The sequence below is a fragment of the Haliotis asinina genome, chromosome 1 (genome assembly GCF_037392515.1).
Source record: "Haliotis asinina isolate JCU_RB_2024 chromosome 1, JCU_Hal_asi_v2, whole genome shotgun sequence".
NCBI lineage: Eukaryota > Metazoa > Mollusca > Gastropoda > Lepetellida > Haliotidae > Haliotis > Haliotis asinina.
Window position 1 is genome coordinate 66305607 of NC_090280.1, and position 72089 is coordinate 66377695.

The 72089-nt window shown below is 41.1% G+C and overlaps 1 protein-coding gene across 1 annotated transcript; it reads right to left on the reverse strand.

Annotated features, from left to right (window-relative positions):
• Positions 1–5972: 5972 nt before the first annotated feature.
• LOC137296138 (probable ATP-dependent RNA helicase DHX37) lies at positions 5973–46024 on the reverse strand. The gene is made up of 29 exons (XM_067827843.1): positions 45831–46024; positions 44053–44244; positions 43570–43670; positions 41414–41804; positions 35645–35793; positions 35288–35380; positions 33991–34087; positions 33642–33755; positions 31441–31542; positions 30681–30764; positions 28332–28452; positions 27906–28005; positions 27405–27501; positions 27134–27214; positions 26724–26831; positions 26205–26329; positions 25914–26010; positions 22773–22838; positions 21902–21980; positions 19988–20175; positions 19556–19618; positions 13422–13578; positions 13054–13174; positions 12496–12559; positions 9844–9958; positions 9334–9471; positions 8603–8771; positions 7195–7292; positions 5973–6137 (listed from the first exon to the last, which is right to left on the reverse strand). Exons 1-29 carry the CDS (start codon positions 45909–45911, stop codon positions 6055–6057), a joined length of 3474 nt encoding a protein of 1157 aa, XP_067683944.1. The 5' UTR covers positions 45912–46024; the 3' UTR covers positions 5973–6054.
• Positions 46025–72089: the final 26065 nt, after the last annotated feature.

The following is a 72089-nucleotide window of genomic DNA, read 5'->3' on the forward strand; positions in this document are numbered from 1 at the left end:
CATTTCCTCACTTGGTTGTGCTCTCAGATTTCCTACCCCATGTTTAATAATTACTCACATGAAATATGTTTTATTCAACATTTTAAGCGCAACTCATGGTATTCAGATCGTTCTCCGCCTCCATTACCCCTGTCAGCTTCAGGTTGAACGGAGTGACGGAACAAGATTAAGCAGAAATTAAAAAGAAATACAATATTGCCTAATAGTTTTCATGAACCTGTTGGGGTTTATTTGTCTTTTCTGTTGTCGTTATTGTTAGAACTGTCGTAACATTTATTCTACGTAAAAACACTTCTGGCGTAATGGGCGAATGAAGCAGGGGAGGTAACTAAGTATTCCATATGTATTCCATTCCATACCATCCTGTTCCTTCGCTCCGTTGAACCGGAAGCTGGAAGGGGGAATGGAGGCGAAGAACGGTCTGATCTTCCACGAGTAGTGCTTAAAACGTTTAATAACAAAATTTCACGTGAGTAATTGTTCAGAGTGGGAGCACAACCCAGTGAAGAAATAGGTGTATACTTTTGATGGTGGCAATATTTTATTTTGACATGACAAATATTTTTCGAACTGAAGCGAGGAAAGTACGTTGCCAACCTTTGCTCGCTTCGCGCGCATGTAAGAAGGCTGGTCATTTTCTCTATGCTGCGCAACCCCATTTGCGCTACAGTTTGCCTGTGAGCTGAGCTCATATAGCAGACTGGCCACAGTGCTACACGGAGAGATTATCTTGTTTTGTTTATCACAATGTCGCAGTCTCAGTATATTTGGAATTATGACCTTTTTACACTACATCTGCGGCCTAAAACACATTTGAGAATTCAAGGGTTCTGCACTACGACGGAAGAAGTTGACTAATATGTATTGGGTTTTATTCTGCGCCATTTATACCGGATTGCCCCTTTAAGAATACGTTACACAGTAAAACATAATTTAACACTCCCCACAACAAGGTACTTACGTAATATAATACTGCACAAGCCCCAAATATCAGTTTAGCTGCTACGGTTTAGATTGTACAAGATCGTTGTACCGTGTGGCGATGGGGTAGCCTAATGGTTAAAGCGTCCGCTCTTCACGTTGGATATCCGGGTTCAATTCCCCGCATGGGTACAACGTGTGAGGCCCATTTCTGGCGTCCCCAGCAGGAATATTGCTAAAAGTGACGTAAAAACATACTAACTCACTCTTTATCGAACTTCGTCATTTAAGAAACGTACTATAACCGTGACCAAATCTAAAGTAAATACCATCTTTGAAGAACCCATGAAGGTTCCAGGGTAGAATAGGCCTTCAGCAACCTATGCTTGCCATAAAAGGCGACTGTTCTTGTCGAAAGAGGCGACTAACGGGATCGGGTGGTCAGGCTCGTTGACTTGGTTGACACATGTCATCGGTTCCCAATTGCGCAGATCGATGCTCATTTTGTTGATCACTGGATTATCTGGTTCAGACTTGATTATTTACAGACCGTCACCATATAGCTGGAATATTGCTGAGTGCGGCGTAAAACTAAACTCACTCACTCACTTTCTTTAAAGTCTATTTCAACTGATGACGCCTGACAATTGTTTGCAGGGGCAGTAAACTATCGTCTGCAGTATGCGAAACAGTGAACAGGATCGTTCCCATGATGTTGAACACGTTCAAGGTTATTTGTACTCTACGCCTTAAACAATGTGATGAAAGATCGGTTGTTTCATTGGTCTAGCAGATTTGTTGATACAAACATACAGACAAAGTGACAAATGTTGGTAATGCCGTGTTGACATTGCTAGCAGAACGGTTCTGTGTACTGGTTCACAACTCAAACTGGAGCTGCAATGTTTTCTTCGTACTTTTGAAAGAAATAATGTACATGCACATTTTTATAATTGGTTGAGACGCACCTGTAGCCAGCTTATGTAGGGACATGATCATGACATCAACATGACAAGAGAAGTAAGGCTGACTTAAAATACATGTACATAGGTTACAGAAGCTCACCTGCAGAGGAAAACAACGCGCTGGTCGGCTGATCCTGTGCCTATCAACCGTAATATTTAGAAGATTTCTTTAAAATGACAAAAACCATGCACTCATCATTTGAACATTTTGTTGCTAATAAGTCATTGATCTTCAAATATCTTGCATAACTGACATTCAGTGTTACTTTTCACATTTGTTTAAATCTATAAATCAAAACGTGACGCTGATAATATTGTTTCGACAATTCTATGAGAAGTTCATTGAGATAATAACTAATCTTGATTGGAGACATATAGTTGTGGTTATACAAAGTTTAATTATCAGTTAAACATTTAATACATTTAAGCTAATCAATAAATGTGTATCAAAGCCTAATAACATAGAAACAAAGTAATCGAAAGGTATACTTCCCTTCTGTTGTTTTGTTTTGGTTTGGTTTGGGCTTTTTTTTGTCGGTAGGACGTTATGTCTGAACAACGTATTGCTATCATCAGTTTCACACAAACATATTCCACATGAGCTTAAATAATTAAGATTTTCAATAAAAACATCTTCGAATATCACATTTTGTGGCGTACAGTGTCTTTTTGCATCAGCAATCTGAAACGTATTTAAGCTGCTCAAAATTAACATTTTCTGGGACACACGATTTTCCCGACAGCTTTGATTCTATTCAAAAGAATTCAGATATATAATTTCCATACACACAACAATAAATTAGACTGTGTATTCTTGAATCTATGTGAACATCTTTAAGAAACAGTCGGTCTTTGTGTCAAGATCGGTATGGTCTTGTGCTGCGTTTCTAGCTCTCTAGAGTGTTGGCATAGTGCTTAAATTGTTCCATCGTCTCGCCCAAAATCGGGATTTGACTCCCAATAAACGTATGATCGGCTAAAGTCCTTTCATCTACCTTGCAGGGCTAAGGGATAAAAATCACAAGTGTCTCCAAATTATGGCCGTCAAATTTTCATCCAGGTTATTATTTGCTTAGGCGTGTCTCACATACCTACGAAACATCTACCCGCAAAAGGTCTATTTGAGCTGACTTACTTCACAAGTAACGTAACAAGATACATATATAATGCATTACACGTTCATGAACTGTGAGTTCAGTGTTAGCCACTTTTACCAATATTCCAGCAATATCACCAGAAATGGACTTCACACATTGTACCATGTGGGGTATCGAACCAGGTGCGTGACGAGGCTTTAACCACTAGGTTACGACACCACCCTGAACAGTTACATGAACGCGTTTCAAAGGACAGATCTGTTATATATAACATGAAAACATCTGATCACCATTGAGGAAATATCCACAGTTGCCTTACCAACAGCAAGGAAAGTGTGACTGTTTGGTGAAGGACTTCAACCTGTCGTTAGACTCTGTAGGACATGCATGATCACTTGGAATCTAAAGACAAAATTGTTCTGGTCTATTCTAGACACGTCAATAATCAATAAAGAAAATAAGTGCATTGCCCCATGATTGGGGATGTGAAACCTGGTATCAAAATAGTTCCTTATCATCTTTGTTTTCTTAAAGTTTGTTTTTGTCATGATGTTGTCTGTCATGTAGCAGCATGATGGACAACTTCCAACAATTCCTAGTAATCAAACAATTGTTGTCATTGTTAATTTTGCCTGATTAGGTTGTTGACATAAAACATGTAATATGGCTGACAGACATACAGTTTTATTACAATATAAGGCCTCAGGCCCAAAATACAGTATTGCAATCGATTCATAGTGTACACTGCATGCATTAAATTTAGTTTTTAAGTTCACACGGTTACACGATGTGCGTTGAACACTTTGTACAGGAACATAGCTGCAACTTGGATTGTTTTTACATCACTGGACTGCATGGGCTGAAAGAATCTGTGCAAAGTTTTCAAAGAAATATTGGTTGATACATGTATATGTTTTCCAAAGATGGTGATACGTGGTGCAACACAGGAGAATATGGTATTATTGGTTGTGAACATTTCACATAAGCTTTGAACTGCGAGTATATTTTTATGACGATGAGATGCTATTAATAGGCTGAAGTTGTTGCAATGCAATTTAGCTATATGCTTGATAACATAAGGCTGAACGTCACTAGTAAGGTTCTTTTCAACCTCAAGGAGAGATTTAAGTAACTAGTAGTTGCAATATTTTGAGTGTTCTTGTAGGAATGAATGCCAACCCTGAATTAGATTATATTTAAGTCGTTTCATAAATTCCAGTAAGAACAGATCAATGTTTCCCATATCGTGTTTTGACCATTCTAATCTCAGAAGCCCAATTATAACGACCTGTATCAGAGATGCAGGCTTGGTAGGATAGTCTCGAAGGGTTCAGATAGATAAGTTTGCACCAGAATTTAATTGCTTTTGTCATATGAGTTAGCTGTAAGTAGGTTTTGCCATATTCTCCAAGAGAGATATTGCTCGGCATAGCTTTGCTGAGTCCTAGAAATCTTTTTCCGGAATTGAATGTGAACACTTTTGAAAAATTTCCGATGTGATGACCCCCATATTACAGCTCCATGGCGTAGTATATGAACTACTATGCTTTCATACAACTTAAAAAGTTGAATTTACCAAAATTACACTGGTATCGGTAAATACTGATGATTGATTTCTTCTTTCTTGAGATGCAGAACAATTTAGTGATTTAGTCCATGAAGGTTTAGGTGTGATTACAATTCCAAGATATCTGTAATGGTTTACAAGTTTTATTTCTTTCCCTTTAAAATGCCACTTTTAATAGTTTCTTTGTTTTATCTAGGTTAATTTTCATCTCAGTTATATCAGAAAATTCTTCAAGGACATCCATTTTCTTTTGCCATTGTAGAGTAGCATCCGCTATCACTGACACATCGTCGGCGAATAGTAGTGCATATACCTTCGGAATTTCAGTTAATATGAAAGTACCATGGCCACCACTGAAAATGAATCAGAAACTATATTAAATCGGAATCATCCCACAAGTACATTTTACGGACTCATCAAGCAGTGGCTGCTCTGTGGGGGGAGTGTACATGGGGATGTGGACCGACCATGTATATGGCTGTTATCACATTCATAAACATATTCCAAATTTCAACAGTCAACTATCAATAATCAAATGTGTGTGTAATAACATCTTTTTTTCCCTCCGCGCCAGGCATGTTTCCAGGTAATTGGAAAAGCATTTTAGTGCCACTCTACAGCTTGCTTTTGTATTCTCAGCGAGTTGAGAGTAGTATGTGGAAAGAATGCAAACCCTCCAAGATAAGTTATCAAAGAAAAAAATAAAGATTTGAAGAGAGGGTCTGTTGATAAATCTAGATTTTACCTGATTTATGCAGGATATATGGAGTTATGGCACTGAGTGAGTGAGTTCAGTTTTACTATTTGAGTCTGGACCAGACAATACAGTGATCAACTGAATGAGCATCGATCTGTGCAACTGGGAACCGATGACATGTGTCAACCAAGTCAGCAAGCCTGACCACTGATACCGTTAGTCACCTCGTAGGACAAGCATAGTCACCTTTTATGGCAAGAATGGGTTGTGAATGTTTCTTCAAGCCCGGACCTTCACATGTCAAGTTGACTGTAAATGCCCCTATTGCACTGTTGTGTTAACCCTAGTACAGCATGGTAACATAGCAGCTTGATCATTACTACATTAACCACTATACTCCAGTAGAAAAACATTCATGATGGTAAGATGTGACCGCAGCCTCAAAAAGGGAGGCATTAATTAACACAAAACAAATGATAACGTTTTATCTTTGTTGGAGTGTTTTGTGGGGGTAGCTGGTAGTCGGGTAGTGGCCTTTCTTTGCACTGCGGCAGGCCAAGTCTTAATTCCCTTCATGGATGCACAATGTGAACTGATTTCTGGGGCACCTGCCATGATATTGCTGACCTCCTGGTGCAAGTTTCCTGTTTCACACACAAGTGTTTGGCAAGCTTGGCTCAGATTATTTTTTATTACAAGGTTACAAACAGTACAGAAAACACAAATCATCTTGTCATGATTTATTTACAAAGTTCAATTTAAATGACACATTATATTTACAAGTGGAGTATTCTGTCTTCTCTCTCCTCATGACTGCAGTGGTGGCCATTTTAACTTGACTTTTGCATGTAGTGCCTCAGGTAGCCACTCAAGGTAAGCCTCCAACAGATCTGAAACATTCCACAGGAATATATCCATTCAAGAGCACACTGGTACAGCACCAACAGTCATGTACTGTTGATCATAGGTATAGACACTGGGTCCAAAAGCTGTCATCAACTTGGTATAGTGTCATTATTACCTCACGGTAACATCGGAACTGCCAGACAAACAAAGCAGGAAACCTGGCAGGTAAACAAGCATTGTCACTCAGGTCACATAATCCCCTGCTGTAAATTAACAAATCAAACTTGAAAAGTAATGAAAGTGAAGGTCGTAGCTTAAGATGAAGTTAAATGTCAACAAAACATGACTAGTCAACCTCTCTTGATATCTTGCTGTATAGTGGTTCAAACACACATATTTTCATGGCTCACTTGGACCTGGACATGAATGTCATGGTGCATGAAATATGCAAAAAAAGTAATAAAGAAACTGTTTTTATTGAAAAACATGCAAGGGAATTCTTGAAAGTCTATGCAGAAAATCCAGTGAACTGTTCTTGAGAGAAATCTTGCTGACAAACTTAACATGCAGTTTATCATGCTGAAATCTTCAAAGTGTCGCCATGATATTGGAAATTAAGTAAAGGTGACTAAAATCAACGAGGCTCTGCGCCTACCTAGATAAATTTTGATGTTGAATATGAAGAAAATCCAGTGAATGGTTCTTGAGATATGTCCCTGACATGGGTAAAACTGTAAAGTCACTGAAATGAAGGTCAACACCACCAAACCTGACTGGACCTTTCTTATACTGTGATAAGCCTAGTTACCAAATACGAAAAGACTCTAGTCGATGGTTCTTAAGTTATTCCAATTTGGACAGACTGATGGAGCCCAATTCTATATCTCCTGCTTTGTGCTAACTACACAGCAGGACATAACAAGTATCATTACAAGTACAATTGTCTGTGCATGGTCTTGTCACACTGCTGTGCCAGCCATCCATATAGGAAACACAGATACTTACAGCATGACCTGTATGAAACAAAACTTAGGCAAAACAAAATGATGAGCAAATTTTTATCTTGTGTCACAACGAAGACAAAGCCCATGAAAGACTTACAGTTGGGTTTGCTTCTCCACATATTGGTGAGAGCAGACACGCAATCCACATCCTCCTCCACAAGAGCAGACAGCAGTGTCTCCGTCCGCGGCTGCAGTCTACATGCAACACACAGTCACAACTTCATCATGTTTATGCAATAGGTTAGGGTTTTTTTTATACAATTTTGTTGAATAGAGCATATCAAAGTGTACTTAAGTGTTGGAGCACATTCTCCTAACCTGCAGATATGATCCCTGAGATACGAGCCTTGGGGAAGGCTTACTTTACAATTATGTAAGACATTTGTTGCAGAAGTGGGGAGGTCTTTATAAACATTTAAAAGTTGTCAGTCAAGAATTCATGTTTCACACACAAACTGCAGATTTGAAAATTGTTATATTTACAAGACAATGGGGAAGTAAATGGAAGTTCTGGTGGGTTAGTGGATGGTCTGAGTCAGGGTCAGCTAGTGGGTTAGTGGATGGTCTGAGTCAGGGTCAGCTAGTAGGCTAGTGGATGGTCTGAGTCAGGGTCAGCTAGTGGGTTAGTGGACGGTCTGAGTCAGGGTCAGCTAGTGGGTTAGTGGATGGTCTAAGTCAGGGTCGGCTAGTGGGTTAGTGGATGGTCTGAGTCAGGGTAAGCTAGTGGGTTAGTGGATGGTCTGAGTCAGGGCCGGCTAATGGGTTAGTGGATGGTCCGAGTCAGGGTCAACTAGTGGGTTAGCGGATGGTCCGAGTCAGGTCCGTCTAGTGGGTTAGTGGATGGTCTGAGTCAGGGTAGGCTAGCAGGTGTCAAGGTGGGCTAGTGGATTGTCTGAGTCATGTCCGGCTAGCGGGTGTTAAGGTGGGTTAGTATGAGTTAAAGTGGGTATGAAGGTGAGCTAGTGGCTGCTAGGGAGAGTGAGTGAGTGTTCAGGTTAGTTAGTGGGTGTTAAGGTGTGTTAGTGGATTGAAGAGTGGGTTAAAGTGGGTGTAAAGGTGAGTTAGTGGCTGTTAGGGAGGGTGAGTGAGTGTTCAGGTTAGTTAGTGGGTGTTAAGGTGTGTTAGTGGATTGAAGAGTAGGTTAAAGTGGGTGTAAAGGTGAGTTAGTGGCTGTTAGGGAGGGTGAGTGAGTGTTTAGGTTAGTTAGTGGGTGTTAAGGAGTGTTAGTGGATAGAAGAGTAGGTTAAAGTGGGTGTGGAGGTGAGCTTGTTGATGGAAGAATGATTCAATGGCACCAGACTGGTGGTGTGTTGTAGAGGGCAGGATTAGCAAATACATTGAGAGGTGGGTTCGTGAGTGGTAGAATGTGTTAGTGAGTGGTAGAGTGTGTTAGTGAGTGGTAGAGTGCATTGGTGGCTGGTAGAGTCAGCTAGAGGAATCCCTACAAGGACAGTGTTTTCATGACATTTGCTGTAATTCCACCGTGGAATTCACTGTATCCTCACCTGGCCCAGGACTTCACCATAGTTGACGGAGTGGACAGCAGTGTGGGCACAAACTGCTTCATCACTGGCACCACCTGACCCTCCAGCAGGAAGCGGGCGAACCACTTGTATCGGTCAAGGCCGGCAGGGTAAAGCAATGGTACTGCTGGCACAGGCCAGTTGACCCGACCTGTTGACCAAAACACACACAGTTGAGTTAGGGCTTTAATCATATCTATAATTTTTAAACCAATAGAAAAAGGCAATTTAGTCTTAAGGGAAGATAAGATTGTCTGTCAGCCAATTTGGATTTCAAGCACAATCTCACAGGTGAAAAGCACTGTCCGAAGCAGTGCAGACCTAAGTGTCCTGTACATTGACTGGTGCCAAGATACTATTGTGGCAGTGCATGTGAGTCTGTTGTGACTGTAATCTTGTTAAAACTAATGGATCATTCTTCAAGCTAATACTTCAAAAAGTAAGTAGTATTTGGAAATTACCTACCATATATTACTAGTAATGGTATACCAAGTTTTCTTTGGTTTACATGCACAAGAGCCCCACCACTTGACAAAGTCAAGGTATCTGTACATAAATGCCTGCCAAAAATCTATATCACAAATATTATCAAATACTTGGTGATACATATCCTTATTATGGATTCTATTGTTCATCATCCAAGTATACAATAACGCACACATACACTTGTACAAACAGATTATTTACCTGCAATTTCACATTCATCAACTTACCATAGCTGCTGGTCATATGACAGAACACCTCACCAGTCTGGGCATTGTAGTGGGGTGGAGGGTCATCTTGGGGCTTGGAAAACACACAGTAGGAGGGGGCAAAGACAGGCAGCCACTCACACTCGACAGCCACAATACCTGTGCAGGTACACAGTCAATGTTTAACTACAGTCAAGTTACACTGAACTTGAAACAGTTGAAAAGTATTGAGGAAGGTTGGACACCACTGATACAAATGTTTTAGGTGCTATTAAGACCTATATGAAATAACCATCAATTTTCCATGTGGGATCTCAACTACTGACCAACAAACATGACATAGTATGCAAGATGTGGTGAAATACCAAGTGACTGAGTGAGTTTTACACAGTTTTCAGCAATATTCCAGCAATATCATGCCAAGGGACACCTGAATTGGACTGCATGCATTGTACCAATGTTAGTAATCCAACTCGGTCCTCTGTGTAAATATATTTAACATCGTTTTATGAGTATTTCAGGCATAGCTACCCTTCATGTACATTCTGGAGGTTTCATGGATGTGCTGGTAGATGATGAACTCAGGGCGCTGCTTGAAGAGGACGGATGTGGGATGGATATAGACTGGTTCTTCCAGCTCCATGCACTGAAACATACAAACAGTTCTCTTGGATGCCATTCAGTGTCCTGGATTCCAGGTCCCTGACAACACTGTGGGAAGTATGCAATCTGTGTCAGAAAAACCTGTGATAGACAGTATGTATAAGCCAGGCCCAGTGCCATAATAACCACTCACCACCTGCAGCCTCACAACACAAACAAAATGTTGTCTCTCAGGACATGAGATATATACATATGGAAATTAATTAAGCAACACCAAATTCAAAGACACATAAAAACTTAACAAAGTTTAACGAAGTAATTTTGATGATTGATTATTCAATTTTGATGTATTGACATACAGCATGAGCTTTTCATGGGTTGATATGACGCGCGTGAAGCTTGCACAGCGCACGTGCATTGCTTTAACCTCAACTTTCGAAAAATGCACTTTTTCCCTGGGGTGTTTACAAGCGCAGGTTGTCGATTGCATTCGGTTTTTCATTCATTTCAATGTCATGGCACGTAGGAAATTATCAGAGGCCACTCGTTGGCAAATAATCGGCATGAGGAATGCTGGTATGTCTCTAAGACAAATCGGGACTCAAATCGGACGACATCATTCCATAATTTCAAAACTTTTGAAAAAATACCGGGCCACTAATGAAGTTAAAGACCTGCCTAGACCAGGAAGACCCAGGAAGACCACAGTCCGGGAGGACAGAGCTTTACTGAGACTTGTACGGCGCAGGTCCTTCGACTCGAGCTCTCGGTTGAGACAGGAGTGGCTTCCAGGGAGACCCATCTCGAACAGGACTGTTCGGAATCGTCTGAAAGCTGCAGGATACCGGGCAAGGAGGCCAATCAAGCGACCCAGACTGTCTCCAGCCCATAAGGCAGCCCGACTGGCCTGGTGTAATGACCGTTTGCACTGGAACATTGCCTCTTGGAGGAAGGTCCATTTCTCAGATGAGAGCCGGTTCTTGCTGCACATGGTGGACGGTCGTACTCGGGTCTGGAGGCAGAGGAACACAGCAATGGCTCCACGGAACATCCAGGAGACTGTGGCCTTTGGGGGAGGTTCCGTTATGGTATGGGGGTGCATTTCCATGAACTGCAAGTTGGATATCATTACCATCCGTGGCAACCTTAACGGTGTTCGTTACCAACAGGAGGTTCTTGACAGGGCTGTGGTACCTCATTTTGAGAACCATCCTCTGGCAACGAGACCCATATTTATGGACGACAATGCTAGACCTCACAGGGCGCATGCTGTAAATGATTTTTTGCGGCAAAATGCAATTGACAGAATTCCATGGCCTGCCATGAGCCCTGACCTCAACCCCATTGAACATTTGTGGGACTTTATTGGCCGTCGTGTGAGGCAGAGAGACCCACCAGTCCATAATCTCAACGAATTGACGGCTGCCCTGCATGAGGAGTGGAACAGGATCCCCCAGAATCAGATCCGGAGACTCATCCAAGGAATGAGGAGGCGTCTGGAATCGGTGGTGCGTGCGCAGGGAGGACACACTAGATATTGATGAAAGTCGGTGTGCAGACTCTCAGATGACTGTTCTTTCTTTCCATGTGACATTTGTGTTAATACACCTGACAACAACGTCTGTGGATGAATAGTAAATTGTGTCCATTTTTTCATGAATTTAAGACAGTTTTAAGAATTTGGATTTCGTTGCAATAAAGCAAAGTCTTGATACTTTTTCCCTTTAAGTTGTTTGTCAGAGATCGTCTGTTGAATAAAAAAGTGTCAAACTATATCAACCCGGCATATTTTGATTGTCAGAACACTTCAAAGTTGCTCCAATAGAAAAAATTGGGGTGTTGCTTGATTAATTTCCAGGTGTATATATATACCGTTCAGTAAGACCTTACATGCATGAACACAATAATTTGCACTACAACAAATCTTTTTGCACATGACTTCTGCAATATTTAATTATTTTTCAGAATTTGCAGTTGTTTGTCAGACATCATTATCTTGAAGCAACATTCAAACTAATTTAGACATGAATGGATTTTTTGTATTATATTCAAGCTCCTAACAAGATTGAAATATGCATTGTTTCATATGAAGATGCCCAGTTAGCAACCAATGATGATATATTGATGGTATTAAGTCAAATATTAAATATGTTCAAACATTGTCATCATCAATATTGTGTCTGGTATCCAACTCAGAACCATTCACTGGCACATCACAAATTCTAGGCATGATTATTACACCAGATAACCCAAGTTGCCTGTGGGGTTAATAGTCACACGACCGGGTACCCATTTTCTGCTGAATAAACACAGGCAATTTTGAACATACATGTATGTATCATGTGCTTCATTGCGGTGCAGGACTAAAGTTCTAGAAACTGTCAGACATCAACCATCCATGGACCCCCTGCACCCAACATAGGTTAACTTCAACTGATATGTGAGCTCTATGCACAGGACCACACATCACTATACAACCAAAACTGCATGTGACATCACATTTCCCTGTGACTGCAATCATTGCAAGTGACTCCAGTGATCTGCTATCCTGGCTATAGCGTCTGCCATGTCCTCACTCACATAGTATGCATGCTTCAGCTTCTTCTCATCCTCTGTGGCACCTGGGGGTGGGGCAGGTGCTCTTCTGAAACATCAAACATGGAATGATTCCATGACTTCAGACAAAAGATGAACCATGGACCTTGCATGTAATTTCAAATCATTTTATTGTAGGTATGAGTTCTCAATAAAGTAAGCAATATCACTGGTATTTTTCAGTGAAATGACAGGACAGTGACCTGAAGCTTGGACTGACAAACAAGTAGTGATATTAGGGAAGTCATCATTAGTCACAGCTTAAAGACATGTGCATAAAGGCTCTGACATCCTGGCCTATATGGGTTGTAATCCCAGCTCATATAGCAAGTGACATACTAGGGTATATAGGAACTATACCCAGCTTGCATAAAGCCTCTGACATCCTCAGGTTTGTTGTACTTCAGCTCCACATGTAAGAAGTCTCTAGCATCTCTACAAGCATGTCATGTGGGGACAATAATCAACTGTGCCTTTAACAAATACAAGAGCATCCGATCACAAATATTGGCGATCATTCTGAACTGCCATGGCATGTACTACCTGGCCACGTGATCAGCAAGTCCGGATAATACAATCTGACGAAGAAGTTTTGCCTGAAGGTCATTTGGAGGGGTCAGCTTCGGGTCAACACACAGGTCAGCCTCCGGGATGACTCCATTGACTGAAAAATGTAGTTTGATTTCTGTAAAATACAAAAACATTACAGCAAAACCTAGGTTCCAGGTTGGTATGAACAATCACATTAAACCACTAGCATCCCTCCAGTACCTGAGTGTACAATCTGAAGTTAATGACCGGCAGATCCAGGCACTGCAAAGGGCCACGACTCACTGGTCCAATAGTTTTCACAATGTCCTGTAATTGACTGTTTAAATGTTCACAATAACCTAGAGTCTGAAAGCACACACCTGTATTTGTGAGTTGTGCTCGTAGTTTTCTGATTTCTTTCATGGCCTTGAAGCGGATCCTAAACTTGTGACAGAAGTCTTGGGAGAAGCCCTCATATTCACATGACCCAACAGCCTTCAAGAGGATCATCAGGTCGCCAAGCAACATTGAGTTACCCTGGTAAGAGTCAACAAAAGTCAAAAATAACATATGTCATACTGGGGATTACGCTTTCTTTGTAAAGTACACATTCTAATACTTTTGTGGTTGAGTAACATCTGGGCTTCAAACCCGCACCCTCAGTCAGGCACATAATTGCCAGGACATAAAGTGTGGATGGGACTTAACCAAAAAAGTACTAAAATGTGTACTTTACAAAGAAAGTGTAATCCCAAATCTGACCACTTTCTAAATGGCATTGTGTAATCAAAAGTCAAAAGGCATACATCTTAACATCCTCTTACAACATCACACAGATCTGGGGCTCCTTCACAAAGCAGCCTTTACCAAGGTTAACCATAACTCCCATTCCTTAACACTGCACTATGGTTACCTTAGACTTACGGTAACCTTAGTGCAGTGTTAAAGAATGGGAGTTATGGATAACCTTAGTTAAGGTTACCTTGTGAAAGGAGCCACTGGATAGCAATGGTCATAAGCAATGTGCCACTTTAGACATCTTTTCAGCTTACAGAAACTACAAGAATAATGTGCACAAACTAATATTAAACTTTTAACTGACAAGAGGCTAAATATCCTTACCCTTTCTTCTTTTTTCTTAAACTTGTTAAAATCTAAATGTTTTAGATATTTAAATACTTACCTTACCATAGGTCTAGAGCATATTACCTCACGCTTCCCTTAGTAGGACATCTGACGGAGTTGAATTGCTATTCAATCTTGAATAGCTACCTCGCAATCGACATCTGTCATGATACGAAGTATCTGGATCTCCCCACTGCGCATGCGTGCAGACTCCACAGAAACTTCACTTTTACTACTCGTTGAAAGAGTCCGTAGTAGGAAGGAGCATCCAGCGTTGGGAGGGATTGACCGCCCCTAAGGTAAGGTAAGTATTTAAATATCTAAAATATTTAGATTTTAACAAATTTTTTACTTACCTTACCATAGGTCTATAGCATATGGATGCAACAGGCAGGACGGTGGTGTAGGACACCAGAGGACCGTCAGCATCTTAACATCCCACATATGCCTTGGGGCAGCTGGACCACTACTGATTCACTGTACGCCGGTCTGCCGCAACAATCTCTCGAGATGTTCAACTGGAACCAGAATCAGAGTAGCAGGTCACATACTAACCATTGGAGGGGTACGGTACATTATCTCATGTAAGTACAAGACCCCCATTGAACCGAGTTAACAAATATGGTAGCTTATAGGGCGGCCGGACACATGACTTGCTGTGCAACCACCAATGGTCCGAAAGACTGCAGCCCCCCCAAGTCCCGCAAATAATGGCTAGCTGTAGAGGACCGCCAGAAGCATCCAGCCATAATGTCAGGAACTGTACAGTTCCTGTGCAGGGCCATAGTCGAGGCTAATGCTCGAACCTCGTGCAGGTTGTTAGATGACAGGTGTGCATTCTGTGCATCGTAAGCTGCCAGGATGGTCTGCCTCAACCATAAGGCTACTGTGTTCCTGGTGACTTCCCCTCTTGTAGTCGTGGAAAAAGGCAGGAACAATCTCTTCCTAGTTCCCCGACGAGGAGAGGACTTCTTGATATATAATCTGAGGGCCTGAACCAGACAAAGTAACTGCTCTTTCTGATCCTCTGGTACGACGATGGCCGTAAGAGGGGGGAAGGTGAATAACCTGCTTGACCCCGTATGGTCTGGTTGACCCCGTCTGGAAGTTCGCTAACTCTCGTCGCTGTAGCTAGCGCTAGCAGAAACACCGCCTTCCTTGTTCAGTTGTTTAGCAGCTTGTAGGGGCGACCTCTCAAGTGCTGTAGCACAACGTTCAGGTCGGCCGGAACTTAACCAACGCTGTCGGCCGGAACTTAACCTTTCGGTCCTCCAACTTGAACGCTTCAACATAGCAACTAGTTCAGGGATCTTTGAGACCTTCCTATCTCCTCTGACAGATAAACACTGAATTTAGTGCTGACAGGTAAGTCCCAATAGTACTGCCCCTGAGCTACCTCGAGCATCGCAAATAATGTAAAAACTCCACCAGAAACTGGGGTGACGCTAACAGCGGGTCCTGCGACTTTTGGGCACAGAACTTCTCAAATGTAGCCCACTTGCCATCATAGTGTGATCGGATGGAAACTCTGTGCACCCGGGCAATGATCTTCGCCGCTTGAGATAAATACCCCTTGGCCCTCAAACTCCTTTGCAGATGGTCCGGGCGCGGGTGCAGTGTCCGACTGTGGGGATGGCGTCACTGATCCCACTCTGGAAGCCGGAACAGATCTTTTTCTGCAAGACGGCACAATTCTGGAAACCACGTCCTCACTGGCCACCAGTGCACGACCAAAAGCAGACAGATCCTCACCGTGAGCTTGAGTTTCGCCACTACCGCTGGTACTAGTACTGGCGGCGGGAAGGCGTACGCATCCAGTCCTTCCCAAGACATCAACAGAGTGCCAACCGCCCAAACTGCAGGGTCTGGTATCAGAGACACGTCCACTGGAAGCTTAGCGTTGAACTTCGTGGCAAATAGGTCTATCAGCGGGCACCCGTGATCGTGACATATGAGCCGAAATATCGCCGGGTGAAGCATCAACTCAGTCAGGGACAGCTTCCCTGGAGAGCGCTTCGGCTAGGACGTTTCTGCAACCTGGAATATGACAAGCTCTAGCCTGTCCTTTCGCTACAAACTGGGAAATCTTCTCCCATCGGTTGAGAGGGATTTGAACAGGCCCCCGATAAACACCAATTCATGCGTGGGATGCAACTGCGACTTCTCCAAGTTGATTATCCACGCTAACTGCTCCAGGAGACAAATAGCTAAGTCTAGCTGTCTGTGTAGCAACTGAGGGGTTCAAACTGGCTGAGCAGGCAATCGTCTATGTATGGGTCGAACTCTATCTGCCTGAGATGAAGAAACTGACTCAAGGGGCCAACTTGAGGTGCAGCTGTTCCAGAGATACCATCTTGAAGTGAGGAGGCTCCATCAAGTAACGACTGTTGTGGATCATGCGTAGCTTGTCGGAGTTCTTCTTGGGAATGAGGAAGACCAGAGAGTAGAAACCTGGTGAGAGGCATGGGTCCAACACTTCCTTGATGCTGTCTGCCAACAACTGACACTGCGACTCTGGATACATCCTCACCGACGGCAGAGATGTCAACGGTGGAGGCTACATGACCGGTAGTTTGTAGCCCTTCTTTAGGATTTTGGTAACATAAGGATCTTCGAAGATGGACCAGTTCTTCCAAAAGATGCCCAGTCTCCCGTCTACTGGTGTAGGAAACAGTGGCACAGCTGGGGGCGGGAGGTCCCAGTCGTGACATGTGACACTCTCAATGTCTTGAATAGGGGCGGTTCCCCTTCCCTCTGAAGGGGGTGGCGTCCCTGGTTGTATCTGACGGCTTGCGGCAATCGTCTGTCACGTTGCCCGGGTTGCGACCTCTGGCAAAGGCGGATCTAACAGATTCAATCATTGGAATGCAGCGCTTCTTTCCCCTGCCACATGTTCCCGCTCTGTCACGAAAGGCAGATGATAGGGCCTGAAACACTGATAATGACACCTCAGTGTTGGTTAACTCCGCATGTTCCTTGTACACTTCCGGAATAGCATTACTGAAGAGGGCCTCTGAGGAAAATGGAGTTCTTATAAGCCAGCGCTTGGATTCTTCCTGCCATGAACAAGCATCTAAGAATACTATCCTGCGCACCACCGTTGTCATCGCCAAAGCTGTACATACGTGCCAGCAAGTCATCAAGCACCAAGCCCTGCCACAGGAACAATGATGACAAATGCTCTAATCGGGACTCGTTATTCTCCGTTAAATCCACAGCCACCGCTGATGTAGCTGATGCTAGTGCTGAGACTGGCTTCAGGAACTACTAGACCTTGATCTCCTGACACCCGGTCACCCTGCTCTCACTCTACCGCTGGTGATAGAACTGGCGTCCCATACGCCAGTGCGTCGAACCCTGGCACCGAACTCTCCAAGTCCGGCGTATCTGTAGTTTGAGATGCACCGGCGCCGGTAACCAAATGCACTCCTCTCTCGGCATCGCTTCTGTAAAGTCCTGGACTAACGGAGGAGCTCTAGTTGGGGTCGCCGTCCAATGCTGAGATATGCCTGACATCATCGAAGGGGCCGGTGCCAGACAAATCCATCCAATCTCCCGTCTGGGTGGTAGGCGCCGACGTCGGTATCGGCATTGGTAGCGTCGTCAGCGTCTGTCTCAGCGTCGGGTCCGCGCTCGCAGAAGCATCAGACGCCACCCCCGTCACCTCCAACACTGTCTGCAAATCCGTCGTACAGGGTTCGGATAATCTGGATCCAGAAGAGGATGCAGAGAAACGTGACATCTTCCTTAGCTTCTGAGTCTTCCTCTTCCTGTCCACCACCAAAAACACCTTAAAGTCAGCATTTGGTAACCCCAAACAAGCTGCATAGCGTTGCTGAAGAGTGCACGTAACCTTAGCACAGTCCGGACAAAAAGGGTGGGTGCACAAAGCTTTAATATCGCGGAAACTATACACAGAAAACAACCAGCTGATAAATGAAACCAATCCATTAAAATTTACGGAGGCAATATCGAAAAGAGGAAACACACTACCGTGTCTCATCCGAGGTAGCCGACAAGTGTACAATAACAAAATCATACCTTATAATCGACACAAAGATTGAAAAATCTTACATACCACAACACCAAGAACCTGTAAAGGAATCAGTGCAAAGCGTATCGAGTCAAAACAAAAGTTAGCAACCCAACACGTCTACACAAGATGGCGCTTGAAGTAAAACGTGAAGTTCTCGTGGAGTCGTGGATCCAGATACTTCTGTATCATGACAGTCGATTGCTAGGTAGCCATTCAAGATTGAATAGCAATTCAACTCCGTCAGATCTCCTACTAAGCGAAGCTTGAGGTAATATCCTGTAGACCTACAGTAAGGTAAGTAAAAAATGTTATATACTTCAAAACTAACAATTATTATTAATAACAACCAACTCCTCCTCAACATCCCTACCATCATTATCATCTCCACATTCATTATTTTTTCCACCCTCATTGCCTCTTCCTCCAGTGGCTCAAACCTCACTGCTTCCCCCTCCCAATCCCCTCCACCCCACCCCCAACCAATTCGTTATCCCATAATCCAATCCACCTTCACTATCTTGTCAGCCCTCGGTAACTCCTCAGTAACAATCCCTCACTCCTTTCAGTAGTTCCTTTTTATCTCCACAACCTTCATCTCCCAGACCTTAATTATCTCTAAAACCTCCATTATTTTCACCACCTACATTACCTTCAAGACCTTCATCATCTTCTCCATCATCATTATCTCCCAGACCTTCACTATCTCCCTCACCTTCATTATCCTCTCAATCTTCATTACCTCCACCAGCTTCATTATCTCCACTACCTTCATTATCTCCTAGACCTTCATTGTCACCACTACCTTCATTATCTACCTTCATTACCTCCACCACCCTCACTATCTCCTAGATCTCACATTATCTTCCAGACTTTCACTATCTTCTACTCCATCACTATCTCCACTACCTCCATTATAATATCCATGACCTTCATTATCTCCTCCACTTTCATTACTTCCCCAAATTTCATTATCTCTTTCTGCTCCACTATTTCCTACACCTTCATTACCTCCACCACCTTCATGATCTCCTAGACCTTTTATGTGTCCCAGACCTTCACCATCTCCTCCATCTTCAATATCTCCACCACCTGCATTATGTCCAAGACCTTAATTATCTCCTAGACCTTCACTATCGCCTCCACCTTCATTATCTCCCTGACCTTTATTATCTCCAAAAAATTCATTACCTCCACCACCTGCCTTATCTCCAAGGCCTTCACATCTCCTCCACCTTCATCTCTGCCACCTTCATCACCTCTCGCACCTTCATTATCTCCTCCACCTTCACTGCCTCTAGACCATCACTATCTCTTCCACACAATAATTATATTCAAACCCACCCTTCCACTCACCTGCCCTGTCCACATCTTCTTGACCTGCATCGTCCGTGACATCCTCTGCTTCATGTCCTCCTTCTGTGGAAATCAAGTCATTCATACCATATCAGTTCTCATAATGTTGAGGCTCTGTCCAGTTAGAGTGAAGGACTGAGTTGAGGTTTCAACAGCATTACAGAATAGACATTACATAAAAGTCATAAACCTTCCAAAGCCTTCCACTTTGATCCAAGTGATCACATGTATTGTGCTGACTGGGAAATAGTCTGAGTGCTGATTCCTTCACACAGTTAGCAGAGCCTGACAATGTTAAGGAAGACCACTGAACATTGCCTTAGTTGGGCATGTACAATGTGTTTTATGTGTGACACATACAATGATGAAACAGCCACTGTACTTAGATGTCCAGTTTCCTGAGGATGGAACTGTTGCACAATTGCCTCTCACCTCTGTGTCTGTAGATGAGGCAGGCTGTATCTCCATGAAGACCTCGTCGACAGAGAGGGCTGACACAATGGCGATGACGTAGGGAAGCAGGTTGTGCTGGTGCCCTAGAGACAACATCTTGCCATACCGAGGCGACACCGGGAAACATGCCATTGCTCGACCAACTGGTGTTATCTTTGATGGGGTATCTGACAACAACTTAGACATTAGTGTTTGATCAAAATGATTTGTTGTTTTTAAAAAGCTCTTTGCTAACACTGCTGATTAAAGTTTATATCCTAATTAGTGTTGGGAATTGGTTAAAATGTGATAATTGATGACTGGTTCAACCATCAAAAATAACTGGTTAGTGTCATTTATCAAATTTTCCCAGTTATATTTGGTAATGCAAATCTAAAAAAATAGAAAAACACATACAACATATATCATATTTGGGATTTCACTTTCTTAGTAAAGTACAAATTCTAGTACTTTTTTCGGTTGAGTCCCATCTGGGATTCGAACCCGCACCCTCAGAGTCAGGCACCTAATCGCCAGCACACAAAGTCAGCCGCCTAGCCCGCTCAGCCACCGCGACTTCCACTGTCGCAGAAAAGACTTCCACAAAGTACGCAGTCTAGACTACCAGTTGTCCGACTTTCATTTTGTGGAAGTCGCGGTGGCTGAGCGGGCTAGGCGGCTGACTTTGTGTGCTGGCGATTAGGTGCCTGACTCTGAGGGTGCGGGTTCGAATCCCGGATGGGACTCAACCGAAAAAAAGTACTAGAATTTGTACTTTACTAAGAAAGTGAAATCCCAAATATGACATATGTTGCATTTGACCACTTTCTAAATGGCATCGTGAAAAACACATAGTTCTTTCAAGATTTTGCAAAAAAAATGCATTTGCCAATTTTACATCTTTGAAGAATGACTAGTATCTTAGGAACCTAGAGTTCCCCGAAGTGTTTAAGATAAATTTAATCCTGACTTGGAATGAACTGGTAACGTTTATGAATTTAACAGACAAAACCAACCTTGCAAAAAATATTGTTGAAAACTTGGTTGTTTAGTCATGTCAGCCAATCTTTGATTATTTCAGTTAATCGGACCACTACTAATATTTATATCTCCTATGTGTTTTCTATTCAGTCTGGCATCTGATTTGGCTCAACTTGTGATCACATCATTTCATTCAGAAACATTCAGATTAGCTAAATATGCAGTATAAAACATCAGACACAATGGGAATAATAGTCCACAATACTTAAAGCCCTCAAGACTGTCTCAGGGGATGAACTCTATTGCACATCAAGGGAGACAATAGAGTGAGAGGACAACGTATGTTGCAACACATATTCATATAGTAAGAGCCAAAATCTACACCTTGTTCACAGTGGTTCTTAAGAACCCGATGAGTTGTTTTAAATTTAAACACATGCAAGAACACTGCACTGATGTGAAGGAGATAAGGTGTCATCATAAGAGGAAGTGAGTATGGTTTTACATGGCAATTAGCAATATTCCATCAATATCACAGTGGGGGACAGCAGAAATGTGCTTCACACTGTGTACCCATGTGGGGAATCACACTTGGGTCTCTATCAGGCCCCCCTAAGTAACTGAAGGAATTACAGCAAATTTGAAGGAATTGCATCTCAAATGTAAACAAACGCAGCCCACTCGCGAAACAATTGCAGCGATATCGGTAGTTTAGCGGTAATAACAGAAACACATCGGCCCTATCGGCATTTGTTTACATTTGATATGCAACTCCTTCAAATTTACCATAATTCCTTCCATTACTTAAGGAAGGGCCTGACATTATAGCTCCATCAGTCAAGCAGTATCAGGAAAGGTCATTAACAGCAAGATATAGGTCTGGGATAGCATCAACAACATCAGTCATTCAGAAATTACAATGAATCTTCCTACCTCTGCCCTTACATCTGTAGGACCTGGGTTTCTGTGGTGGTGTCAGTGCCCCAAGGGAGATCAACAGTTTCTCACCAGCCTGATAAGGGAGATAACCCAAACATGAAACCAGCAAGTAGTAACAAGGTATTAGATTATAGATGATGAGCCAGGACCACAACTTAGGAAACAAAAGGCCAACCAACTGATTTAGTGTCAGTAAGTATTCACATCATAATTCACTACTGTGAAACATAATTCTATTACTTGGGAATGATATATCAATTCAGATTTTCAGAATATGCTTTGCATATCATCTCTAAAAGTACAGTGAGAATGCTGTAGTTACAACATGACATACTGTCAATACCAGTCCTGAGCTGCTACCACCACAAACACAACATGAAATTACTCAGAAGCTGTTGTACTTGCTAGGCCAAAATAAATTCATCAGGTTTGCATCACACTGGTCTTTTTCCAAAGTAAGACTGTAGGCATTATACTCTTCATTCATTGTTTGTGTGTTCAAAACATATTGAGAACACAACATATTCAAGGCATCAGTGTACAGTAACTGTCTTCGGAAATGATTCACATTATGCATGAATTGTTGGCTGAACATTATGTATTTCATCACATCAAGAGAGATAGGCATACAGTCTGTTTCATCTGTATGCATGAACAAGCAAATGATTCTATGTACACTGTCAGCCTGGATACCAGTGCGTTACAAATGTGTTACTATGATGATGATGATGATGATGATGATGATGATGACAACGATGACGATGATGATGATGACGATGATGATGAACCTCATGTTTTCCACAGTTCTTGAAAGTTTACAAAGATATTACAGTGTGAAGTATGGCATGGATTATATGCCCCTGACCTTTATTTGTTCCACATCTGGGGGAGTGGGGAATGGAAAGTTAGCTACTCTGTCTATGTTCATGTCCTGGAATGAGAAAACATTTATGTATTGAAACAAAATCAAACTCTGTCCAGGTTATAGCAGGCATAAACCGCATGCACAACAACTAACAAATATTTGTCACGTATTTTCTGTATAACCTGAAGGACCAGAATCTAGTATAGTTCCCATGATTGGAACAAAACATGATGTGATCATGAGTAGAATCAAGCACATAGTTGTTTACATAGCCAAACAACCATTAAGAAGATGTTTAAGTTCAATGATAAAGATAATAAAGAACAGGAATGGCCATGTTTACAATATGGCTGAATAAGACCAAATGGATCATGTCATCAACTCAGTTTACTTGAAGTCAGGTGAGCTAAAACTAAGACTGGATGCAACCAATGAACACAAACTGCCCCTTTAGAAACAATTGATAGAGTATGGATGCTGGGGTGATATCTTAGATTTATCTGATACTTTTGTTAACAAAAAAATGTCACCATGTGATCCCAACCATGAAACCCGTCTCTTTAAAGGTCATATATACTCCAATAGGGTACAAATGCAAAATCACTTGCTGACATCGTTGTAAATGAAACCCTGTCATTAAAACTGCTCATTTCGATCTTTAATTACCTTAAATCGACCTTTTTGTCAACAGTGCACAATTCTCAGCCGCAAACGAAATTTCAACCAATCAGAGCGGTGCGTCTCAGTGACGTAATAGTGGGTATAGAAATGAGGGTCTGTGCAGTATTCATCTACATTTAAGGGGTTAAACTATTTCGTTTACAGGTTTGTATAAACCTGAAATCGTGAAATCTGTTGAGAAAAATGAAAGCTATATGTTCTCACAATCTACTATCATTTAGTTTTGTCTCCTGCTTTGCCTAGTTTTCGAGTTACAACCCTTGTTTTCATAGACGATTCTGTCAAAATCACTTGGTGTCGCTAGGTTGTAATCCGTGTTAGGTGGTATAAACCTACACGTTATTTGTCATCATTCACTTGATGCTCAGTTAATGAATTTATAACATATAATTAGTCGTAACGCCACTTAGATTACCCTTAGATTACACTTAGGCCCCCATTTGGCATTTCTTTTGTCTGGATCGATCAAAGGATTAACCGATAACACTCTGATTGATTAATTAGTTTTATGGAGATTTAAATGGGGGATTTGTCAAAAGGTAGTGTTTATGTATGTACATTTACTAATCTATACTGAATACACTTTGTCGTGTCTGTGTCTATGTAAAACAACACCCTCCTTTCAAAGGATTAACCGCCAATACATTGATTGATTGCTCATTATTGGCTAACTAAATAACGTTTTAAAAAGAATGACGCACATTATGCAATTAGTTGTCAGGTGTGCTATCTTGGGTAACCAATGAAACTATACAGCAATGTGAAAAACTTGAAATGATACATCACGTTTTCTTATATTAGACTGTTAAAAGACACATCACTTGGGAAATCTGCAGATGAATTATATATCACTTGTTTTTGTGGAGATTGATGGATACATTCCTCGAAGAAGGTAACAGCCTGACATTGCTCCTATAACTTTAATTTTAATATTTGCATTTTTGTTTTTGATAAGTTGTTGTAGCTTTCAACAGAATCATTGTTTTCGTGGTTAAGTGTAATGATGCAGACGACATACACTAGGGTGTGCGTGCAAATTATGATTCATATAGGAAAACTATGAAATGTCAACATATTACATTCCTGTTATCCATTCGCAGATCGCTTCTTTTTATTAAGTTTCAAAATGCATACAAGTATGATTATACAGTAATTAGGATTATGAGACCAAGTATAAAGACGTATATTGACATGTGTCTACATACTGGTGAGTGAACGTTACAAACCAAGTAAATTTAGCAAGTGAAGAAATTTATCGCGCATTATTTTCATTTAGACCCCGTTATGGTTATGTTACAGGTTGTGTCATGCAAACTCCTTTTGGTAATGATTCAAATACATATTTATGTAGTTTTGATTTTCTAATGTGATGAGAACAAAACATACATAATCTCATTAATTCAAATGGATTTGACTTCACGATTTTCAAAAATGGCGGCGCCCTGTCTTGGGATGAATGCTATTTAAGTTTGTTTTCACCGACTTACAAAAGGACAATTACTTTCTACTGGTAGTAAAATATGTATTTTATTGATGGACAATAGGATTTTGCATGACATTGCTTATAACATAACAATTTCACTCTTGGAAGTGAGGTGGAGGTCAATATAACATTGCTTGCAATATAAATGTCACTTCGAATACCACCTGGCTTCCTTGGGAGAAGTCCTTATGTTAAAAGTTGTGTCATGCAAAATCCTTTTGGCCATGATTCAAATGCATATTTAACTACCAGTAAAAAGTAGTTTTGATTTTCTAACTTGATGAGAACAAGTCATAATCTCAATAATTCTAACGGACTTTACCCCGTGACTTCACGATTTTCAAAAATGGCGGCGCCCTGTCTGAGGATGAATGCTATGTAAGTTTGTTTTCACCGACTTACAAAATCAAAATTACTTTCTACCGGTAGTAAAATATGTATTTTATTGAGGGACATTATGATTTTACATGACACTGCTTATAACATAACAATTTCAGTCTTGGAGTCGGTCAATATAAGGGGTCAATATAATATTACTTACAATAATATTGTCACTTCGACCACAACCTCGTTTCCGAGGAAGAAAGCATTATATCCATGCAAAATCCATTTAGTCAGCAATGTGTAGTAAGCAGTCTTAATTTTATAAACTCGATGAAACTTAAACTCCATTTCATTAAATAACCACAAGTTTTTTTAAAAAATAAATGGTGTTTCGTTTATGACTAACCAAATGTCTTTCATATGCAGTGATAAAAAGAGTACCAAAAAATTGAGTTTAGTGGTCCTTTAACAAAGGATACAGACCTTGTGATCTACATACTATTGGGACATTGCTAGCCTTGAACATCCCCGTGAATGTATCACTGAGGGTCTTCTGAGGACTCTCAAATGTACGGACAGAAGTAAACTATTTCTGCTCACACCCTTTACAAGTTTATTACTTCCTGGTTCCAAAATCCCCTCACAAATAATACCTTCATTTGAAGAATAAGGTCATCTACTGGACGCCGAGAAATTTCAGGAGGAGCAAATTTCTCAAATTCATCATTGAAGACAGCAGAGGAGTACAACCTGTAAGACAAGTAAATACATCATGTAGTGACAGTTTCATATCATAAACACATAAAATGGCATGCAATACAGTGAAATTATACCAGAGTGAAGTGCCTGGCACCATTACAAACCCTGCTTGTTGGTGACTGGACTACAAATGACTACCATCAAAGTAGTCCTGACTTCAAGAGTTTAAGAAGGTCACACTGTACCTATAGCAATGACCGGCACCAACACGCCCAGCACGACCTGCTCTCTGATTGGCTGATGCTTTAGATGTCCATGTGACCCGAAATGTTGACACACCAGTAACCTTGTCATAAAACTTGGTTTTTGTCTGAATAAAAGATTGATTAAACGTTTTCAAACACATTCCTGTTCAATTTTACATGCCTTCAGCGGCGATCTAAGGGAGGTGATAGTCAGTGATTGTTCAAGAATGTTACTGAAGTGCTATCTGGGCTCTCCTCTCCATGGCCTGATTCCACAAAAGCATATATATTATCAGGATGACATTATTACCACAGCAGAAAACTCCAGCTTTATCAAATATAAGAGAATATTTGGTAAATAAGATAAGCACATAAACATTATTTATTACACAAAGTACAGCTTTATTGTATGTATGTATGTATGTCCACAAATCAACCATAATCCAGTGCACCTTCCCAAGCTTGAGTGAAGAGACACTGCACTGACAAACCCCTGATGGCCACGGTTAGGAAACCTACCTTTCCTGTGTCCACCACATACTTGATGTTGGGAATGGTGAGTGACGTTTCAGCAACATTGGTGGCAACCACACACAGCCGACATCCTTCGGGGGGGGGATCAAACACCTGATGGGCAGGTAATAACATTGTAACATGCGGTTAAATAACAGTCGCTAGAATATTATCTAGTCTGCATTCAATGCAGGGGTGTCATCAGAATTCTCTGTACACAACTGTCTCCCTTACATGTGCCAGGTTCTGGGTACTGACTGTGTTTCTAGAACCAACAGTTGTCAGTGTAAGCAGTGAGTCGCACATAGGTGCATAATGATATGTTAGCAGGTCAGGATTGTGGTACAATGACAATCAGTAGACTCTTACAATTGTTGCCTATAGAGGCATTGATGTGGTGACCTTGAAATCCTCACCTTGACCTGCTTGTCACTGGAGAGAAGGGAATACAGGGGCAGAACATACATGGGGTCAGGAGAGCTCTCAGCATCAGTTTCCTAGAACACAGATATACACCATCATTAGTTGAGATAACTCACAGTCATACTAAATAGAAGGGAGACTGTTGCCATGGTAACATCAAACCAGCTCTCATAAATATAAGTTTTGCAGTATGTCTGGTTGATGCAATACAGATTACAGAGTTCCACTAGCATCAGTTTGATGGGGACAAGTGAGCAGACTGACCTCTTCAGAGAGGTCCTCTACATCCTCCAGCTGAACCTCCTCCTCAGAGTCTGGCTCTCCATATTCCATCTCCTCATCTTGTGGCATCACCGAGTAGCTGATAAAACGTACAAGTATACATACCATTGGTTTACACTTCAGTCTGGTATCTTCCACCTGCACAACACCCTATGATACACAGTTAACACTACAAGTGTTTCATCATAAATAACTTGCAATGCTGAGCTGACTGAGTTTACGGTTATTAGGACTCACTCCTGCTAGCAACCTTTTCATCCACAATCCATATTCTGGACACCAAGTTTCATTGGCACTTGAGCCCAGTAAGGTCTGCAATAAGTGATTGTTCCAGATTGTTGGGTTTGTAAGTTCAACATCACTTATACTTCAACATTAGAACACAATGTAGGTTATTTGCATGAAATAACTGATACTGTTAGCTTGTATGCCAATGTGCTCGAGTCCAGCCAGTTGATACTTACAAGGATGTGAGTGACTTACTTGTCTAAATTCACTTTTGGCAGGTTCACTTTTTCTTTTATTTTCTTATTTACTTTCTTTTGCTTTCGAAGTTCTGCTTTGGTTGGTTTCTTCGGCACAGCTGCAACAAAAGCTACATGTTCTTAGACATTCATTACATTTTCATTGAAAGGTTAATAATAAGGTTTCATATCCCTCAAACTGAGATTGACCAATCAGAGAGCAGAACCCCATACGAGATGATATACTTTCAGCTGATATCAAAGATGGTTTTACTGACATATTGAGAGCATATTAGTAACAGCCATCACTGGATTTTCAGCAGCCACCTCATCCTTTGTCATGTCATTAATCAGAGCATTGCACTACGTATGAAGGACAGTCTCCCTCAATAACGTATCTACAGGATGATGAACAATGGATTCAGTTGTCCTCTAATATTCTCACCTTCTCCAGCTGCATAAGGAAAAGTGTTGTGCAGCTTCTTGCACAATGTATGCACTTCCTGCTGCCCTGTCACAAACACCAGAATGCCCCCACTTGGCAGCTGCCGGTGAATCTTGCATACCTGGCAACATACACAAACTTAGAAAACTGGTTGTATTCCATTAGTCATACGTCCATTTCTCATATGGCCACTAGTTATACGGAAATGGCTTGATTAATTAAAACAACATGGGGCATGCTACCTACGATATAATAGACTCATCTGCTTTTAATGTGTGCTATACAAGAATGATAGTGAAACATAAGTCAACATGTCTTCTCTTCACACTGACTGCTTTGAATATTGTTCTCAGAAAAACAGGGTAAGAATATAATTCCATTTCTTATTCGAATTGAACTATTTTTCAAATTTAAGCAAATACTGTATTTTTAGGGACAGGTTTTGTGAGAGCAATGACATTTTTCTAGTTGAATCTTATGTTTCAATACAAATGTTTTGGAATTTTTTTTAACACAATTTGTTTTATCAAAGAAATAAAATCAATATGTTACAGTAAGGACAGGGTAGTGTAACTGATGAGACAAAGAAGAAAACAGCTGTGATATTACACACTGTCACTTCTTTAACATTCAGTCTTCACCTGTGTTTAACACTGCAGAGGCAACTCAGTAAGATCTTTGGCCCATTACATATTCTTCAAACATTCTGAAATATCTGACTAGCAAATTTCATCAAAGTGAACATTCTCACTTCCACCTGTTTGCTACATATTACTTCACATTTCCAGTTTTCAAATGAAAGGAATTTTTGGGCTTATTCGCCCCTTATAAAGAATAAATATACTATTAAGATCTCATTAGCCATGTTATTTTGCAAAACTAGATATTAAAAATTCCTAAAAAGTATGAATTAACTGAAAATGGTTAACTATGATAAATAAAATGTTGTTAATCTTGCATAGGTTGCATATTGTTTTGTAAATTCAGAATACCATTTCTAGGTAAAACAAGCACACAAAACTTACAATTATTGCCTACAAGAAATATGTATGAAATTTGAGAATGGCTCAAATAAACTCTTGCTAGCGTCATTTAGTTTTCTTTCTTATGAATCATTCCTGTTGCCTGAAGCTCTAAGGATACATATGTATGATCAGTCAACCATGACATGTTTATATAAGGTGTATGACTAACGAGACATATGACTAATGGGGTGACACCAGAAGATCTCCACACCTGTTCTCCAACCTGGGGCTTGTAACAATAAAGTATGACTTATACAGATAATCAACCCGAGTAATGTATAACTTACACATCTGTCACAACAGATAATCAACCCGACTAACGTATGACTTATACACGTGTCACAACAGATAATCAACCCGGTTAATGTATGACTTATACATGTGTCACAACAGATAATCAACCCAGTTAATGTATGACTTATACATGTGTCACAACAGATAATCAACCCAGTTAATGTATGACTTATACATGTGTCACAACAGACATTTAACCAGGCTAATGTCTGACTTATGCACCTATCACAAAATACAATCAATGTGGTTAATGTTTGACTTATAGATGTGTCACAACAGATAATCAACCCAGTTAATGTATGACTTATACATGTGTCACAACAGATAATCAACCCAGTTAATGTATGACTTATACATGTGTCACAACAGACATTTAACCAGGCTAATGTCTGACTTATGCACCTATCACAAAATACAATCAATGTGGTTAATGTTTGACTTATACAACTGTCACAACAGACGATCCACCATCCTAACGTTTGACTTACTTAATGTTAATACTGCATGTCCTCATATTCTGACTTGGTCTGTGTGACCCAACAATAACCACTCTAAGTGACAACACTGGAACATTCCTGACATTTCAAGAGTCAAGAAACACACAAACTAATTGGCTATCAAACGTAATTAGAGTTTCACTGCCTTAGAAAGTAGTCAGATGACTCAGATCAAACATGGCTACTTTAAGGTATCATCTTACCCACAATGAATTTATCAGACAGTGAGATTACTTCTCAAGATTTTGTTATGTTTGAAGTACCAAAACCAATTGTTTCAACATGTACTTGTCCATAGATGATACTGAAATACAATAATAGTGAACTAGTGTAATACTGAAAGTCAGATGATGTCATATTGGTTAAGAGTTAGGACGTCACAATGCTCATGCCTGTCGCAACGGTGAAAAATCTATATGAGAGTCATCACACTGCAGGCAGTTTTTATCAATTTATGTTTCTAGAGCATTAAACATGTACAACAGTCCAGCATATAATTTTCTTGATTTCTGATTTCCACATACGGTACCCACCTTCCTGTATGCATCTGCAAGGTAGTCATCTAGTGGTGTTCGCTTGTTGAAATGTATTGTCACAGGAAACTGTCTCGATTCAACCTGAACAAAATAAGAAAAGGAAGCATGGCAGGACAGAACTTTTATTATGTTCAGGCCCGGATACTCAGCATAAGAGGTTCAAATATACAGCTGAGAATACATGGGATGGCAGGATAGTTTATACGGAGGATTGTCAAGTTTTGAATATGCATGGTAAACTTAGAAGAATTGGAAAGCTCTGTGTGTCATGTTTGGATTGCTATATCATGTATGGAGACAATACTTTTAATTTTATTAGGAAATAGAGCTTGTTGAGTTAACAAGTAAAATCTATAGTCAGTTTCATGAAAAACAGCTTCCATGGATTTTATCCAATTTTGTTTGCTAATGAGTGTGATTCCATCAGGTGTAACAAATCATCTATCCTGAAATTCTGGGATGGAGCTTTGGGTGAAAATAATTAGTTTTTCTCTCCTTTGCACTAGGAACTTTTGAATATTATTGCCAAAATAAATGAAACAGACTGATGTTTCAGACTTGAAACTGCTAAGTTATAAAATGACCTCCTATCAAATGTTGGAGCTGTCTTTGTTTATATTTCAGAAGAAATCAGCTTCTGCCAACACTTGATTACTTAACCACTGCACTAATTCTTCTTGAACCTAAAAAATTACACTGTGTGCCAGTCATACTCAAGGGCAACGTAAAATAACAAATCAGTGCTAAGTGCTTCTACCTTGATGACCGGAGGTGTGACCTTGAACAGCCTCTTGTTCTCAGTGAAGTCCTCAACTCGTAGCGTGGCAGACATTATGATAAGCTTCAGGGGGTTCCCTTTCTGAAACATGATATTCAAACATCTGTCAGGTACAATACATGCAGCAAATCCTTAATTCTACATTGCAAATCACAGTTTAGCTGTGTGAGACGTGGATATTAGGGTAGAGAAGGAGCAGATTTAACCTTCAGAGACCTGTTCAGAGGGACAGAGGGTGGAGGGAAAGAGGGAGATAGGGAGGGGAGAAAAGGAGGGGGCAGGTAGAGAGAGAGGGGAGAGGAAGGAGACAGAGGAGAGAGAGTGTGAGAGAGGAGGCAGATAGAGAGGGGAGCAAATAGAGAGAGGGGAGAGAGAGGGTAGAGATGGGGGGGGGAAGAGAGGGAGATAGAAGGAGAGGGAGAAAGAGAAGGAGTCAGGTAGAGAGGGGAAGGGGGAGAGGAGATGGGGAGGGATGGAGAAGTGTGCTTCTCACTACATATTAGGTCATCTCTTGTTTTCCCAAAATAACTGCATTTGAGGTTTTTGTTTTGGAGGGACAGGTTTTACTTTTCGTTAGTAAGACCTCTTCCCAGGTTTTACTTTTCATTAGTAAGACCGCTTCCCAGGGTTTAGTGTTCTTAACATTATATGAAAATCAACATTCAAATGATACAGGAGTGTTTGAAATCAATTGAAAAATTCCAATTTTTCAAGTTTAAACTCACAATACAAAGATTTTCCAAAGCGCGATCGGAACTGCAATTATCTCATCCGTAGGTAGACGCTCTACCGCACAGAGGCTGACGAAGGTGGAGGGGTTAAATTATCTATTTATAGTGTTACTTTCATTAAATTGACTTAACATGCGCTTCAGTTATTGTTGTGTAGCTTCATTAAATGATCATCTTCATTGTAACTACACATCATTGATGGTATATATTTTAGAGAAAACACTTCTCCTCGGTTTGGTAGACAATGTAAAACCGTTGGGGTCAGGAAATCCCTCCCCCTCCGGTTTTACATTGTCTACCAAAACCTTGGAGGCATGTTTTCTCCTGTACATAACATTGATTACAGACATGTCTTGAGCTGGAGAGTGAAGGAGTGAGTTTAGCTTTACGCCATACTCAGCAATATCCCAGCTATATGGTGGCAGCCTGACAATAATTGAGCCTGGACCAGACAATCCAGTGATCAACAGCAAAAGCATCAATCTGCGTGATTCCGAACTGATGATGTGTCAACCAAGGCAGTGAGCCCAGCCACCAGATCCAATTAGCTGCCTCTTACAACAAGCAGAGCTGCCTTTTATGGCAAGCATGGGTTGCTGAAAGCCTATTCTATCACGACCCTTCACTGAATGGAGGGAGGGAGAGAGAGGAGAGGTGCAGGTGTGAAGGGTGAGATGGGGAGGGAGAGAGATGGGGAAGGAGAGAGGGAGGGAGGGAGAGAGGGAGACAGATGGGGAGGAGAGAGAGGGAGACAGATGGGCAGGAGAGAGAGGGAGGGGGAGGGGGAGGGAGGGAGAGAGATGGGGAGGGAGACAGAGTGAGAGATGGGGAGGGAGAGAGGGAGGGAGAGAGATGGGGAGGAGAGAGAGGGAGGGAGAGAGATAAGGAGTGAGAGAGAGGGAGAGATGGGGAGGGAGAGAGAGGGTGAGAGATGGGGAGGGAGAGAGAGGGTGAGAGATGGGGAGGGAGAGAGATGGGGAGAAAGAGATATGTGGAGGGAGACAGAGGGAGGGAGAGAGGGGAGGGAGAGAGAGGGAGAGAGATGGGGAGGAGAGAGGGAGGAGAGAGAGGGAGGGAGAGAGAGGGAGGGAGAGAAAGGTGGAGGGAGAGATGGGGAGGGAGAGAGGGAGAGAGGGGGGAGGGAGAGATGGGGAGGGAGAGAGAGGGAAAGAGAGATGGGGAGGGAGAGAGAGGGAGGGAGATGGGGAGGGAGAGAGGTGGAGGGAGAGAGATGGAGAGGGAGAGAGAGGGAGGGAGAGGTGGAGGGAGAGGGAGGGAGGGAGAGAGGGAGGGAGAGGGAGGGAGAGAGGGAAAGGGGGATGGAGAGAGAGAGGGAGAGACAGGGAGGGAGAGAGGTGGAGGGAAAGAGGGATGGAGAGAGAGGGAGGGAGAGATGGGAGGGAGAGAGATGGGAAGAAAGAATGATGGGGATGATATACAGCCAGCTACCTTCTCCCTGAGGGGTACGATCCTGGACAGCAAGCCAATTAGGATGTCAGTGAACACACTCCTCTCATGTGCCTCATCTACGATGATCACACTGTACTTGCTCAGTAAGAAGTCCTGTAAAAGCATGAACATATAACATGATTCATGAATGTAGTGAAGAGAGATCCATATGGAATGACACAGGAGATTAAAGTGCAAGAGGAATCACCTTGCATCTAAGCAAGCATATTTGTTACTTTCTAACCATGATTCTTGGAGTTTTTCTGGAAAGATTACATCATAAATCTCAGATGAAGAAATGCATGCTAACAAACAGCAAACAAATAAATACATTTACATCTCTATGTACCTTCTGAACTTCTTTTAAGAGAACACCATCAGTCTGGAACTTTATGACAGTGTCGTCTGTAACATTGCCCTCATACCGAATCTGGTAAGACACTTCTCTGCCAAATGTAAATATGATGTTAAAGACACGATTAACTACAGTGGAAGGTGTCTAATTCGGACTCAGACTGGGACCGACTTTTGTGTCCGAATTACAAGGAGTCTGAATTGGACTGTTGAGAGTCAAGAGTTAGCTCCCTTGACCAGGAGATACGCATGCACGATATTTTTACCATGGTGTAACGTGTTTTCGGAGTAATAGCGCAAAAGGTGATCATGGACATTATTGCGTATCAGTAGATTATCAAAACTGTTATTCGGTCAATAAATATCACCTCATCTTTTATAAATGATTTATTGTTAGAATGCACTGTCGTCCGGTGGTATCCAATGCAACAATCATTTCGTGTCTTGTCCGTAAGCACAAGCGCAAGAAGAGACGTACCATGTTTTTGTGTTACTCGCTATTTCACAGGGTAACACCATTGTATGGAAGCGCATGTGATTCAATCTTCTCCACAGAAATCAACAAATACAACGTATCATTGGTTCAGGCATTTGTCACTGATGAGAAATTACTGGAGTATCATCTTTTTATAACAAAATCGCATGCCGTCAAAATGACACTGAGTGAGTTGTGTCAGCTTGCTGAACTTCTTTGTTAATTCCTTGTGTTAACTGGTTATCATCACACCTGATAATCCGTTTGAAGTCGGTAATCGGCTAACTACAAAGCACTTCTGCCTCAGGCAGTCCTGCTAGTCCGAGCTAATTAGCGAAGTTTTCGTAGTAAATTACCTTGAAGGGCGGAGATTTCAGTCCGAAATCCGAGTTACATGAAGTCCGAATTAGTTAGCCTATATGTAATGATAACTTAGTTAACTTCTGCTGGGACCAACAATTCGGTCTGAATTATATAGAAAACTGAGTTACTTTGGGTCCAAATAAGACAGCTTCCACTGTATAGTCATCTTTGCTTTGTGATGTAATGATATACATATAATACAAAATCTTCCACAAAGCAATTCTTGCGCAAAAATTATTCCAATTCTACACAATACCATGGGGGTACATGATGGTCATGCTACAGTCACTCTGTGGGATGCTCCCTGGTAAAAACAGGAAGCAGTATGATGATTCCACTTATTTACATTAACTTGTATATGACCAGTTCCTCATGGGTTCCCATGTAGGACAAATCTCAACAAAATGTGCTTGGCTAAAACAATCATAAGTCTACTGAAATATCCAAGGCTTACTTTGATGAGAGATTCATTTCCATGGCAACACGTTTGGACATACTTATTGCAGCAACTCTCCTTGGTTCAGTGACACCAATGATACCATGGTCACTGGAAAGAAATAGGAACATGTGAATTAATATGGCACCTCTCAGTCCGATGTAGGTGAAATAAGCTAGGTAACTCATCTTCCTGATTTACGGTTAAGAACTTACCTTATTCAGAACTTCCTGATTCTATTTTAAGGATATCAGATCATGTGTCCAGCAGTTAAAGTTATACCTATGGCACCATACTATATCCCTGCATTTTATACACCTCAAAGGCAAGGCGACAACAATGTCAAGAAGAAAGTTAGGCCAAGGGTCTACTCACTGAGCATATCCTGCCTCATAGAGGAACTGTGGCACCTGGGTGGTCTTGCCTGACCCTGTCTCTCCACAGATGATAACCACCGGATGTTCACTGATGGCCTCCATCACAACCTGCTCCTCCGACAATATGGGAAGCTTCAGCCTTGCCTCCTGGGAAGAAGAACATTTAAATCTGAATACATCACATTTCCAAGAACCTGCCAGCAGTAACACTTGCATAATATAAGAATGATTAGGTCTTGAATAAAGACAATATATATTATCACAACATCAAAGTTTTCTTTATAATCTTTGAACATGGTTAACTGATCGTAACATGTAATATTCTGATCAAAATTGATATTTTATACTTATCCTGACTCATGCTTATTATGCTTGTCTCCTCCTTCTATCCGAACATATTGGAACACTTGAATCCCTTGAAGTTCCTTTCATTAAAGCGGACAGAAAATCAGTACTCACCAACGAGTAGCCTCCCTTGAGCCCATGCATTTCATGCTCTTCACTCTCTCCAAATACCTGCCAACTAGTTCGAAAGCAACAGGTCCTTGAAGCTTACTGGGGTATACATACGAGTACAACGTGAGAGATGTTGAGGGCTGGAGTCCTGGTTTTACATGACAATGCTTCATCTCACACCTCTTGTGGCTTCGAAGAACTTCCTCATCCTCCACATTCACCTGACCTGGCCCCAAGTGACTTTCACCTGTTTCCAAAATTGAGGGAACATCTCCATGGAAAACACTATGCTAAGCTATTTGACGAGGTCAAATCTGCTGTACTCCATGTATACTCAAGTATGCTTCAAGGACCTGTTGCTTTCGAACTAGTTAATCTATTTGAGTAAAATAACCGAAAATGCTTATGAAAAACAGATTAAGATTAGTTACCTGTGTAGAAGTTATGTAGGCCTAGAACTATTTGAACTTTCCCTTTCAACTTTCTTTCTGTATATTGTGTGGACAACAACTGTCAAAAAACTTTTACAGTAAGTTAATTATGACATCTTTCTGTGGCTTTTAGATATAGTAGTGTTCTACTAATTATCTTGTAGTAACTTCATTGTTTAACGCATGCGTCAAGTGACGATGTAATCCCTTCTTCAGGTACGAGTATAGCATACAAGTACAGGGGCTATAATCAGTCATGATAGGCTGTTCTGAGACATACGCATGGACTCTCAACCATTTTACTCCATGGAGTAGTGTATTGGCATTGACAAGTCATGTGATAAAAACAAAAAGGGTGAGATTTTCTCAGCGCCTTTTAGGAACCGATAGTTGTCCCCTAACTAGTGGAACAAATTGGTGAATGCCACTGACATCTTCGGTGGCGATATCTCTGAGATAATGACTGGCAAACATTTCCAAAAGCCTCTATTATAGGTGTTATCGAACAGTTCCCATGAAAAGTGAGTGCTGAGGCTAAGGCTTGCACTTTGGTGTAGGTTGGACGCATGTGGTGGGGTAATTCCTGCTGCTATATATGCTCATAAAATAATGGTTTTCATCCAAAGTGATTTTTAGCAATAAAATCTCATCTGAGTCCTAGGTACACACTGTCTCAATGCACTGTTTTCTCAAAGTGCATTCATGCACACGAATTTCTGACATCTGGGCAGCAGGTGCTAGGGCAACCAAAAGCAGTGTTTTTTGTGTTAGCATGTCCATGGATGTCCTATCTAGAGGCTCATAAGCATTGCTTGTAAGATGTTGTAACATGTTGAGATCCCATGTGGGAGCTGTGGATTTCTTTTGCTGGTCTTCCAACTTGAATGAACATAATAATGCCAGTAATTTTGGTACTTAAGTCAACCTTATGCCTGTCTTTATAGTGATGACTGAGCTAAGTGACACTAGATACATTGATAACATTGAGCCTTTTAGATGTCTTGTGTGTCTTAAATGGCACGAGTAGTCAGCAAATCCTTTCTGCTAAGCATATGTCTCAAACCTCTTTGTCGTATCATTGTAAAGTGTCCGATTACATGCACGTAGGGTGAAAGTGACAGCTTTGGTTGCTCTAGCAAAATATCTTCATTTCTTCAAACAAACTTTAATACATTCCATTTGTGTAGTTGTAATGTTTTCCGAGGTCTTTTATAAGGTCGGGAAAGGCATCTTGTCTGCTTGATTTTCTCCAATATCAGATGCAGTAATACTGGAGGAGGACACGTATATGCTTTTAGTCCTTTCCGTGATATGCTGAGACTGTCTGTTGCCCAGGCTTGTGCATCCAGTACTGGATGGGGCGCTCATCTCAACAACGAAGTTGCCTTGGGGAAATGTCTTTTTCTGTTTGTTGAATTTGGTCACAAATAGTCTGCAGTGACTGAGATAGAGCATCTGCTATGATATTTTTTGCTCCTGGAAAGTGGCACACTTTCATAAACAAGTTCAGCTTGTAACAGATACAACTTGAAATATAAGTTTGTTTCTATAGAACGCTACCGTGGAGGTGTCTTTGTGAACTCTGAACTTGGTGTTCCTGAGACAATTTGACCAATGTTGTATTGCGTTGATCACTGCTTTCATCTCTTAGAGATTGATGTGTAGAGCATGATCTTGTGTTGACCACTTCACCAAGGCTACTTCGTTGTCGAGATGAGCGCCCCATCCTTAGAAAGATGCATCTACATATAGATGAACTATGCAGTCTGACTCTGTTAGGTAATTTCCGCACAGACACTGTCTCTGAGTGTCCACCATAGGAGATATGGTTTGAGATGATCTGGTAGAACAAACAGGTCTGTGTTGTTTAACTGATCATTGACAAATATCTGCAGTGGATGCAACTGTAACCTCCCCTAGCATGTCATGTCTTGGGCTGACTTCAGCAGAACAAGTAAACACAGCCAACTGTGAAGTGTCAACAGGGAAAGTATTGCTTGCACTATCTTGTATTTTGTTCCAAAGATCTCATGCGATAACCTGTGCTGTGCAAAATTGTATTCCCAGGAATTGGAAATCCTGCGATGGCTCTAGCTCTGATTTGAGTACATTTACTAACCATCCCAACTGTGTTAGTAGACAAACATGAAATCTAGTTGCAGTCTGAGTTGATTGGGATTTTGATGTATTTGAATCCAGTCGTCCAGGGAAAATGCACTGCATAGACCTCATTAATGTAGATACTGCATTATGGGCTTGGTCACTCAAGTAAACATCCCAGGGGACCATGATACTCCAAATGGTGGGATGCTCCACTTGAAGTGATGCCCATTTAACAGAAATCATAGATATTTTTGTGATTCTCAGTGCCTGCCGAATGTACCAGTTGTTGGAGCTGTGGGAGATGTATCATCTTGAACGTTGCCGGTTTGTGTAGATACTCCATGTTGAATTTCTTCATATGGTAAATGAGACAAAATTAGTCCTAGTCGTTTTGCTTGGGAACTAGGAAAAATGAGGAATAAAATCCTGGTGTGAGGTGAGCTTGGTCCAACTCCTCAACAGCATTCAACAAGTACAGTTGCGATGGCATCGTCCAGTTTTTTCATCTGGTCAGTCGCATAGTTGAACATGATCGGCTCTCTTGTCAGTAGTTGAGTGACTCTTAACCTTTGTATCCCCTACACATAAGTTGTCCCTCCGTATTCCCCAATTTTCCCAGTACCATTTGAGATGTCCACCCACTGTCCATGGTTCTACAGAAGAAGATTTCAGTCGGTCCATACCTGGAATTCAGCAAGGAAAGCCTGGCACCTTTAGGGGAGCAGTCCCTTCCTGAGGTGGACCTGTTATTTCCTCCAGGGCAAGGAAAAGAGCCTGTTTCACCTCTGGAGGTAGAGAACTTCTTATCCTTTCCTCTTTTCTTCTTATTTTTGGTGAAATTTTCACTCCACCAAGTACATGCCAAGAGTAAGCTTTGCCTCCTCAAAAGGGTCAGTCCAGCAGTGGTTGACGCTAAATGCTCTGAGATGAATATCTGGTCTTTCTTTTGAGTCAATAATGCAAACAAGATCAGCCGATCTTCCTTGGCAGTTGAGTTCTAGAATTGTGAGATAATGGCTTCATTGATGGCTCTTGATCGTGCAAGTCCGTAAAACAAACATTGTTTGGTTATATCCAGTTGAGCCAACATCTTATCCTCAACCCTATAAGACCTGCTACAGGACTCTGATATAAGGTTGTAGTCTTCGTCTACACCAGGGGCCTTAGTCAATGGTTCCATGCGGTGCAGTGGAAACTTCTCTGGGTTGAATGCTGGTACATGCTGATCTTGATATTTAGTTGTCCAAACCGTCAGCGATCAAAAATGTTACTTCTGTGTCTGGGAAAAACAAAATCCTCTTCATCCTCACAATGGTGAGTCAGGTGAGAAATCCTGATAACCATCTCTAGAGGAGTCGATATGCCTTTGCTCAGATGAATCCCGTGATGTGTAATCTCGATGATGGCTCCTGTACACAGAGTTATGATGATCCTCCAGTACTGACGGCATGGGTTGAAGCTCTGCGCTGAAGCTGGTGGTTGTGATGAAGGGGATGACAAACGTTGTGTCTGCAATGACTGTCGGGGTTGTCCCAAGTCCTGCACAGGAGCAAAAACTGTTGCTGTGGCACTAGCCATCGTAACAGGTCAACTACAGACCAAACCTCTGGGAGGATTATTGGGGGTTCATCAAAAAACATCTGCTTCATGTGGTGGGAGTATCGCCAAAGAGAAGGACCTCAACTTCTGTGAAGAACTATGATGAGAACTCAACAAAGCTGACAATTTCCTTTTCTCAAGTGCCGACATAGACTTGTTTCTTAGTCTGGGACAGTGGCAACACATAGATGAGGTCCCTGGGAACCGCTAGGCGATTCACTAGAGTGATGAATTTCAGCATCAGTCAACAGCCGTTTACTAGTGCTTTCATCAATATGTTTTCCTGACATGACTTAGTTATAGCTTCTATAATAACATGCATGCCTAAGAACAGCAAATAGACAACTATTGAATTGAACAGTTCAATTTTTACAAAGGATACAACAGGATGACTAATGAAACTAATGAAAGAGCAAATGTCAGTACAAGAAGGACAATTGAAATGAGGGTCAACCACAGACAACCGATATTTGCAACATCAACAAGTTTTCATCAATTGTTATGAACCATACAATGCTGAATGCAAGTGAAATGATGAAAACCACACATACAGTTTGCTAGTAAATTGGTTACATGATCTACACATATAGATAGATCAAAAAGACGGATACAGCTGAAACTTTGTAATTATAAGACCAAAAGGTGAAGGATATGTGCCCTACCGGGACCCTGGTGGTCTCATGTCCATCCTCGAGGGCAAATAAGGAGAGAATGAACAGCATGATGTCAGGTGACTAATTTGCATGCCAAATGCACAAGCTCAAGAGAGACTGCTCACGGGTGAGTACTGATTTCACGTCCACTTTAATGAATGGAACTTCAAGGGATTCAAGTGTTCCACTATGTTCAGATAGAAGGATTCTATCATAATAATCCTGAGTCAGGAAAAGGAAAAATATATTATTTCTTGCATCTATATTCACCTCTTATGATAACAGTATAAACAGAGAAATCTCCTTCACTCACGGAACTTTAACATCGATCTGAGCAAATGGTTGCTCATGCTGATTTCTTCAGAAAACATTTCACATTCAAATTTCAAGCACAGTTCACACATGGAAAACAATTTTCCAAAAGTGAGAAACAAAACTTCAGACTTGTCATGACTTTTCTATAAATATGATCAGGAACCACTGACCATTAAGCAGTTCTGTTTCATCTGCAGTTTGGTGTTTTACCTGAACCTCCGGTAGTCTGGACAGTAGCTTATGTACTGCAGGCCTCCTCTCCATGTCTGTCTTCACTGGGGGATCCTTCTTGATCTCCAGACCAACACACTCTTTAGTTTCTAATGCAGCCTTCCCACTGACTGATGTCTTCTCCACACCAGATTCCAGACCATCTTTGTCTGACCCATTACCAGAATCTTCCTCTCTGTTGGCCATCTCTCCCTCTTCCAGCTCCCCTTCCTCATCGGTTGAAATGTCAGAAGTGTCCACAGATGACACAGATTCATTTCCTGATAACTCCTCTTCCTCCACCACACACTTCTGCTTCGTCTTTTTCCCACTTCCACTGATGGTGTTCAGCTTAACTTCTCCCTGGGGCGTTGTCTCTATGTTCACATCACTGAAACCACATAAAGGTGCCCCAATCAGACACTTTGATTGTTCAGTAGCTAGGTGTACAGGATCACCATACTCAGCAATAAGGACTGGTGACATTCTGATGTCTCCTCATGAATGATCCAAAGCATCACTCATGTATAAATACCCAGGACTTACTCCCAGCAGTACCGCAGTCTTGACTGGACATAACAACACAAGGACAAATAGATCATATTTACTGTGTGTGACTACTTAAACAACAGGTAATACTCCTGATACACAATGGGTCTTGTTGACAACCATGAGTACACAAACACATGTCACACATCATGTTGTGCAGGGAAACAAGTCTTATTTAAGCTTACCTGCAAACAATATATTTTCAATTGAGAAAAGCTGTTATAATGAATGTGAGTGAGTGAGTTTAGTTTTACGATGCACCCAGCAGTATTCCAGTTATATGGCGGCAGTCTGTCAATAATTGAGTCTGGACCAGACAATCTAGTGATCAACAGTATGAGCATGTGTCAACATGTGTCAACCAAGTCAGTGAGCCTGAGCACCCGATCCTGTTAGTTGCCTCTTAAAACAAGTATAGTCACCTTTTATGGTAAAAATGTGTTGCTGAAGGCCCGTTCTATCCTGAACCCAATGATGCATGTATTTGAGATTTGACCTGTACAAGTGGTGGTGTGCCTCTCATAGTTAGGTGAGCATGTCAGATCTGGTATTTAATAAATCTCTGGCATCTGACACATGCAATACATGTACACACATAAATACATATTATAAGGTGCTTGCTCACTTATGTCTGCTGCAGACAGGACAGTCTAGTGTGTGGTCACCTCCCAATACTATGTTTGAAAAGTGTTGAGGAGAATTTAGGGGATGTTTGATTCATGGTCACTGTGGCTGAATCTAAAAAGACGCCTCATGTAGATTCAACAAAGCACTTCACTAACTACTGCCAACTGTACTCGTCATGAATGAAAATGTGGACCTTGAGGAGAATCTTATCGATGTGGTTGTTGACTTCAAGCTTATGAATGAGAGAAACTCTGAACTATATTAGTAACTGGAAGATGGTGAGTGGTTGGTTGGTATTTCACGCCACACTCACCAATCCAGCTATATGGTGGTAGTCTGTAAATAATGAAGGCTGGACCAGACAATCCATCATGGGGATACAATGACATATGTCAACCAAGTCAGTGAGTTTCTTTGGGTGGCATTTTAGAAGTTGGGGAATACAAGATTGACAAAGTCTATGGATAACAACTTCTTTATTACGATAGTGCGACATTTTGGTACAGATTCTTGCAGAATGCTTGACAACGGTGCAAGAATCTGCACCGAAACGTCACACTATCGTAATAAAGAAGTTGTTATCCATAAAGTGTGTCAATCAAGTCGGTGAGCCTGACCACCAATTCCATTTAATTCCTACAATTATGGGTTGCTGAAGACCATTTCTAACCTGGTTCTTTATGGATCAGATGTGGAGTGAATTCGTGAAGTTTTGATGGCAAATAATACTGACCCCTCCTCAATGTCTGCATCTAATCATGTTTGTACTTAATGACATATGAGTTTAACTGTGGAGAGCACAGCTACAATCTTCATGATAATCATACTGATTTCATAAAGATAGGTGACAAGCCTGTACATTTGGAGAGCTTACTAAAATCATATCACTGAATAAAATGGTTATGATAAAAGTCATAAACAGCATAAACACAATGTTTTCTAGAATCCTAATGATATTTAACAGCTGATGAAGAACATACTTCTTGAATTTCTGTGTGTACACTTCAGCAATACCAGAGAAGAGTTTAGCCTCTTGTGATGAAGCCTGGGCATCCTTCAGCGACTGCAGCAGCTCAGCCCTCTGTAACACATGACCCATACCACCTTCAAGTTTTTCTCTCTCAACCAATGTAAGTCTATCATACCCTCACTGAATGCACACTGGAATACATACACAATGCCATTTAGAAAGTAGTCAAATGCAACATATGTCAGGGGAATCCAGAATTTTGACTGTATACTATTGGTATAGGCAACAAACATTGCATGATGCAAACAATCAGATTACTCTTAGACCATCATACACATTACATGTTGCCCATCAGGTCGAGTACCACTGAATAGATACTGACCATACAGTCCAGTTGCTTAGTCGTTAGTATTCACATGATTACAAAAATACAAACAAGCTCCAGATACCATGGATACCATGGATACCATGGATACCATGGATTTGATTATACCTTGGATTTCTTTTGTTTCACTTCTATGACCCGCTGCAACCTCTTCCTCTCCTTCTTGCTGAGTTTTTTCACCCGTGGTGTGTTGTCATTCTTCTTCTTGGTCGATCGTTTCTTACCAGGCAGGACAAGAGCATTGCTATCTTCCTCCCTAGCAGCCAATTCTGCCTTGTCATTGGCTAGATCTAGCTTTATCTGGGGGAAATTTTTAAGTTTTTCATCAAAATAAAGCTAAACAAACAGTTCTTAGTTTTAGTCAAACTTGTGTAACCATGCTTACATTCCTTAATTAAACTGCAATCATGAACTTCATGACAAACACATCTTCCATTGCCTTTCCTATCCCGATCCACATCCAGTGGGAAGTTTACCTTATACTACTGACAGTATCTGACTAAAACAATGTTTGATTGTCTTCAGATTGTCAGTTAAAGAATTGTTTCCAAACAGGTTCAAGTTTTAGCTGAATTATGTTACTCATGTGTGTTCTGCTGCCCATTCTAATCCCTGTTCTTTTTCACATTTTACATACGCTTCTTTTCTTTCTTTTCTTGGGCTAGACCGCATGGTCCAATCAGATTTGGGTTTGGGAGTCTGTCTCCCAAGTGCGAGTACAAGAGGCAAAACTTACAGCTTACATAGAGAAAGTAACATTTTCGAATGCTCACTGATGTTTCGTGATGATGTGTGATTGTATGAAATACAATTTACCCATCCAAATATCCTCAATATCTGTTTATTTTTGGGACTGTCACCATCATCTTAATTGATTTGGGTATGTGTTGCAGTTTCACATCAATTATATGTAAATACATTTATCAGGTTGGTGTAAACAGCGTTAGCAAATGCTTTAGTTACACAAAAATGGAATATTTAATGCATCTGCGTAATGTCGTAATTGGTATGCACTCTACGTTTGAAATACTGGTTTGAAGCATCCATGAAAGTGTTGATTTATACATCGTCTAAAAATGGATTGAAGCAGCCAAAGGTAGTTTATCTATTATTCAGCTGATAAGGAATATTTAAAGATTTGTATTGCTTTGCAGTTTATACCCATTGTAAGGAATAAAGTTTCTAGACACCATGGGTTAACTTGCTGTTATACCATCACACTGACTGACACAGTACAATGTGCATATGGTAAATATAGCCTAATCAATATCAGTCGTGGACACCAACATACAGACCATTGAAATACTGAGTTAAAAGTTTATCTGCAGAGTTAATAGCTGAAACCTATACTATCCAATGGCTAGAATGCAGTTTACCATGCATAGCACCAGCCAGCACTGCAGAGCAGTTATCTCACTATAGCGCCTCCACCTTTACAATCCTTATGGTAAAGGTCAGGCACCCTTTACAGTACCTGAGGTTAGGGTTAGGCACCCTTTACCATCCTTAGGGTTAGGGACTGGTCCGCTTTCCGATCTTTAGTGATCGGTAATGAATCCGAAAAAGTGCGCCCGGTAATGTGCTTTACTCCCTATCAAACTAATATGATATATAAATACTTAAAACGTGACTTGGCCATGGGATAAAAAAACCCCATAATTTTGGTGCATTTGTGAGGTCTTCCTTCTCGCTGATCAAACAGATTCAAAAGTGGAGATGGATGAGGATTGCATCAAAGAATATTTTTTTAGGTAATTATAGGATGTTGACATACAATCAGGCAGTGTCTGAAGTCACAACACTTTCCGACATGGACAAAACATAAACATTTCCAATTCTCTGATGTTCTCATCGTCAGTCAATTACGTATGCTTCCTCATATTTACCTTTTTCTGCTCACTATGATCAACAACGACATTTGACTGTTGTCTAGCCTTCCAGTTGAATTTACGTTTGGATTTTCCCATTAGTAACAAGTTAGCATCAAGAGTAACACAACAAGTACATCATAACAGATGAGGGAGAGGGAAACGTGCTTCCAGGTTGCACGCGGGTAAATGAATATCAAGAGTGATGTCCCTTAGATGTTACTACTACTCGATAAAACTATAAAGCACTGTATGCTGTAAGTGTAGCCAGAGGAAAAGGTCAGGTATTATTTGCCACAAGTCCACCATAAAGAGAATCACAAAACTCACGTAAGCGTGATATGAGTTTGTTGCGAAAGATTCTGATACTTTCCTGTGATCATAACCCAAAACGAAATTATATATGAAGTGGAAAGGCTATTTATGCGCGTTTAGTTGAATATGCTGTTCTAAAACTGGCTCCTGCTGTAAGTTTCTCCTGAGTTAGTTGCATCTATTGTGTATAGATGTATTAGTAGATGTATCTAGTATTCATTACTCTCACTCCGGGAAAAGCTGAATGGCGACTAATGCCAACTGTGAAGTTTATATTGATAGCTGTTAAAGAGACAATCTCTCATTACCGGTATACTCTATCTGAGATATCAGAACAACATCCAGATTAATACTTGTCGATTATTGATCTGCCTAGAATCATTTTTCTCAGCAGTGCATTTATAGCAGGGATACTCTAAAACAGGGATAGGTCATTCGCTTGGTTTCTTTACCATTTGTACAAATAAACGTGTGCCTCGTCATGCATCAGTGCACACAGTGACTTGGGTCGTTCCCAGCTGTGTTCAGCAGAACTTCATTCAGCTTATTGTGTCAGTCGGAATTTAACAATGGTGAATGAATGAATTATAGTAAGAATTAAGAGCATGAATGAATGAAAGAAAGAAAAAGAATAAAAAAAGTACACATGTGAATAAATGAAAGAATAAATAATACTCCTCGGCCTTCCCTCCCAAAACATGTTAGAGAACGCAAAAGTATCGCGAGGACACATGTGTTAACATCAGCTTTATAAAAAATCCACTTTGAGACATTTTTGTTTACATTAATAATTAATTCAGATATCTTATTGCGTGTGGGGAATGGAATGGACATAAACAAAAAATAACTGTCACTGTCACACACCCCTCAAAAACGGAAAATGTAAAACTGTCACAAAGCGTCCTAAACACTTTTCCAGTTTTGTCAAAAAATAAGATCAACAAGAAAGAAAGAAGTTATGGAACTATAACTCTCAAGAATCACAAGCATCAATGGCGGATCAGATCAGATCGGCGATATGTCATATTTTTCACACACCTCAAATACACCCGAACATTCTTTTTTAGATTATGAAACTATCACTATTACTTGCAAACGCGTTTCACCTGATAGTATATTCCCCTCGAAAGAATTAAAGGTGTATGTGAAAGATGTTTTTGAAGAAATAACTAGAAACACTCAGACAACGGCGTGAAGCATTTCAATGGCGGATCAGAACAGATCGGCGATTTGTCATGTTTTTCACACACCTCAAACACACCCTAATAGTTTTTTTTAAATGACACAATTATCACTATTACTTACAAATACATTTCATCTGAAGGCATGTTTCCCTTCTAAAAATGAAAGAATGTGTGAAAGAAGGTTTTATTGGCACAATTTAGTCTATCTTCGCGGTGAATGGAGAATGGAGCTATAACATACCGACTGCACAGTCTGCAAAGTCATTAAATTTGTCTTTCACACTTGTACCGTTCGATTTCTAACAATTTTTGAAATATAAGTCACCGCAAATACCTGCCAAATGTGTACAAACAACGACCGGTTAAGGAAAAGTCGTATTTCAAATTAAAACCAACGCGTATGAAGTTTGTGTTAGATCTAGACACACAGACAGATAGAATTCCATTTGTATAAGCGGTCCTGATGCCAACAGTATATGTGTAAAATTATAACAGTGACTTTATGCGCAACCTGTACATTTGCGAATAATAGGGACATCAATAAATGATTAAACACTCATTAACAATTTACTTTTTTGTCCTGAATATGTGGTATATTAAAGGGCTACCATAAACATTAATTTAACATATTTTTCTTTGCAGAGTAGCATATGTCTTGACGGTTGGTTGTACAAAAATTATGCATATATTTTTCTCTTATTTCTAAATGTCTATGCAATAATGGTTTAATGATCATGAACATTTTTTAAAATTTTATTTGATGTGTCCTAGAATTTAAAATCCAGATATCAGAATATTCAGTTTTCCGGACGATTTACACAAAACGAACGTGTCCGGCTACCTGGGGTCTGACTGTGTTCATGTACATGTACATTATATAACATGTTTTATTAAATGTCATTTTTTATACTTACCTGGTAGAAAGCCAACATTGCCCACTTGAGTGGCGCTTAATCAGTTTCTCTCATAAACACAGTCTACACAAAGTAGAGACGCGAGGTCAGCATACGGGCGGTAGGTCCCCCAGGTCATTATTATTATTCTTTATTATTATTCTTTATTTATCCTCCAAGTTGGGAGAGTAGAAAAAGGTAAAAGTTGCAAAAAATAAAACTTTATAACACTGTCAGATCGTAATGTAATGTCACTATGAAGGTTGGCTGCACAACTTAGTGCTGTGTGACTTCCTTGCACAACAGGCGAATGTACCTTTCAGCCACATTGGTGAATGTTCTCTGATCTTCCGCGTTCAGTCCATACTGTGGTCTGCATGACAGAAGGCACAACACCATCTCAATGTCTGACAAGTTGTGGAACCATACACTGAAGTCCCCAGGGCCAATATTAATCAGTTCACACCACAACTGATCTCTTACAGGGAGTAAGTCATCACACTGCATGGCAGCATGAACACACGGATCACTGTATGTCCGTCCACACTTCTCGCACAGATACACAGCATCTTTAATGTCTCTGATTCCAGAATATACAGTGTTCCCAGAAATTATTGAGAAAATCTTTGTTTTTTTCTAATGATGCTAAGATTGGAAAAGGGGCTTTCACTATGCACTAAGCACACTAAATAAGGGAGACAACTCTTGAAGGCTTAGAAGGCAGCTCATTACGTCAAGAGTTATCTCCCTTGTCTGAGCAGACGGCTTCCTGTGTTGACATGGCAGAATTTACAGCAAGGGAGAAAAGAAAGCTCATTCTAGATGATTCTGAAAGGGGTGAGGCTGATGCTAAAGTGTTAGCTTGTAGACATGGTATTCCTCTGTCTACAGTATACAGAACTTTGAAGAATATTCAAACAGGAACCGGGATAGAGCACAAAGCAGTTGCAGGTCGGCCTAGGAAATTCAGTGTTGTGGATCGCCGAAGACTTGGGCAGATTGTGAGTAGGGGCAAATTGAAAAGTGTTGAGAACATCAGAAATGAAATGATTAGCAGAGGAAGTCCTCAGGTATGCAATGAAACAGTTAGGCAGGAATTACAGAGACTTAATTGGGTGAAAAAACGTGGAATTCCCTCGCCGTTGATGAAAGATGCACAAAAGGAAAAACGTTTAAACTGGTGTCGGGCTCATGAAAATCAAGATTGGGATAATGTTTTCTTTTCGGATGAAAGTTCTGTTTGGCTTTTCCCTAATTGTGTGAAAATTTGGACCAAAGATACTGTCAAACCTATCTACCAGCGACCAAAACATAGCCCGAAGTTTCACATGTGGGGTGGCATATCGGCTCGCGGAGTGACGCCATTGTGTGTTTTCACGGGAAACTTGACCAAAGAAAGATACGTTGACATTCTGAATGGTCACCTTCTTCCGACAGCACAAACATTGTATGAAGATGATTGGATTTTCCAGCATGATAATGACCCAAAACACACTGCGCGCTACACAAAACAGTGGTTGTCGGGCGAAAATGTTCAAGTTTTAGACTGGCCCAGTTACAGCCCAGACCTAAACCCAATTGAGAATGTGTGGGGAGTCATGAAGGACAGAATAAACCAAAAGGGACTGAGAAACATTGAAGATATGAAGGCCGAGGTGGTCCAATATTGGGATACCCTGTCACACGATTACCTACAAACTTTGATGGGTAGTGTGCCTAGGCGTATTCAGGCATGCATTGCTGAGCGAGGAGGTCTAACAAAGTACTAAAACAAGACTGAGACTGTAAAAGGATGATGTTTTAACATGTTTATGTAAGTAAAACGCCAGAAGTTAATAAACGTAATGAGTTACATGACGCAACATGATTCTCAATAATTTCTGGGAATACTATACTTGCTCCAGGAACTTGGACGAGGTTAGGTACAGGTGGTCTTCCCGAGATAATGTCCATGCTGGATGGACACACAAATCTCTGTGTGTATCTGTGACTATCACTGGAGATCTGGATCAACTGTTATCCTATCAGTCCAGGAGGAGGAGTGGAACTTCCAAACAGCAGCCTTCACACTTCGCTTCCACGATGCCTTATGTGGAAAGGTGCTAGCTGACAAGTAGACTTCTAGCACATTTATCAAATTATGATTTGATAATTACGTCTAGAGGAGTCTCGTCAGATCAGGAATGAAACCTCTCGGTTGTGCACACGCACCGTGAATGAAACACAGAAGCCTTGTCAGAAACACCTGGTGCGGAAGGTAGGATCCGTTCAGGTTTATGAGGTTTCCGGCAAATGAGAGTTTCTTTTTATCTACCTCTGCTTCCAATTTTAGTAGACCAAGGAGACCAAGACACACACCAGTCCCACTTCTCTTTGGAAGGCATTGGATCGATTTTATCACATGCCTGTAGGAGCGTTCAAGCATAAGAATCTCAGTTGGGCTGAATAGGCATTTTGGGAGCTCTACTTTCTGGATCAGTTTCAGACAAACAGTAGGAGACACAAAGGATGGATTCAGCCCCTTCCTTGACATTATGTAAGCATAGGACCTAAGCTTAGTACATGCGTCTAGTGTGCTTTCCATTGAATTAAACCCGTCAGAAAGTATAATGCCGACATGTTTGACTTGATTAACTGTTGGTAGTGGACGCCCATATCAGGACAGTTCGTCAGCAACAACTTTAGATTTATTGCTAGCCCGAAATGTAACACGCTCAGTCTTACTGGGCGAGAATGTGAAGCGCCACACCCTACTGTAGTTTTCTGCAATTTTCGGAAGGGAACTGAGATTACTGGTACAAGAACTCACCAAAGCCACGTCATCGGTTTGTGTCGGACACCCTGTATTCAAATCCATGATCAGGGCACCCTTTTCCGATTCAGTGATATCGTCCAAGAGCTGATTGATATACAGCAAAAGTAGCCTAGCAGACAATATTCCACCCTGACGTTGATACTTTTGATGTTTTTTGACACTTCTAGAGTGGTGACTTGGGCACAAAACAAGAAATTTTGTATGGTCATGTCGTGGTAATATAATGTTTTACAGCTTATTCTTTGAGACAGGGGATTTTAGCGATTCTCCGACTTTTCATGGAAATGTGTTGTGGTGATTTATTTATTGAAGGTTTACATTATTCTTGTACCTAGAATCAACTGTTTTTGTTTCCTGTTTACTTCTAGAGTGACAGGGTGTTATATGAAATTATTTCATATTACCCAGAATTCAAAATGGCTGCCAAGATGGCCGCCATTGCAGTTTTACTACTTATACATAGCAGAGGGTTAATTCTGTAAACAAGTAAGTATGTAAACAAGCAATGTTTTTATGTCAAATGTTTTATACAGGAGTTATAAAGAACTAAATTTCAATGGTATGGTTTATGAAAGCGTCATTTGCCTAAAATAGTTGATGAAATAACATCATCCAAAGTGTTAGAAAACTATGCTTCACGGCCGATAACTGCGTCTAAGCTCTGGCTGTACAGGGTCGGGGAAGTAGGGGTACAGCTGCCCCCTATAACTGTTTTACAGGTTACGTTTTATGCATAAACGTATTGATATAACGTTCTTTTAATGTTGATAGTGCTCCCTTAAATGAGAAATGATAAATTCGGTCCTGTTATAGACATTCAAAGGGGCCTGTCAGGTAACTCGTGATCATTTTTGATACATTCAGACGCTTACAATTAACTCTCCTCTTCACTTTCTTTCATATCAAACGTTACATCATGTCAGAATTGGAGTCATCTACAAGCCAAAACTGTTCGGGCAACAAGCACCTGCCATACAAAAAGACATGTCTCTGTGCACAATAAATCAGTTCATCTCCATTGACATAGCTCTCTCTGCTGGCAGTTCAACCAATCCACGGGGAGCAGAATCTCTTGACATCAGAATACCAGAAAAGGGATAAGCTGACCATCATAAATGACCATGGCCAATTGGTGAAGGAATCTTCATGACTTGTTGTATCCACACATGCACATGGTAGTTAACTTGCTCAATAAGACGTTTTAGACTGTTGGATGTTGATGGGAGTTTTTGTCAATACTTCATCTACAAGCATCACTAGATTATGTGTTAGATACATAACATTAGAGACTTGTCCACAAGATGTAAAGACTGTTTTGTGAACATTAAAATTGTGACCCATTTGTTGTGTGCAGCTTCTCAACCCTGGGCTTTACAGAATTTGGGGGAATCAATGTAGAACAGGAGATTTTCAGTTTCGGGTTCAATCGATGTAAAGGTGTCTAAATGTTTGTCTTAGAAGAGTTCAGCTGACTACATATGATATTATTCCTTTTGATCTGTTCAACATGCAAGAAGCTGTAAATTATATCCCTTGGGACAACAACTCCATTTGCAATGTTCATAAGATGCAGACATGACACGTCTGAATGGATTTTCCATCAATCCTGATTAGCACATTGACATTTCTGGTGTTCCTTTTACAATGGCTCATTCAGATGGAACATCAAGAAAAAACATCAAAACATCAAATGCGGTTTGTAAGAGGAACTTTAAATGGGAGTGTATGGTCCTTCATTGCATGCTAGCAGAGGAGAGAATGCAGGCTCGTCATATAGTTAAATGGAATGGCAAAATTGCAAATGTGCAGAAAGGGAACTGCTTCAAAATTTGGAGACTTGGCTGATATGCATTGAGGTAAATTCGGAATCGAACTGACTGCATTAAAGTTGATGCTGTTTGGGACAGGTATGCCGGGGCAAGAGTCGGTCAAAGTAGGGGAGCGAATCAAAGATGATCGTCAAAGGCACAAGAAGTCAGAATTGTTGGTAAAAACACAACACTACCAAGACATTGGGACAAATCAGCGGCCCTCTCAACAAGTCTAGTCTTGTCGCACATACGAACGAACGATGGAGTTCTGTTGGTCGGGCCATGTTACTTGTTGGTAGGCCCGTGGCACACCAAGGTACATTTGTAGTTCTTGGGACGTACTGACCTGTCTTAACAATAACTGTAAAATGAGATTGAACGGGACAGAAGGTGTAATGATTATATAAATTACGATGCTCGTTTGATCATAACTATTTGTCAGTATGTCTACCTAATCTGTGTCCAGTCCCCAGACAGTTGGTATTACCTGGGCTGGGAAGAAATGCACCTTCACCCCATGTGAACAACTTTTTCAAGCAGTTCAAACCCGTCTTTAGTCAGTTTATATCCGTTCTGAATTATACCTACCACGATCTTAACATGCACATGTCCTGGTTTGATTTCTGTAAGTATCCAGCCCATTCTTATTTCCGTTATCAGTTTCAAGGTGGAAACATCGACATTACTCTGCCTTGGTTGACTTGGTTGACACATGTCATCGGTTCCCAAATGCGCAGATCGATGCTCATGTTGGTCACTGGATTGTCTGGTCCAGACTCGATTATTTACAGACCACGGCCATATAGCTTGAATATTGCTGAGTTTGGCGTAAAACTAAACTCACTCCTATCGTAATGCTGACAGTGTTGACATAGTAAGACCTGTGTGAGACCTACATAAACGCACAACGAGTAGAACTTGATGAGAATCCATTGCTTTCTTGCAGAACCGAGTAGAAATGTACTACACACTTCTTAAGAACAATTCATTTGGTTTTGAGAATATTTGCACGGAATACCAAAGTGACTAAGAAGATAATGCGGTCGAGTTTCATCCGGTTGCGAACGGAGTTGACCAGGTGGAAACTGTGTACAAATGTATTGCATCTGATATCCAACTATATTATGTCTGCACACATCCCCATTAAGTTTGAAGTACGGCGATTCCGCTCGTCACATGGCAGTCTGTGTTATCACTCTGTCCCATTTTAGAACATGTAGAGCATTAGACAATGGGAATTGTCTTACTAAAGTCATCTGAAACTCACCAACGATATTCACACAATTAGGTGACAATCAGGATTTGTCGGCCATTATATCTTGTAGACAGTTTGATATAAAACCATCCCATATCAAATCTTCATTACACCTGACAGCGTCTTATTAACACACTTTGGAAACAGGTCAAAATGCTTCAGTGTAATATCAATCAGAGAATGTCAGAGAATGTTCCAGATTGTATACGCATACAACGTGGCCATCAAATCCCAACGTCCAGAAAAGCTGAGAGCCTGAGTGAAGCATTTTGACAATTAGTGAAGGTTGGATCCCCCAAAATCTTAGTTTTAAAGCCATTCTTAACGATTCTCACGTTCAGTGAAGTCCTATATTATTATGTCCTCATTTTGTGCAGTTGATCCACTCTACCGAATATGCCCTTCCCTGAAACAAAACACAAGAAAGGTCATTAAAACATCGGAATTTCACAAGAGTATGTTTAAATTTTAAGGGAATAAATCGGAATTTGATTCAATTATATAAAACGTATTAATTTATATGTTCTATTGTCTGCAACCAGATCTTAATCCACGCATAGTCAATGTACGATTATTCAAAACCAGATTTAATCCATAAATGTACAATCTACGATCATTTAGATTATAATCTGAATAAACAGATTACAGTCTCCGATTATGCAAAACCAGATCTAAATCCACAAATGTTTAAACTACAATGTACGATGACTGGAAGATGCATCCACACCATGACTTGTATCTACGTGACAGCTGATTCAGCAAATGTACATGTACCTGAAAACATAGCCAAGAGGTATTCTATACACTGACTAGTAAATATAACATCTTATCATCTGGAAAAAATAGCTGACTAGGAGCAAGAATTAGCTCTGAAACGTGATATAAAGAATAAAAAAGAAGTACTGTTATCAATAAAACGTGTCATGTGTTTAAAGTTACATTGGTTTTTTTTTTCAGTATATCGCAAAACTGGGAGTATTTCATATGTACTTTGTAAATCACCTATGTATCTATAGATGGCATAACTTAATGTTAACCCACCATTCCGTCCTTCAGTAGGTAGTTCGAGACAAAGCAAGTCCCGGATGGTCACTTTGAGAATCAGTGTACTGGTCGACTGTGCGGCCACCTGCTGGTAAAGTATTTCAGTTTAATAATTACATTCAAGTTTTTTTTCACGTCCCGATATATTTGTTTTGCATTTAAATCTATGGGGATCGTCGAATAACTGAATGGTTAAAGCGTTCGCTCATGACGCTTCAAACAACCCTAATTCTATTTCCCACATGGGAATGACGTGTGAAACATATATTTGTTGTTTCTCACCGTGATATAGCTGGTATATTGCTAAAATCGGTGTAAAAAGTACACTCACGCAGTCATAATCTGTGTGGAAAGCATACATTATGTAATGTGTTCTTTGCCTATTTTAGCAGAACTGTCACACAAGCAACTGTTTCTTTTAAACAATCTTTTGAAGAAACCACAAAATGCAATGCATCCTTGTTTCCCATGAAGTCTACTGCAAAGTTACAAAGTTGATTTATACACACAGTAAGCACCAATGATGTAAAATATATTCACTTTACTATTAGGAGCAGGGATACCATCGTCCTGGTGGCAGAATTGGGCCCTGAAGTCCCCCAGAGGCAGGACGACTGCCAAGAAAATATCCATGAACAGAAGTGGAGCAAGGACACTTCTGGCTTATGTACAACGACCACAAAGCTGCCGGACTATCAGGAAGGCAAGTTCTCCAAACTATCTTTTGAAGACAACATACAATATGTTCTTGTTGACAATGACGTCATGACCACGTTACAACTTGTGTTTCAGGTTACCGCGTTTATCTCACGAAAAAGCACATACTTTTGATATTCATTGTCTATGTAGTAAGTATAAGTGATATGAAACATGAACCTATATGTTATCTTTACTATTAGGAACGTGGATACCATCGTCCTAGGGGCAGAATTGGACCCTGAAGTCCCCCAGAGGCAGGTCGACTGCCAAGAAGATATTCCATGGACAGAAATGGATCAAGAATTCTTTGGAAGGACCAGACAGGCAGGTGTTTCCACTTCTATTTGGAAGGAAATATGTGTCATCATGAATGTTTGTTTAATATACAGTGGACACTCATTCTCTCATAGTATACAGTCATTTAGCTGTGAGTTTAGTTTTACACCACACTCAGCAATATTCCAGCTATATGGTGACGGTCTGTAAATAATCGAATCTGGACCAGAAAATCCAGTGATCAACAAAATGAGCATCGATCTGCGCAGTTGGGAACCGATGAAATGCATCAATCAAGTCAGCGAGCCTGACCACCCGATTCCGTCAGTCGCGTCTTACGACAAGCACAGTCACAGCCATTTAGGTATAGAGATGTAGATGGGAAAGGCTGATGCAGGTTTCTGCATGTAAACGGAGTGGTAGTGTGCCTAGTTGTTCTAGTGTTGGCACGCCATGTTCAGTGCTAGTCCCCACTTAAATGCTATGCCTCACGCCCTCCTCTGAGTCCCGTCGTTGGAATATTGCCAAAGAGGCATAAAACCACACTTACTCGCTGTTGTTAAACCAATCTACATCCGCGAGAAATGTGATTCCTGATGCTTATGCATGACTGATTTCTTTCAGAGGCAGGAACCCTGGCACATTCTGGATTTGGTGTTGTGTTCCTCTAAACCCTTCCAGCTGGACTTTAGTACACTGGCTTTCCGAGTGACCGATGGAATGAGCTTTTGTTTCATGGTGGCTCCATCGTAAGTCCGCTCTCCGCGTAGCCCCCTGCCGACTGTACATGGAGTAGGTTCGATGCTAGGGCCTGGTTGTACAGTCAGGATGGTTGTTACAGCAACCCAGCTAGTTTAGGGTTAGCACACTCTGTGGCTCCAGTCTTTTCAGCATCCCCAGTAGACCCAATGCTGACTGCACTTGACTGATAGATTTAGGTGGAAGTGTAGATAGGGCCCCCTTCGTGCATACCCATGCTATCTAAAGATGGCATAACTTAATTGTAACCCACCATTCCGTCCTTCAGTAGGTAGTTCGAGACAAAGCAAGTCCCGGATGGTCACTTTGAGAGTCAATGTACTGGTCGACTGTGCGGCCACCTGCTGGTAAAGTATTTCAATATTTCAGTTTAATAATTACATTCAAGTTTGTTTTTCACGTCCCGATATATTTGTTTTGCATTTAAATCTATGGGGATCGTCGAATAACTGAATGGTTAAAGCTCATGACGCTTCAAACAACCCTAATTCGATTTTCCATATCTGAAAGATGTGTGAAGCATATATATGTTGTTTCTCACTGTGATATAGCTGGAATATTGCTTATAAGCGGTATAAAAACAACACTCATGCAGTCTTAATATGTGTGGGAAGTATAACTGATGTAGAATACTATTTACCTTTATTAGTAGAACCGTTGCACACGGAAGCAATTGTGTTTTTTCAAACCTTTTTTTAAAGAAAACATAACATGGCTCCTTGTTTACAATGACGTCTACTGCAAAGTCACAACTTGAGTTTCAGGTTTGAGCTGTTTTCTCGTGGAGTCATATATTTTGGATTAATACACACAGTACCAATGATGTAAAATATCTTTACCTTTGTTATCAGGAACGTGGATGCCATCGTCCTGGGGGCGGAAATGGACCCTGAAGTGCCCCAGAGGCAGGACGACTGCCAAGAAGACATTCCATGGACAGAAGATTCTTCTGGAGCAGGATGTGGATGTTTTACTGTTCGGACATTTTGTGACAATGTAGTATGTGTCTACTACTGTAAACCCTCCAGTAGAATAAGTAGCGTTGCATACGTTGAGGTAACTCGGTTCCAGAGTTTGTTTTTTTTCTCAAAATTTTTTTTTATCTCTGGTTTCACGTGTCGGGCTTCAGTTACCTTTGGCCTAGTTCAAATCTCAAATTTGAACAGGGTCAATTTAGACACATTCTGCGGCAACAAAGCTGGTGTTCGAGGATTTGGTACTGTTCCTTGTTAGGATTGATGACATTAAAAATCGTAATCCGCCCAGCTGTCCAGTTGTACTTGTTTGTTTTGTTGTTTTGTTTTTGAAAGTTGTGAACTCGAGAAGAACGGTTTTTGTCCATGGAAATCGGATGTGCCCGACTTTATCACCGTGTGGGAGTGCTTGTTTTTGCCATAAACTGTCATACACTGCCAACACAGAAGCACATCAAGAAACAAGTCCAACAATAATACATCAGTACACGGGCGTATTATAGTATCTACAAACCAGAACTTACAATATAAAAGCATCAACATCACCAGATCACATCGCACATCGACTTTTAGTTCAGTGTATGTACCAAACAATCCAGTGATGTCTGTAGATGAGACAAGACATTGAATGAAAAGCTCCCACCAACGTCCAACAATATAAAATATCACACTGAGCAAGTAAACTACCAAGTGCATGTTTGGAAACAGTATCTGCAGCCAATCATATTCCTTCACCAGTTGACCATGGTTGGATCATTTGTGATTGCCATCTTACCCCTTTTCTGGTCTTCTGATGTCGAGAGATTCTGCTCCCCGTGGATTGGTTGAACTGGTATAGAGTAAATGCAGTTACGTCAGTGCACCAGCAGAGAGATCTGTCAATGCAGATGAACTGATATATTGTCCACAGAGACATGTCTTTTTGTATGGCTTGTAGACGACTCCAACTCTGACATGATGTAACATATGATATGAAAGAAAACGAAGAGGAGAGAGAGTTACACAGAAACACATTAAGAAACAAGTCCATCATTAAAACAAAAATACATCAGTACACGGGCGTATTATAGTATCTACAAACCAGAACTTACAATATAAAAGCCTATCAACATTACCAGACCACATCGCACATCGACTTTTAGTTCAGTGTATGTACCAAACAATCCAGTGATGTCTGTAGATGAGACAAGACATTAAATGAAAAGCTCCCACCAACGTCCAACAATATAAAATATCACACTGAGCAAGTAAACTACCAAGTGCATGTTTGGAAACAGTATCTGCAGCCAATCATATTCCTTCACCAGTTGACCATGGTTGGATCATTTGTGATTGCCATCTTATCCGTTTTCTGGTCTTCTGATGTCGAGAGATTCTGCTCCCCGAGGATTGGTTGAACTGCCAGCAGAGAGATCTATGTCAATGCAGACAGACTGATTTATTGTGCACAGAGAGATGTCTTTGTATGGCAGGTGATTGTTGCCCGAACAGCTTTAGCTTTTAGATGACTCCAATTCTGACATGATGTAACTTAGATAGATATACTTTATTTCCTCCATATCATAGGAAGATAAGTACAGCGTTCACGTGTGTATTGTGGCAAGTAAATCAACATGGAATTATATGGATAAACAGTAACAAGTATGGCATATGCAGGTGTCAGAAATTATATACATTGATGCTCATATAGTTTCCACAACTAAACAGTTCTGCATATTCGACTTATGCACATTGCCAAAGTTTTATACTCAAGGGTCTTTGTGCTCTGTGTAGGAAGACCCCGAGTATAAAACACAGAAATATATCGTCATCATTGTTCCATAGGCTACTAAACGTTTCTACGTCAAGAATGTCAATTACGTCTTCAATTAGCCTGTCCCTTTCATACTGCGTTTCATTACAATAAAGAAATTCATGTTTAACAATGTCATAGGCAAACGTACCACAAAGACATTCATGAGACTGAATTTCGTAAGTGCCGATGTGTAATAGCATTGCAATATCAAAGAAACATAGATGTTTTTCTAGGGCAAGACACCATAATCTGCTCGGACAATTTTCATAAATAAGGTGATACAGTGCAAAATACAGTGAAAAATGTAGGATGAGTAGCCATTACACTTAACATAAGATTGCATGGATGAACATATGATATAGATAAGACGCCATAGTTTTCCGGTTATTCCAAAATGATACAATTTATAAAACAATCCGTTAAGCCAAACTCTATCAAAAGCCTTTTCGTTGTCCATAAACGTTCAATACACGTGATGTGAGTTAATTATAAGATTCTGAATGTATCAAAAGTGATTAAGAGTTATCTAACAGACCACTTTGAATAGCTACAGTAAGAGTTTAGACGCAGTTATCGACCATGAAGCATAGTTTTCTAATACTGTTATTTCGTCAAATGTTTTAGAAAGGTGAAGCTTTTTTTAACCATACCACTGAAATTTAGTTTTTTCTATACTGTGTTAAACACGTGACACCAAATGAATTGTTTGTTTACGTATCAGTACAAACATAGTCCTCTGCTATGTATAAGTAGTAAAACTACAATGGCAGCCATCCTGAATTCTGGATAATATGAAATATTTCCATATAACATGCTGTCACTCTAGAAGTAAACATGAAACAAAAACAGCTGATTCTAGTTACAATAATAATGTAGAATTGCAACTGCAATTTGCCGTTCAATGGTATGCATATTTTTACCACGACAAGAAATATTAAAATCATCCACAAATAACGATCCATCAATTGAATCGTTTAAAACTTTTGATAAACTGTTGATCTTGATGCTAAAAAGACTGACAGACAAAATACTGCCTTGTGGAACACCCTGATCCTGATTGTAATGATCAGACAGGGTAGAACCCACTCGGACCTGGAATTGTCTGTCATTTAAAAAGTTGGTAATAAATTCAAGCAAACGACCTCTCAAGCCAAAGCCATGTAAATCTCTCAGAATGCCATATTTCCAGATTGTGTCATATGCTTTTTCGAGATCAAAAAAGATAGACACAGCTTGTTGTTTATCAATTAGTGCGTTTTTAACAAATGATTCCAGTCGCACTAAGTGGTCGACAGTACTTCTGTTTTTACGGAAACCACACTGTATATCAGTTATGAGATTATTTGTTTCCAAGTACCAAACAAGTCGATTATTTATCATGCGTTCCATGGTCTTGCAAACACAGCTAGTTAATGAAATCGGACGATAATTGGATGGATCCGTATGATCACGTCCAGGTTTAGGTATTGGTACTACTATGGCGTCACGCCATGAGGGAGGAAAGTTACCCGATGTCCAAATATTATCAAAAATATTTAGAAGAGTTTCCAGACAGGATTCTAGTAAATGTTTCAGGAGTTGATAATGTTTGTTATCAGCACCTGTAGCAGTGTCATGAGCTTGATCAAGAGCAGTAAGGAGTTCATGAATAGAAAACGTTTCATTATAATCTTCCCCATTATCAGAATTGAAATTAATAGTTTTCTTTTCTTGTTGTTTTTAGAGTATTTAGCAAGAGTTTCACCCAGTTTATTAGCAATATCTGATTTATCAGTAAGCAATTGATCTCCATGTTTAAGATGATGGACAGTAGATTTAGTACCTTTACCTTTGATTTTCTGGACCATGTTCCATACCTTGGACATGGGTGTCCGAGAATTTATTTTGGATACATACTTTTGCCAAGATTGGCGTTTGTTCTGTTTAAAAGTACGCCGTGCTTTAGCATTTAAAATCTTAAATTTATTGAAATTGTGCACCATGGGATGGCGACGGAAATAATCTTCTGCTTTTTTCCTTGCCTTCCTAGCTTGTTTGCAGTCATCGTTAACCATGGTTTTCTTATATGTGGAACTACAGAGGACTTTGGTATACACTCAGCAGCTATTGAATTCAGTTCCTCAGAAAAACATTTAGTAGCATCAGGAACGTCAATAAAAAGTTCAGGATTAAGTTTCTCCGCACACAGTGTTTCATATAAAAGCCCAGTTAGCCTTTTTAAAATTCCGCCTTGATGATGGAGGAACATCAGATGGAGTTACAGATTTTAGAATAGTAGGAAAATGGTCACTTCCACAAAGGTCATCGTGGACTGACCATTCAAATTCATGTAGTAGTTCTGAATTTGTGAGTGACAAGTCGAGTGCAGAATAGGTCCCTGTCCCAGGGTATAAATATGTGCTGGAACCATCACTATAAATACATAAATCATTGTCAGAACAAAAGTCCAACAATTTACCTTTAGTGTTTGTAGTTACACTACCCCAGAGTGGGTTGTGCCCATTTAAATCTCCCATTATAATACAGGGCTTCGGGAGTTGGTCATACAGGGCTGGAAGATAAGTTTTGGCAAACGTCGAAGACGACGAAATATAAAGAGAGCAGAGCGTAAACGCTACATGTAAAGTAATTCTCACGGCAACAGCCTGCATATAAGTATTAAGTGAAACAGGGCTTTGAATAACGTTTTGTCTAACTAGAATGGATGATACGCCAGTGGCCCTATCGCCTGGAGGAGAAAAACAATGATAGGCAATATAGTTCCGTATCTCAAAATTGTTATTCTGCTTTAAGTAAGTTTCCTGTAAGCAGAATGCTGACGGGTTAAAGTCCTGAACTAATAGTTGTAAATCATTAAAATTAGTTCTCAGTCCTCTACAATTCCACTGGACTAGTGGTGACGAAGTTATCGCTTAGGCGGATGAACAGGAGATCGACCTTTCACCTTTCTTGAAGGTGACAAGCTGTGTGTCCAACAATGGCCGGCGTCTGACACATCCATCTCTTCAAGTGATCCAAATTTATTGAACAGCTGGACCTGATTTTTAGCCCCTTTAGAGGTTCTGCCACTCTGACACTGTTTTGAAGGTTCGATTTTATATTTAGATTTATTTTTTGCAATATGTTGTACATTTTTTTCTGATCTGGACAGCCGTACTGGCTGTGATGACGTTTGTGCCTCACTTAAAGACGAATCCGTATCACAAGATTTCTGAGAAGGAATAGTTGATTGTGATGTAAGAACGGTCTGTGAGCTGGACGTCTCTTGTGAAGGCGGCACTTTGACTACAGCAGATAACAACGTGGGTGCAGATGTCTTCGCCCATGTGTAATCAGTCTGGCAACCTATGGTTTTGAGAGATGCAAGGTTTGGTTTTGGATGAGTGAGCGCACCTGAAGCAACACTGGCAAATGTTGGTCCTGGTTGCTCTTGCGCAAGAACAATTTTCTTTGCTTTTTAAAACCTATATTACGATCATGTTTGACTTGAGAGATTTTAGTCTGCAGTTTCCATGAGGGACATTCCTTGGACGAGGACGGATGGTTACCCGAGCAGTTAACACAAGAAGGAGATTTGTCACATTGTGTACTATCTTCACAAGTTCCACCACATCGATGGCAAGCAGCTGGATTACGACAGGGTTTTGATCCATGACCATATTTTTGACATTTGTAACATCTTAAGGGATTAGGGATGAAAGCATCCACTCTCAGTTTACAATAGCCAGCTTTAAGTGAGTCTGGACGAGTTGGGACACCAAATGTGAATAAATAAGTATTGGTATTTAAAATTCCATCGTTTCTTTTAAATGTGAAGCGTTTAACATCAGTGACTTCTTGTGATGTCAATTCTGACAGAAAGTCCTTTTCAGGCATGTCTGAGAGGCAAGGTATTGTGTCACGGACAATGCCTTTACTACAATTCAATGTCCTGTGAGGGGAAACCTGGACAGGAACATTAGCCAGTACTTTAGTTGAAAGGAGAATGTTTGATTGTATTTCTTTCTTACATTCAATCAAAAGGCATCCCGAACGGAGCTTTTTTACCTCCTTTACTTCTCCAACTAAACCTTCAATACCCTTTGCTATAGAAAAAGGGTTCAACTTGAGTGGATTTCCATCTGCAGCAGACATGACCAGAAACCTAGACCAATTCTTCAGATTATTTTGTAATGGTGAAGCATCATCATCCTCAGATGAGAATGAATCTTCAGGGTCATGCGAACGTTTTTTGTAAGGGGGTGCCATGGTTGTTTTAAGTATGATTCATCCTCCTGGCTCCCCACCCACCACGGAGTGTCAGCAAGGACAATGCCTCATATCTGTGGATTTCCAACAGATGGCACCAAGGATACCAGCAGGGTATACTCAAGTACAAACATATCTTGAGAAGATATATTCTACCAGATTGGCCCATGAGCCACCGCCTTCTGGGCATATAGACTCTAGGCAAAATAATTATTCCATTTTGCAATCGTGTGATTTTTAAAGCACTTGATGCCAAGATAGTTCTTTTGAAAAGTATATCAAGCAGTTGAAGAAATATTTTAAAAAACATTCAAATACGCAGGGCTTGGCATGACCAGCCGATTGGTTGAACCGGGCCCATTCAACCACCCGTCTAGGCGAAGTCTGGGCCAAAGTGGTGTATTCAGCAACAGGAACACGGTTACAGGTCCCTATTGCCCTCAACCACCAGGATCCCGTCCTCCGCCGACACAGGGCCGCAACCCACGGCAAACGGGTTGGTGGACCAAATATCCCCCAGGCTCCACTACGGGGGTGTTGGCGAGCTCTTCGCGTTACCCAGCACCCACCACGTGTGAAGGTAGGGAAAGATTTTTGACAGTTGGGAGAGACGTATCAAAATATGGAAAGATACGAGACAGTAGGGAACGATGTGTGAATGTAAGGAAAGATACGTGACAGCAGGAAGAGATGTATGAAGGTAGGGAAAGATGCGTGACAGTAGGGAGAGATGTGTGACGGTAGGGCAAGACATGTGACAGCAGGGAGAGACGGATGAATGTAGGGAAAGATACGTGGCAGCAGGGAGAGACGTATAAATGTAGAGAAAGATACGTGACAGAAGGAAGTGATGTATGAAGGTTGGGGAAGATACGTGACAGTGGGGAGAGATGTGTGAAGGTAGGGAAAGATGCGTGACAGTAAAAAGAGACGTATGAATGTAATGCAGATACGTGACAGTAGGGAGAGACGTATAAATGTAGAGAAAGATAAGTGACAGTAGCAAGCACTGTGTGAATGTAGGGAAAGATACGTGACTGTAGAGAGAGACGTGTGAAGGTAGGGACAGATATGGGAGAAAAGGGAGAGATGTGTGAAGGTAGCAAAAGATTTGTGACAGTAAGGAGAGACGTACGAATGAAGGGAAAGATACATAACAGTAGGAAGCGAAGGAAGGTAGGGAAAGATAGGTTAAAGTAGTGGGAGATCTGTGAACATAGGGAAAGACACGTGGCAGTAATGAGAGGTGTGTGAATGTAGGGAAAGGTACGTGACAGCAGGAAGGGATGTGTGAAGGTAGGGAAAGATACGTGACAGTAGGGGGAGACGTACGAATGAAGGGAAAGATAGGTGAAAGTAGGGAGAGATGTGTAGATGTAAATAAAGATAAGTGCCAGTAGGGAGAGACGTATGAAGGTAGGCAAAAATACGTGACGGCAGGGAGAGATGTGTGAAGGTAGGGAAACATACGTGACACTAGGCAGAGATAAGTGACAGTAGCGAAAGATTTGTGACAGCAGGGACAGACGTATGAATGTAGTTAAAGATACGTGACATATGGGAGGGACGTATGAATGTAGGGAAAGATGCTTGACAGTAGGCAGAGACATGTGAATGTACCTAAAGACACGTGACACTCGGGAGGGACGTGTGCAGGTAGGGAAAGATACGTGACAGCAGGGAGAGATGTGTAAATTTACTGAAAGATACGGCACAGTAGAGAGCGACAAGTCACGGTAAGGAAAGATACGTGACAGCAGGGAGAGATGTATGAAAGTAGGGAAAGGTACGTGACACTCGGGAGGGACGTGTGAAGGTGGGGAAAGATAAGTGACAGTAGGGAGAGATGTGTGAAGGTAGTAAAAGATACCTGACAACATGAAGAGATGTTTGAAGGTAGGGAAAGATGCATGACAGTAGGGAGAGATGTGTGAAGGTAGACAAAGATACGTGACAGTAGGGAGAAACGTATGAATGTAGGTAAAGATATGTGACAGTAGGGAGAGATATCCGAAGGTAGGGAAAGATACTTGACAATAGGGACAGTTGTGTGAACGTAGGGAAATATGCCTGACAGTAGGGAGAGACGTGTGAAGATAGGGAAAGATTTTTGACAGTAGTGAGAGACGTATTAATATATGGAAAGATACGAGACAGTAGGGAACGATGTGTGAATGTACGGAAAGATACGTGAAGGCTGGAACAGATGAGTGAAGGTAGGGAAAGATACGGAACAGTAGGGACAGAGGTATGAAGGTGGGGACAGATATGTGACAGTAGGGAGAGACGTATAAATGTAGAGAAAGATACGTGATAGTAGAAAGAGACGTGTGAAGGTAGGGAAAGATACGTGGCAGTAGGGAGAGATGTAGGAAAAGATTTGTGACAATAGGGAGAGACGTATGAACGTAGGGAAAGATGCATGACAGTAGGAAGCGATGTGTGAACGTAGGGAAAGATAGGTTAGAGTAGTGGGAGATGTGTGAAGGTAGGGAAAGACACGTGACAGTAATGAGAGGTGTGTGAATGTAGGGAACGGTACGTGACAGCAGGAAGGGATGTGTGAACGTAGGGAAAGATACGTGACAGTAGGGAGAGATGTATAAATATAGAAAGATACACTACCGTAGGGAGAGGCGTATGAGTGTAGGGAAAGATACGTGACAGTATTGTCCGATGTGTGAGGGTAGGGAAAGATGCGTGACAGTAGGGACAGGTGTGTGAAGGTAGGGAAAGATATGTGACAGTAGTGAGAGATGTGTCAAGGTAGTGAAAGATACGTGACAGTAGGAAGAGGCGTATAAATGTAGTGAAAGATACGTGACAGCAGGAAGCAATGTGTGAAAGTAGGGAAAGATACGTTGCTATAGAGAGAGACGTCTGAAGGTAGGGAAAGATTTGTGACAGTAGGGAGAGACGCATGAATGAAGTGAAAGATACATGACAGTAGGACTAGACGTATGAATGTAGGGAAACATACGTGACACTTGGTAGAGACGTTGAAGGTAGGGAAAGATACATGACAGTTGAGAGAGATGTATAAATGTAGAGAAACATACGCTACAGTAGGGAGAGACGTATGAATGTAGGGGAAGATACGTGACAGTAGGGAGAGATGAGTAAAGGTAGGGAAAGATAAGTGATACTCCTCAGGAACGTGTGAAGGTAGGGAAACATACCTGACAGCACAAGGAGATGTGTGAAGGTGGGGAAAGATGCGTGACTGTAGGGAGAGATGTGTGAAGGTAGGGGAAGTTATGTGGCAGTAGGGAGAGATACGTGGCAGTAGGGAAAGATACATGACAGCATTGAGAGACGTATGAATGTAGTTAAAGATATGTGGCACACTGGTGGGACGCATGAATGGAAGGAAAGATACGTGACAGGAGGGAGCGATGTGTGAATGTAGGTAAGACACGTATCAGTAGGGAGAGACGTGTGAAGGTATGAAAAGACATGTGACAGTAGGGAGAAATGTATAAAAATAGGGAAAGATACACTGCAGTAGGGAGAGACGTATGAATGTAGGGAAAGATACATAACAGTATTGTGCGATGTGTGAAGGTAGGGATAGATGCTTGACAGAAGGAACAGGTGTGTGATGGTAGGGAAAGATATGTGACAATAGTGAGAGATGTGTGAAGGTAGTGAAAGATACGTGACAGTAGTCAGCGATGTGTTAAGGTAGGGAAAGATACATGACAGTAGGAAGAGACGTATAAATGTAGAGAAAGATACGTGACAGTATTGTCCGATGTGTGAATGTAGGGAATGATACGTGACTGTAGAGAATGATGTGTGAATGTAGGGAAAGATTTGTGACAGTAGGGAGATACGTACGAATGAAGTGAAAGATACATGACAGTAGAACGAGACGTATGAATGTAGGGAAAGATACGTGACACTTGGTAGAGATGTAAAAATGTAAAGAAACATACGCAACAGTAGGGAGAGACGTGTGAATGTAGGAAAAGATACATGACAGTATTGAGAGATGTGTAAAGGTAGGGAAAGATGCGTGGCGGCAGAGACTCGTGTGTGAAGGTAGGGGAAGAAACGTGACAGTAGGAAGAGACGTGTAAACGTGGGGAAAGTTACGTGACATTAGGGAGAGACGTATGAATGTAGGGAAAAATACTTGATAGCATTAAGCGATGTGTGAAAGTAGTTGAAGATACGTGACAGTAGGGAGAGACTTATGAATGTAGGGAAGATACTTGACAGTAGGGAGGGACGTATGGAAGTATTCAAGGATACGTGACAGTAGAGAGAAACGTATGAATGTAGGGAAAGTTACGTGACAGTAGGGATAGAAGTGTCAAGGTAGGGAAAGATAGGTGGCGGTAGGGGGAGACGTATGAATGTAGGGAAGGATACGTGACATTAATGAGAGACGTATGAATGTAGGGAAAGATACGTGACAGTAGGGAGAGAGGTCACAATTTAATGAAAGATAAGTGATAGTAGGAAGATATGTGTGAAGGTCGTTAAAGATACGTGACAGAAGGGAGAGATGTGTGAAGGTAGGGAAAGATAGTTGGCAGTAGTGAGAGATTTGAGAAGTTAGAAAAAGATAAGTGATAGTTGGGAGAGATGTATTAATGTATTGAAAGGTAAGTGACAGTAGGGAGACATGTGTTAATTCAGGGAAAGATACGTGACACTCGGGAGTGATGTGTGAAGTTACAGAAAAATAAGTGGGACTAGGGACCAGCGTGTGTAGTTAAGCAAAGATACATGATAGTAGTGGGAGATGTATGAGGGTAGGGAAAGATGACTGACAGTAGGGAGAGACGTATGAATGGAGGGAAAGATAGGTCACATTAGGAAGAGTTGTATGAGAGATACGTCACAGAAGGCAGAGAAATGTGAAGGTAGGAGAGGACACGTGACAGTAGGTAGAGACGTGTAAAGGTAAAGAAAGATATGTGACAGTAGTGAGAGATATCAGACAGTATTGAGAGATGTGTGGAAGTATCGAAACATAGTTGACGGTAGTGAGAGATGTCTGAAGGTAGGGAAAGATACGTGACAGCTGTGGAAGATACCAGACAGTAGAGAAAGATACGTGACAGTAGGGAAAGACATATGGAGGTAGGGAAAGATGCGTGACAGTAGGGAAAGATACGTGACAGTAGGAAGAGATGTTTGAAGGTAGGGAAAGATGTATGACACTAAGAAGGGTTATGTGACGGTAAGGAAAGGTAGGTGAGCGTACGTAGACACGTGTCAAGGTAGGGCAAGATACGTAAGAGTAGGGAGAGACGTATCAAGGTAGGGAAAATACGTGACAGTATGGAGCGATGTGTGAAGTTACAGAAAAATAAATTAGAGTAGGGACCGATGTGTGTAGTTAAGGAAAGATACGTGACAGTAGGGAGAGATGTGTGAAGTTAGGGAAAGATACGTGACAGTAGGGAGAGATGTGTGAAGTTAGGGAAAGATACGTGACAGTAGGGAGAGACGTATGAATGTAAGGAAAGATACGCGACAGTAGGGAGAAACGTATGAATGTAGGCAAAGATTCGTGACACTTGGGAGAGCTGTGTGAAGGTAGGGAAAGATACGTGACAGCAGGGAGAGACGTGTGAAGGTAGTTAAAGATAAGTGACAGTAGGCAGAGACGTATGAATGAGGGACAGATGTATAAATGTAGGGGAAAGATACTTCACAGGAGTGAGAGATGTGTGACGGTAGGGAAAGGCGTATGGAGGTAGGGAAAGATACGTGATAGCAGGGAGAGACGTATGAATGTAGTTAAAGATACGCGACAGTAGGGAGAAACGTTATGAATGTAGGCAAAGATTCGTGACACTTGGTAGAGATGTGTGAAGGTAGGGAAAGATGCGTGACAACAGGGAGAGACGTGTGAAGGTAGTTAAAGATAAGTGACAGTAGGGAGAGACGTATGAATGTAGTTAAAGATATGTGACAGAAGGGAGATACGCATCAATGTAATGAAAGATGCGTGGCACACGGGAAGGACGTATGAATGTAGGGAAAGATACGTGACAGTAGCGAGAGACGTGTCAATGTACTGAAAGATTAGTGACAGAAGGGAAAGATATGTCAAGGAAGGTAGTGAAAGATACATGACACTAGGGAGAGATGTGTGGAGGTAGGGAAAGATAATTTAGACTAGGGAGAAACGTGTGAAGGTATGGAAAGATGAGTACCAGTAGGGAGAAATTTGTGAAGGCAATGAAAGACACGTGACAGTAGGGTGAGATGGGTGAAGGTAGGGAAAGATACGCGACAGTAGGGAGAGACGCATCGATGTAGTCAAAGATAAGTGACACTCAGGAGAAACGTGTGAAGGTAGGGAAAGTATTGATCGATGTGTGAATTTAGGGAAAGATACGTGACAGTAGCGAGAGACGTGTCAATGTACAAAACGATAAGTGACAGTAGGGAGAGATATGTCAAGGTAGGGAAAGATACGTGACAGTAGTGAGCGATGTGTGAAGGTAGGGAAAGATACCTGATAGTAGGAAGATATGTGTGAAGGTAAAAAAAGATACTTGACAGTAGGGAGGAATGTGTGAAGGTAGGGGAAGATAGGTGACAGTAGTGAAAGATACTCGACAGTATTGAGAGACGTGTGTATGTTGTGAAAGACACGTAACAGTAGGGAGAGATGTCTGAAGGTAGTTCAAGATACGTGACAGTAGTGAGAGGTGTTTGAAGGTAGGGAAAGGTACGGGACATTTCGGAAAGATACTAGACAGCAGAGAAAGATACGTGACAGTAGGGAAAGACGTATGGACGTAGGGAAAGATTCGTGACAGTAGGGAATGATGTGTGACGGTAGGTAAAGATGCGTGACGGTAGGGAGAGACGTTTGAAGGTAGGGAAAGACACGTGACAGTTGAGAAAGATACCAGACAGTTGGGAAAGATACGTGACAGTAGGGAATAACGTATGGAGGTAGGGAAATATACGTGATAGTAAGGAGAGACGTATTACAGTAGGGAGAGACGGATGAATGAAGGCAAAGATTCGTGGAAGAGACGTGTGAAGGTAGTTAAAGATGCGTGACAGTTGGGAAAGATACGTGACAGTAGGAAGAGATGTGTGAAGGTAGGGAAAGATACGTGAGAGTTGAGAGAGACGTATGAATGTAGGGAAAGATACGTCACAGTAGGGAGAGTTGTATAAATGTAGGGAAAGATACGTCACAGGAGGGAAAGATGTGTGAAGGTTTGGAAAGATACCTGACAGTGGGTAGAGACGTGCAAAAGTAAAGAAAGATATGTGTCAGTAGGAAGAGATATGTGACAGTATTGAGAGATATATGAAAGTATCGAAATATAGTTGACAGGAGTCAGAGATGTTTGAAGGTAGGGAAAGATACGTGACAGTTGGGAAAGATACCAGACAGTAGAAAAAGATACGTAAGAGTAGTGAAAGACGTATGGAGGTGGGGAAAGATACGTCATAGTAGGGAGAGACGTATGAAGGTAGGGAAAGATGTGTGACAGTAGGGAGAGACGTGACAGTAGTGAAAGACGTACGGACGTTGGGAAAGATACGTCATAGTAGGGAGAGACTTATGAATGTAGGCAAAGATTCGTGACAATTGAGAGAGACGTGTGAACTTAGGGAAAGATAAGTGACAGTAGGGAGAGATGTGTGAAGGTAGAGAAAGGTACGTGACAGTTGGGAAATATACGTGACAGTAGGGAGAGATGTGTGAAGGTAGGTAAAGATGCGTGACAGTAGAGAGGGATGTGTGAAGGCAGGTAAAGGTACGCGAGCGTTGGGAGAGATGTGTAAAGGTAGGGAAAGATACTTGACAGTAGGGAGAGATGTTTGAAGGTAGGGAAAGGTACTTGACAGTAGGGAGAGAATTGTGAAGGTAGAGAAAAATACTTGACAGTAGGGAGTGACTTATGGATGTAATGAAAAATACGTGCCAGTAGATAGAGATGTGTGAAAGAAGTTAAAGATACGTAACAGTATTGAAAGATACGTGACAGTATCGAAAGACGGATAAAGGTAAGGAAAAATACATGACAGTATGGAGAGATGTGTGAAAGTAAGAAAAGATGCATGACAGTAGGGGGCGATGTGCTAATGTAGGGAAGCATACTTGACAGTAGTGAAGGATACGTGAAGGTAGGGAAAGATACTTGAAAGTAGTGAGGGATGTGTGAAGGTAGGGAAAGATACTTAATAGTAGGGAAAGATACGTGATAGTAGGAAGAGA

Coding starts and splice junctions, on each gene's coding strand:
- LOC137296138 (XM_067827843.1), bottom strand. CDS start 45,911: ATGGGAAAATCCAAACGTAAATTCAACTGGAAGGCTAGACAACAGTCA. Junction 27,502..27,905: donor CCAAAAGTGAATTTAGACAA/GTAAGTCACTCA, acceptor ACGTTTTATCAG/CTACTCGGTGATGCCACAAG. Junction 26,330..26,723: donor ATGTGGTGGACACAGGAAAG/GTAGGTTTCCTA, acceptor TCTTTTATTCAG/ACAAAAACCAAGTTTTATGA.